Consider the following 72,089-nt stretch of genomic DNA (forward strand, 5'->3'; position numbering starts at 1 on the left):
GTGATGGGCAGGCTCATTCCAGGCAGCATGGGACATGGATTTTGCAGAGGGGCCACCCTAGCCTCCTCTCCTCTGCTGGGACACCCAGCCAGCCTCGAGGGCCTTTCCAGGGACTCTGTGAGGAAGGGATGACCGGAGGGGAGAGGAAAGAGGCATTTCCACAAAAAAATTTTTTTAAAGAAGACAGAATGAGAGCTGCTTTTCTTTAGTACATAGATTAAAGGAAGGAGCAGGTGGAGACACTAGGAGCTAATGAATCTGACATCCCACCTGCAGCTGAGGACTGAACACCTGCCAGCCCCCTTCTATGGCTGTTTGGGGGTGCAACGAGGACGTCTTGTGCAAAAGTCTTGCTTGCTTTGGATATGAGGACTTTACAGATGTCATATCCATAAAATCTTCCTAAAGTGGGGAAGGGACAGGGGAAGACCAAGAGAAAAGGGGTGTCATGCCTGCATTCAGATAAATTGACAGGAAAGTTCATTTTTGTCTTTACTCAGAAAGCAGTGTGTACGAGTGGTGACATAAAACTAATGTTAACTTCGCAGCTGGGAGATGCACACGCCTCAGGGCGTGTCCGAGGGCAATCTGTGGTGAGCAGCTGCTCTGCCAAATCCACCAGGAGCAGGTGAATACAGGAGCTGAATCCCACTTCATGCCTCACTCAGGGCAGCCCAGGTTGCTGCTGTGTGATAATACTCATCATCATAACCACAATAATAACACAGAGAATCCTATTTAATAATAACAAACATGATAAACACCGTCAAGATGGATGACAGATGTTGCCCCTCCATGAAGCGCTGAGTGCATAGCACGTGTCGAGCCAGTGCATCAGTGTCTCAAAGTGTGGCTGTATCAGAGTCACCTGGAGGGCTGATTACAACACAGGCTGCCATGGCCCAGCCCCAGAGTTTCCAATTCAGCAGGTCCGGGGCAGGGCCTGAGGATTTGCCTTTTTAACCAGTTCCCAGGTCATGCTGGTGTTGCTGACTCAGGGAGGACACTTTGAGAACCACTGATCTACATTAATTAATTTAATCCTTATAACAAGCCCATAAACTAGCAGTGCTTATTATCTCCATTTTACAGTTGAGGTAGCTCAGACAGAGAGGGTTTAAGCGACTTGCCAGTACTCCAATCCCAGTGGGTCTGCCTCTGAAGCGTGTGCCTGGGACCACATGCTCCATGGGACATAAATACCACATGAGGTCAGCAAAAGTGGCTGTGCCCTGAAGTGTCATTTTAGAGCCCCCAAACACGTGGGGTTTAAAGAGGCCTCTAAAAGCCCGCCTTGGTCACGGTCTTTGAGAACTACCTTAGAGTTCCCATAATCTCTCAGTGTTCCCATAATCCCTCGGTGTGCCCATAACTCCTTAGAGTTCCCATAATCTCTCAGTGTTCCCATAATCCTTGAGTGTTTTCATAATAGCTTAGTGTTCCCATAATCTCTGTGTTCCCATAATCCCTGAGTGTTTTCATAACTCCTTAGAGTTCCCATAATTCCTCAGTGTTCCCATAATCCCTCAGTGTTCCCATAATCCCTGAGTGTTTTCATAACCCCTTAGAGTTCACATAATCCCTCAGTGTTCCTATAATCCCTGAGTGTTTTTCATAACCCTTTGGAGTTCCCATAATCCCTCAGTGTTCTCATAAAAGTAACAAGCTTTCTCCTCACATGGAGCCTGGAGGGCACCAAGTAATAGTAGTGATAGTAACGGGCTTGCAGCTGTACTTGATTGCCCAATAATAAACTTGAATCCTCTGACACAGTTGTTTCATGGGCATGACTGCTCTTTTGGGCAAGAGGGCTCAGATAGTACCCTTTGCTGAGATAAATGGAAGGCACCAAATGTTATTTCTATTCTGCTTTGCCTAAAAGCAATTATTTTCAACTTTCTATTCTCATACAAAATGTTTCCAGAGCATAATAACTAACCGTTGCTAATGAATTTAAATATTGGTCTATTTCATACATATATTTTCATTCCAAGTGTCTTATGTTTTAATTTAAAAAATCTTGAATGATAGATTCAATCTCAACATCAGCCTTAAACCACCTGGAGGAGAACTTAAACTTTACAAGCCAGTACCTGGAATGGGTCCTTTACAATTTGAGTGTTTTAGAACTTGTTGGAGTCCCCAGAGTGCCCTTCATCCGCTAGACATCTGCACTAGGTGCCTACAGACCTTTCTTGTTTATCATTAAACTTTGTTTTCAGACTCTGAATCTGGTCTCCAACAAGAGGACAATCTCTCCATTATCTCTAAAGGAATACAACTCTAAAATTACCCCAGGGATAGAGCCCAGTTGCTCTGTGTAGCCCACCTTGGAAGCAAAGACATTCTTTTAGCCAGGCAACTATTTTAGTCTGCAAAAGAGGCACATAGTTGAGCATGCCTATGATACCCTGCTATGGTTTGGATATCTGTCCCTCCAAACCTTGTGTTGACATTTGGTCCCTAGTGTTGGAGGTGGGGCCTAATGGGAGGTGACTGAGTCATGGGGGTGGATCCCTCATTAATAGAATAATGCCCCCACTTGTGGCTGAGTTCTCACTCTTAGTTTCCTTGGGACCTGCTAATTAAAGAGAGCCCGGCCCCTCTCCCCTCTCCCCTCTCTCTCTGGCTTTCTCTCTCACCATGTGATCTCTGCACATACCGGCTCCCTTTTGCCTTCAGCCATGAGTAGAAGCAGCCTGAGGCCCTCATCAGATGCAAATGCTCAGTTTTGAATTTTTCAACCATCAGGATTGTGAGCCAAATAAATCTTTTTTCTTTATAAATTTCCCAGCCTCAGGTATTCTTTTATAGGAACACAAGACAGACTAAGACACACCCAGATGTAATAAAAAGACACAATAAGCCTCCCCAAACTCAACTGCTTCATTCTCACACTGTCTGGACTGCAGGTCACCCAGGCTGGCCGACACAGGCTTGGTGGGGCTAAGCAGCTGAAGGCAGCAGCCACCTGGGGTCTTGCTCTTCTCATGGTGGATGAGTGGATCACACGCCAGGCGCCTGCTGCCTCGTGCTCACTAAATTCACTAGGCCAAGCTATGCTCATGGCAGAGCCTTTTTCAAAGGACCAAAGAAGTATATGCTCCCTCAGTTGAAGGAGGAAGAGAATATTTGCTGAACAATAATCTACCCTATCAAACTTACCGTGTCTTACAGTTCCACGAAAAAAAATCGGTCAGTTCAATGAGAAATAAATTAAGCTGGTAATTTGCATAGTTTAACTTAATAGCTGCTTTCTTGCTGGAGAAAGCTAGCCCTAGGGTGATGACGTTGTTGAACACTGGCAGTTTTAATGTTTTTCCATTTGATTCACAGGAGTTAGTGAATCCCTGAAGCAGACAGTGTGTGTTCTACAGAGGGCCTTTCAGTCTCTATTTACTGACTTTTAGTTTTACCATAATTGGGATACACATGTTCTGGCTACAGGACACCAAAGCTGAGAATTGTTTCGGGCAAAAACATCTATGATGTTACTTCAAAAGGCAAATCATACCACCTGTTTGAAAAAAGCTAGATGAAACAATTTGTCTTGGGCTAATTTTTTTCATTTTTAGCTTCTTTTAGGGCTTAAGCTTAGGCTCTGATCAGCCTAAGATTGGCTGGGTTGAAAGACATCAGCAGTTTCCCTGTTGCAGGTGCAGGATGTTAGGGTGGGCCCTGTCTCTGACCGCTCAGCTCAGCCTCCACCCCTGCGAGTTTGACGGCCCTGAGCCTGGAACACCATGAGAAAAATGGAGTGAAAAGGAGTGTATCTCCTGGATGTAGGGAGGCTCTGAAAAGCCTGGAGCTTTTCTGTGTTGTGCCTGATCCCAGAGTCACTGGGACAATGGCCTTTAACTTTCTTCTGGGGTCATGGGCCCCTTTGAGAGTCTCATGGAAGCTATGATTTCCCTTACAGAAAAATACACACACACACACACACACACACACACACTTGCCACTCTTTAATATCACCTTGAAACGCAACCCTTGAATCTCATATTCTTTTCTAAAGTTTTAGATGCAAATCGACATAGACACTAAGACTTTTTTTAGTATAGGTATACACAATCTCAAGTTCCTACTTAGATTCGCCAAGGTTTATTGATTTCTGAGCCCACGGTTGGGGTTCATTTTTTGCTTTGTTAGGTGTGTCCTTGAGCATTTCATTCAGCAAAGGTTTCTATGGGTAGTAGTTCTTGTCTACATGTGTCTGAAAGTGCCTTAATCTCAGCTCAATCTTGAATAAGAAATCAGGTGGACGTGGCCTGCTGAGTGCGAAGCTCTTTTTCCCTAGCACTATGCATGTGCTACTCCACTGTCTCCTGGCAGTATGAGCTCCTATATCTTTGGTCTGTCTCATGCTGGGTTTCTTCCATCAGCTAAATTTCCTTGTGCCGTCTGTTACTTCTGTTTGACAGCTTGTAGTTTTTGGAGTTTCCTCCTGTGTGCATCTCTCTCAGCTTCCTTTCGGGGCTGTTTCATGGTTTCTGGTTGGTGGAGAGATTTTGGTTGCTCTGAGGAGCAGGAGGCATGGACACTCCTTCAGGATGGGTTGCGCCAGCCTTGATCTCCTGGCTCCCACGGAGCTGTGTGGTCTTGACCTCAATCTGTTTGGGCTCATAGTGGGGTTCCTGTTTTGAGTGAGCCTCTGTACTTTAAAATATGTGTAAGATATTTAATCTCTCATGTCAATGTGTTTGGAGAGAGGTGAAGAAGATGAAGTTCTCCGTGTGCTTTCTTCCTGCTGAAAGGTGGCCCTCCAAAAGATACGTCTGTGGAAGTCTGAGGCGGGCAGATCACTTGAGGTCAGGAGTTCAATACCAGCCTGGCCAACATGGTGAAACCCCGTTTCTACTAAAAATACAAAAAAAATTAGCCAGGCATGGTGATGTGCACCTGTAATCCCAGTTACACAGGAGGCTGAGGCAGGAGAATCACTTGAACCCAGGAGGCGGAGGTTGCAGTGGGCCGGGATCGCACCATTGCACTCCAGCATGGGCAACAGAGCCAGACTCCATCCCCGCCCCCAAAAACGATAGGCCACATCCTAACCCCTAGATCCTGTGAATGTGGTCTTATTTGGAAAAAGGATCTTTCTTTGCAGGTGTAATTAGTTAATGATTTTCTGACAAGATCTTCCTAGATTATTCAGGCAGGCCCTAAATGCAGTGACAATTGTTCTTAGAACAGACAGGAGAGCAGGAGACACTCACACAGAAGCAAAGGCTTGTGATGATGGAGGTGGAGACTGGAGGGAGGCAGCCGGCAGCCAGGAACACCTGGAGCCACTAGAAGCTGGGAGAGGCAAGGGCAGATGCTCCCCAGAGCCTGTGGAGGAAGTGTGGCTCGACTGGCACCGCGATTTCAGGTTTCCGGCCTCCAGAACTGTGAGAGGATAAATTTCTGTTGTTTCAAGACCCCAGTTCGTGGTCATTTGTTACAGTAGCCCCAGGCTGAGATCAACTTTAATGAACACTTATTGATTTTATTTTTATTATTTTTTTACTTTTATTTTAGGTTCAAGGGTACACATGCAGGTTTCTTACATAGGTAAACTCGTGTCACGGGGGTTTGTTGTACAGATTATTTCATCACCCAGGTACTGAGCCTAGTACCCAGTAGTTATTTCTTCTGCTCCTCTCCCTCCTCCCACCCTCCACTCTCTGATGGGCCCCAGTGTCTGTTGTTCCCCTCTTTGTGTCCATGAGTTCTCATCATTTAACTCCCATGTATAAGTGAGAACATGCGGTATTTGGTTTTCTGTTCCTATGTCAGTTTGCTAAAGACGATGGCCTCCAGCTCCATCCATGTTCCCGCAGAAGAATGACCTCATTGCTTGTTATGGCTGCATAGTATTCCATGGTGTATATGTACCACATTTTTGTTATCCAATCTGTCACTGATGGGCGTTTAAGTTGATTCCATGTCTTTGCTACCGAGAACAGTGCTGCAGTGAACATTGACGTGCATGTGTCTATAGAGTAGAATGATTAGTTTAAATGGGCAGAGCTGAGACCTGTGACTGTTTGTCCTTGCTCCATTCCAGGCATACGGCTCTCTTCTGGTACCCACACAGTCTCCAAGCCTTGGCCAGAGAGGAATGGCCTGCCTTTCCTTTTTGGAAATGTCTCCAATCAATCTCTTGTGTATCGCATTATCTTTCCGGCATTCTGCCTTTTTCCAAACGCCCCTGTGCGTTTTCAAGGTTTATAGACGCATATCTTGAGCTTTAGGTGTTGAGATTTTTGGTCACATCTTTGACAACACATCTGCAGGAAGAAAGTATGAGTTGATCAAAAAGGAAGAAAAAGCTACAAAATCTAGGGCATTATTATTCAGAGGACATTTTCTGGTAGAGTTATGCTAAATTTTTTCCAATAAATTAATTTTATAGACTTTTAAGAGAGAGCTTTTAGATTAATGGAAATATTACTTAAATTTAAATTCAGCCCATTAAGTCATCAATCATATTGTTGTTGTAACGTCATGTATTTCACGTTCATGACACACACAAATAAAAAAGAAACGACCCAAGAAAGGGATTTGCTTTACTGTTTGGGATGACCAGAGCCAAATGCTTGAAAAGATTTACCCTTAGTGGCTAAAGCTGAGAGCTTTCACCTGGAGCTGCCGCGAGCTGCCACAGCAGAGGATGAGGCATGGCCGGATGAAGCTCTGCAGCCTCAGGTGGCGCTCTTCAGTGCGACAAGGAGGAAGCAACTTCCGTATTCCCCACACCGAGTAAGAACGCAACTTCCTTACGCGCGTCTTTTTTCTATCTTCCTCCATTCGATTTTTCTTCAGTTTCCCTAATACATTAATTAGCTCTCTGATTCCTATTCTAATTCCTTTGCTCATTTTATTTTCTTCTCTGCTTCCCTCCAGTTCTGCTCAGTTTGTGCTACCCCTGAGTCTCGAAGACTGACATTTTCTCTGCTCTCAACTTCCTCTGCTCTTTCCCATGCAGTTCCGGTTCTCACTGTGGCCTTCAGCTCAACCTAGTGCTTCTGTGCACATTAGAAAAGGCATGCCCACTTTGGGCCGGGCACGGTGGCTCACGCTTGTAATCCCAGCACTTTGGGAGGCCGAGGCGGGCGGATCATGAGGTCAGGAGATCGAGACCACAGTGAAACCCGGTCTCTACTAAAAATACAAAAAAAAAAAAAATTAGCCGGGCGTGGTGGCGGGCACCTGTAGTCCCAGCTACTTGGAGAGGCTGAGGCAGGAGAATGGCGTGAACCCGGGAGGTGGAGCTTGCAGTGAGCCGAGATTACGCCACTGCACTCCTGCCTGTGCGACAGAGCGAGACTCCATCTCAAAAAAAAAAAAAAAGAAAAGGCATGCCCACTTTGAATGGGTGAACTGGAAAAATGCTTCCTGCTCTGGGTGGTCACAGACCCATTGTAATAGTCCGTTCTCACACTGCTAATTACCCACGGAGACTGGGTAATTTACGAAGAAAAGAGGTTGAGTTGACTCACAGTTTCACAGGCTGTACAGGAAGCATGGCTGGGAGGCCTCAGAAAACTAACAATCATGGCGGAAGGGGAAGGGGAAGCAAGCACCTTCACAGGGGGGCAGGAGAGAGAGAGAGAGTGAGAGAGAGTGAGAGAGGGCGAGGGGGGAAGTGCCACACACTTTTAACAATCAGATCTCGTGAGAACTCCTCACTATCACAAGAACGGCAAGTGGGAAATCCACCCAATGGTCTAATCACCCCCCACCAGGCCCCTCCTTCAATTCCACATGAGATTTGAGCAAGGACACAAGTCCAAACCATATCACCCGGATTGTTCTGGACTGAATGTTTGTGTCCCCCCAAGATTCACATACTGAAATCCTAACCCCCCAGGTGATGGTATTGGGATGGTTTTAGGGATCACTTTTGGGAGGTGACCAGGTCGTGCAGGTTCATCAGGGAGTTTATACGAGAGCCTCCAGAGAGCTCCCTGGCCCTCTTTCTGCCATGTGAGGACACAGTGACAAAATGGCCTTCTATGAGCCAGGATGTGGGCTCCCACCAGACCTCAATCATGCTGGCACCCTGATCTTGAACTTCCAGTCCCCAGACTGTAAGAAGTAAGTTTCTGGTGTTCATAAGCCACCACCTATTCAGTTACAGCAGCCAGAATGGACAAAGCCACATATGCCCAGAGCCCGACCAGGGGTACGGGGTGGATCTGCACCCCCATTTAGCCCCATGACTGAGTGACTTTGTGCAGCACAGATGCCGCACACTCATCTTGGTGTCCCTGCCCCGCTGTCTGCACTGCCCCTTCCTCAATCCGTTGGGCTCATTGCTCCTCGCTGGCCTGTCCACCACTGGACCCCCTGCTCTGCCTTTCACATATGCTCCTTGTGGTGCTCTTGAGTCCTTTTCCTCCTTTTCTACACGTCCCGTGGGCGTGTAGACAAGACTGCTCTCAGGTGTGCCATGGGCCCCTCAGCCTGGTATATGTACCTGGCAGGATGGCGCTGCCACCCCCCGGACTCCTTTTCCAAGAGCTCCATAGGTGACTGTTGAATGGATGAACGCGTTGCTTCCTGATGTTAAAACTTTAGCCTAGAGCTGCTTCCTTGTAAGTTGGGCCTAAAGGTTTCTTTGTACATAGTGAGCTATCACTTAGCTGGACGTGTAAACAGACTGTAATTAATCTACTCTTGTATCAGTCCCTGAGTTTTGGCCAATCGCGGGTGGTCAACCACTCAAATAAGGCAAACACCCAGCTGTCACCAATCCGGCTGTGTCTGCACCTGACTTCCGTTTTGTGGGCATCACTTTCCTTTCTCTGTTCATAAATCCTCTCCAACTCTGTGGCAGCACGAAAGTCTCTCTGACCCTATTCTGATTCGGGGGTTGCCCGATTTGCGAATGATTCCTTGCTCAATTAAACTCTGTTAAATTTAATTTGTCCTAAGTTTTTCTTTTAACACTGCCAACCAACCCATCAATCAATCTCCCGTGGCTTTCTCTCCCTGCTGCTGCGTGGTGCTGAGGAAGTTGTCATACGGACGAGCTGACAATCCAAATTCCTGCAGGAAGACGTGGCCTGCCTGCCTCAGTGCTGCTGGGACAACCTTTGACTCATTTCAAAATGACCTCTTCTCGGCCAGGCGCAGTGACTCGCGCCTGTAATCCTAGCACTTTGGGAGGCCGAGGCGGGTGGATCACCCGAGGTCAGGAGTTCAAGACCAGCCTGGCCAATGTGGTGAAACCCCAATCTCTACTAAAAATACAAAAATTAGCCAGGCGTGGTGGCTCACGCCTGTAGTCCCAGCTACTCAGGGGGCTGAGGTAGGAGAATCACTTGAACCCAGGAGGTGGAGGTTGCAGTGAGCCGAGATCGCCCCTCAAAAAAATTAAAAAAAAAAGACAAAAAAAAACCCAAAAAGCAAACAAACAAAAAAACCCCCAAATGACGTCTTCTCAAAGGTCCCACAGAATGTATCACCAAAACCCCCACTCTTCTCCAACTCCTCCATGAACGTCCAGTTTCTGGAAGAGGATGGCTTAACTCCTACCTTACCAAATAAACTTGCAGAAACTTGAGGCCATCTGAGTTCTTCCAGCTTCGATGTTCTTCATTTTCTTTATATCCTCATGCACTTTCGATGTCTCCTTCACACCTCAGAAAGAGATGAGTTCTTTCTTCTCCACCAGGCTAACCCTTCCATGCAGATCACAAATCAAAGCATTGACCGTCTCTTCTGCACATGGGCTGACCCTGTCTTTCCTGTGGATTGAATCTCTGTGCCTTCTCCTTTGCCTCCATTCCCCATGCTGGTCCCTTTGCTGGTCCTCACTGCTTCTGACCTGGCTTTGGCAGCAGTTTCTCATCAGGATGGACCTTCTCCAGGTGCTCCTCCTTCAACCCTTACACACTCTAGCTTAGTCCTTCAAACGCACATTTTTTTTTTTTTTGTTTTAGACAGAGTCTCGCTGTGTTGCCCAGGCTGGAGTGCAGTGGCACAATCTTGGCTCACTGCAACCTCTACCTCCCGGGTTCAAGTGATTCTCCTGCCTCAGCCTCCTGAGTAGCTGGGATTATAGGTGCGCACCACCATGCCCGGCTAATTTTGTATTTTTAGTAGAGACAGGGTTTCACCACTTTGGCCAGGCTGGTCTTGAACTCTCGACCTCAGGTGATCTGCCCTCCTCCGACTCCCAAAGTGCTGGGATTACAGGCTTGAGCCACCACGTCCAGCCCCAAAGCACAATTTTTGTTAAAGCACTTCCACTCCAAAGGAAAAAAATAAGTTAAAGCCTTACCAGTTACTTATACACAATGGATTCCAGATTCCATAGCCTGCCCTTCATCGGTCTACATAGTCTGAGTTCAATGGGAAACTGCAGCCTTAATTTCCATAATTCTCTTTCCCCATTTTTACCACAGCCAGTGGAAATGTTTTCTCTTGTTCAGTTGTACCTGTGGTTGGAGCCTCATTTTTTATTCATGTGTACGTGCTACGTGACGTGCGTTTTTCTCAGCTTCCACATACCAGAATGTTATTGAACTCCGTAGTGCAGATGAACAGCCACCTTTTCCTCTAAGCCCATACTCTACCCTCCCTGTGAACAGAGGCCTCTGCCTTCTCCGAATTCATTCAGCCTGTCATGATCTCTTCCTTGTGACCTTTCTTTCTTCTTGTGATTCTGTTTGTATACACATGCCTTATCACCCCTTCTGAACGGTAAACTTCTTGGAGGGCATGACCCCAGTAGGGTCATCTTTGTGTGTTCAAAGTCCCAGCACAGTCCGTTCCCCACAGGAGGGGTTTTTTTTTTTAATTTAACTCAGTATTTTTTCTTATTTACTTATTGTCCATCTACTGCCTGTTTCTTAAAAGCATTTAGGGCAACTTGGCCGGGCGCGGTGGCTCACGCCTATAATCCCAGCACTTTGGGAGGTTGAGGTGGGCGGATCACAAGGTCAGGAGATTGAGACCATCCTGGCTAACACGGTCAAACCCCGTCTCTACTAAAAATACAAAAAATTAGCCGGGCATAGTGGCGGGCGCCTGTAGTCCCAGCTACTCAGGAGGCTGAGGCAGGAGAATGGCGTGAACCAGGGAGGCGGAGCTTCAGTGAGCCGACATCGCGCCACTGCACTCCAGCCTGGGCGACAGAGTGAGACTCTGTCTCAAAAAAAAAAAAAAAAAAGAAAGAAAGAAAAGCATTTAGGGCAACTTACAATAAAGGCCAAAACGTAAAATGAGATTGAGAAAATAAATCCAAAAATCAGAACGCACAAGAGACAGTGGTGAGAGGTTTGAGCAGATGATTCACACACACAAGGTATTGAGCTGGCCAAAGGTACAGGGAAAACCCTCTGCTTCACTAGCAAGCTAAGACACAAAATGAAAGTAGCTGGCTGGGCGCAGTGGCTCGCGCCTGTAATCCCAGCACTTTGGGAGACTGAGGCGGGCAGATCTCCTGAGGCCAGGAGTTCAGGACCAACCTGGCCAACATGGTGAAATCCCGTCTCTACTAAAATACAAAAATTAGCCGGGTGTGGTGGCACACACCTGTAATTCCAGCTACTCGGGAGGCTGAGGCACGAGAATTGCTTGAACCAGGGAGGCCGAGGTTGCACTGAGCCGAGATCACACCACTGCACTCTATCCTGGATGACAGAGCGAGACTCCATCTCAAAAAAAGAAACAGAAACAAAAACAAACAAACAAAAAACAACGAAAGTAGCCATGTATTCCTATTTTTTAACTATTTTGTGGGCAACCAGTAGAGGAAGATCACAGCCCCCAGTGTGGAAGAGGTTATAGGAAGTGACCACTTTTATGTACCAGTATTGGTGTTTAGTTCATCATAAACTTCCTGTAGGCTACTTTGTCAATGTTTGCAAAAATCTAAATATTGTTGGGTCTAGCCATTTTACCTATTAGAAATATATATATATATATATTTTTTTTTTTGAAATGGAGTCTAGCTCTGTTGCCCAGGCTGGAGTGCAATGGCACAATCTTGGCTCATTGCAACTTCTGCCTCCCAGGTTCAAGCGATTCTCCTGCCTCAGCCTCCCGAGTAGCTAGGATTACAGGCACCCACCACCACGCCCAGCTAATTTTTGTAGTTTTGTATTTTTTTAGTAGAGATGGGTTTCAGTGTGTTGGCCATCCTGGTCTTAAACTCCTGACCTCATGATCTGCCCACCTCGGCCTCCCAAAGTCCTGGGATTACAAGGGCGAGTCTCCACACCCGGCCACTTCTTAGAAATATTTCTATGGAAATAATTGTGGATAAGCACAGATATTAAGTAACATAATTGAAATATAACTATTTGTCTTTTTTCTTGCACTGAACACATTTATCCTATTGTCATTGAGATAATTATTATTTGTTTCATCCCTACTATATGGAGTTTCAAAATGACAATATTGACACTGTAACTAGTGAAAACTAGAGACAGCACTTTAGAATGGCTTTGAAGTGTTTTGGGCTTTAGGATATATCCCATTAGAGACATACCATCAACATATTGTGTTTTAAGGTTATTATAAGAATTATTCTCTGTGTGGACATGACACCAATTGGATATTCTTTTGATTTCTTTTTAGTTTTATGAAAGATCACTTTTTAAAAAATTTAATTGTGCTCTTTAAAATTTGAAAAACATGATATGGATTCAAAGCCAGCACTCTTTGGAGAGGTGTCTTCAGTGAGGTCCAGCTCCTGTCCTCACTCCTCCCCCATGTCTCCTGGATTCCTACCTCGCCCCCTGCCCCTGCCCCCCGCATTTGTTTTTTTTGAGACAGAGTCTCGCTCTGTCACCCAGGCTGGAGCTCAGTGGTATGATCTCAGCTCACTGTAACCTCCACCTCCCAGGTTCAAGCAATTCTCGTGCCTCAGCCCCTTAGCCCCTTAAGCAGCTGGGATTACAGACATGTGCCACCACACCCAGCTCATTTTTTTTGTATTTTTAGTAGAGACAGGGTTTCACCATGTTGTCCAAACTGGTCTCGAACTCCTGAGCTAAGGTGATCTGCCTGCCTTGGCCTCCCAAAGTGTTGGGATTACAGACGTGAGCCAGTGCTCCCAGCCTTCCTTTTTTTATTTATTTTTTTCATAAATGGTAACATCCTGGTAATACTGTCCTCCATCTTCATTTTTCACTTAATCTATCTTGTAGGTCACTGCATAGCCATAGAGAGAATTTGCTCTTCCTTTCACAACTACATAGTATTCTGTTGTATCAGGGTTTAATATATGTTGCTCCCTATCATCAATGGACATTTCAGTTAACAGTCTTTATAATCATGGGCAGTACCAAGTAAGTGGCCTTGTGAAGGTGTCCTTTTGTGTTTTTGCCAGGGTGTCTGTGGTACAGGCTCCTAGATATGGGACCGATGGATCAAAGAGGTGATGCAGATGTCATTCTGTCAACTCCTGCTGCACCCCCTCTCCAGGGGCCCGGTTATCCTTTGCGTTCCTACCAGCAGTGGATGAGTGCCTCTCCCCCAGCTTTGTCCCCAGTGTGTTGTCGAGCTGTGAGATTTCTGCTAATGTAATTGATGAGAAATGGCACCTGAGTATAGTTTCAACCAGCGGTCCTCTTATTTTTAGCAAAGTTGAGCAGCTTTTCCTCTGTGTCACTTGCGTCTCTTTCTAAGGAACTGTCTCTTCATATGTCTTTCCCATTTTCCTTTAGTCTTAAGGGTGAAAACAATTTTCATTCCTGTTTTTTCCTGCTACATTCTTTGACTGTGAGGAGTTGGTGGGACCCAGGGAACAACATAGCCTATCAAAACGGAAGCCTCACATTTACATAGTTACTAGTTTTATTTAAAGAACTTGGACTTCCTCAACTGTCAATTAGATCTAATGACTGATATTTCATGGTGTCAATCCCTCCAGTCAAAGATGACCAGGAGCACACAGCTGTGGTTGACAAGTTGGGTTTTTTCTTGAGGGAGAACACACACCAGTGGGAACATGGGCACTATAGTAAGCGGGTGTGAGAGAGGACTGATGGGACCTGGGCTTTGGCTGGGTGATTCTAGAGCCTTGAGAAGGCAGAGCTTTGCTCTGGACAGGATGCTGCAGGAAGTGGGGGTGATTGCATAACCGAGCATCTTAATAAATCTCCTCTACAGGAAGGAAGACCAGACCAGGCTAAGGCTATCATTGGTAGAGAATTGGCCGTCACGCATATTAGCCTGGATGCAGGAATGCTGGCTATTCTGTGGCCCAGACAATGTCTGTGTTTTGTTTGTGCTGAAGGTGCTAAACCGTTAGAAACCACCATGCTCCAATCAGCTCCCACCAGGCCCCACCTCCAACACTAGGGATCACAATGCAACATGAGACTTGGGTGGGGACACAGAGCCAAACCATATCAGGAATCATCTTGTTCGTGTCTTGATCCATACTGGTTACAAAATGGCCTTGTCTGTACATGTGTGATGTGACATCTTGTGAAATTGTTCAGCAAGAGAACACCAAAGCTCGCCAGGCCAGCTCGCAGCGGCACCAGCGCCTGGAAGACAGGGCCTGGGCAACTCTGCTGTTCTCAGTGGGTGCCTGCAACAAAGCCTTCGGCCCTGTCCTATTTGTAATGTTGTAGTGCTGAGTGACCTATTTGTAATGTTGAGTGATTATAACCCTGAGGGAGACGACAGTACCATATTTTGGCACTGATTTCACATCATATTGTGTAATATCTCATCACACTGTGTTCCACCTGAGAGAGGGTCAGCGTCCAGGACACAGTCACTCATCTTCCCGGCTCAGTCTTTCAATATCCTGGAGGTCTTGTTTAAAGTGACTTGGCCAAAGGGAGCGGAATCTGGTTTCCAAGAAAGAAATCTGACTCAGGAGGGAGAAAAGGAGAGGAGGAGGGGACAGAGGCCATCTGCCCTGGGGGAGTGGAGGTCAGCTTCAGAGCTAGGAATTTGGAGGGCTGGGAGTTCCTCACTTTTCTACTCTTCCTTAAAATCTGCCCCCCTCCACTTCTAAAAGTGTATCCTCCTCTAGGGTAAATGTAAATAAATAATAAACCAGAGAAAAGAGGCTTGAGCACACTTGTAATCTGGGGAATTGGAAGTAAAAGTCATTCTTCTGTTTCAGAAGGTTCTCACAAGGAGATTGCGGTTACCACGCTTCCTGAAGTACATCTTAGTCTGATGAAAAACTTTAATACAACATGTAAGACTCTGGAACTTCTCATGACATAAACAATTCATACTTTAGGTTTTAAAAATAACATATTAGACCAATGAGAACGTAGACATTTAGGTAATTAGAAGGAGCTCCACACACGAACACCTAAGATGGGATTGCAGCCACCTGGAAAGTGACATCACTTTTCTGAACTTTGCTGTTTTCATTGACAAGAAATCCTTCTCTTGTAGTTGTGATAATGATTAAATGTGGTAATATGTTTTTTCCAGCATCTAGTGCACTTCCTGACACATAGACATACACAGTAAACAATAGTCAATCATAGCAATAATGACTCTGAATATTCTGCCTCCATAAAAATATTTTCTACATGTCTAACAAATTACTGATATGGCCATATTCTCTCTTCATAAAGTGACTTAAAGTTGTAATGCAAGGGTCCTAACTGGGTTTGGCTACTTAGCCTGGATGCCAAAAGTTAAAAAATAATGAGAGTGCTAGAGTCAGCAGAACCACGGGGAGGCTGCACTCACTCTTCTTGAAAAGGAAGTTGCAACCTGCCCAGCTGCTCCTGGAACCCCGTGTGCGGGGTGGGTGGCTGCTGTCGGATCCACCAGGTAGCTCTCTGGAGAGCCACTCCTTCACTGTAAGAGTCTCACCTGAGCACGGCCTCGCCCTGGGTTACGGTGTGTCTGAGGAGGAACCCTGCCCACTTGTCTAACCTCGCTTCTGGTAATGATTTTTCTGCCCCAAAGATACCAAAGAGACAGTGTAGCCTTGAAACCCATTGGGGAGAGACCAGAACCAGGCTCTCCACCTGCTGGGACCTGAAATGAACAGCACCTTCTTAGGCACCTCAGCACCCTGACTCCAGGGAGCGGTCCTGTGGGGGTGGAGTCGCTATCAGCCCTGTCAGGGCCTCAGGAGCAAGAGTGGATTTGCCCCTGGCAGGGAGAAACGCCACTTTGGAAGGAAAGAAAGGAAGTTGTGGATACTTGGAACTTATCTGACTGGATTCAGCCTTTTCCACTGGAGAAACAACTTTTGCTCCTCTATCTAAACCTTCTCCCCTGCACGCCATGTCTGTCATGTACTTGAATCCAAAGATCCAAGAGTTTCCAAAGCTTATTGAGCAGAACCAACAAAACCAGCATTTAAAAATACATCTTCTTATGGCTTCCGTGAAGTGACCTCCGAGAAGAATCCAATCAATAGTGTTTTCAACCACATTAATCTGGACTAGACGATACTGTGCCCTTAGTCTAATGCATCGACTACTTGCTTATTGATAGTAAAGCGAATTGCCATATATATATATATATATATATATATATATATATATATTTTTTTGATGGAGTCTCGCTCTGTTGCCAGGTTGGAGTGCAGTGGCGTGATCACGGCTCACTGCAACCTCTGCCTCCTGGGTTCGAGTGATTCTTGTGCCTCAGCCTCCTGAGTAGCTGGGATTACAAGCACGCACCACTACACCTGGTGAATTTTTGTATTTTTTGTAGAGACAGGGTTTCACCATGCTGGCCAGGCTGGTCTCGAACTCCTGACCTCAAGTGATCTGCCTGCCTCGGCCTCCCAAAGTGCTGGGATTACAGGTGTGAGCCACTGGTGCCCGGCCACCAATTATATTTTGAGCGTGTCCGAAAGTTGCCAGTCTTTACCTTCGGCAGTGGTGTGGAAATGGACAATATACATTTTGGATGGCTTCTTTTCTTTGTAAAACATGAAATGCTTTGGGGATGAAAATAGTTACCCGGAGGCCATGTGATTTTAAAAAAGTTGTTGAAGTCTTAAATAATCCAGAATTATTGACTCAAAACTCACTAAAAACTTATCTGTTGAGCACTGTGGCATGCAAAATAATGGCCCCCAAGTGGTCCTCATCCCAATCCCCAGAACCTGGAAACGGGTTAGGCTACACGGCAAAGGAAAATGAAGGTTGTAGATGGAATTAAGGTTGGTAGTCGGCCAACTTTAAAATAGGAAGATTATTCTAGATTATCTGGGTGGGCTCAGTGTAATCAAAAGGGTCCTTAAATGTGGAAAAGGGAGGCAGAAGAGTCAGAGTCTGGGTCATATAATGGGAGAGAGACTTGAATGGCCATTGCTGGCTCTGAAGATGGAGGTGCCATGAGCCAAGGAATGTGGGCAACCCATGAAAGCTGGACAAAGCAGGAAACAGGGCCTACCTGTCTACCCCAGGGCCTCCAGGAAGAAACTAGCCCTGCCCACACCTTGGGTTTAAGCCAGTGAGGTGTGTGTCAGACGTCTGACCTCCAGAACTATCAGAGAGCCAATCTGTGCTGTTATAAGCCATTGCATCCGTGGCGCATGTTTGCAGCAGCAATAGGGAACAACACCAGCACCTTCCACATTCCAGGCTTCCGCGCTAGGCCCTGCCACAGTGGACTCCTGGTCTTGGGGGAGAGGAAGCCAAGGTGCTTGCACGCCACAGGGTAGCTGCTTAGAGTCCAGGTCCTCTCCTCACCTCAGTTCCTATCCAATAGTGCTGTGTGACAGGCTGTCAACCTGGTGAGGGAGGAAGCAGGGTAGAAAATCACTGAACTCAGTGAAAAAGAAATCATGGCATTCGGTGGAGAAGAACTGGTGTTTGAAATTGTTTATCAGACCTCCTTCTTACTCCTGTAAATTGCATTACATATTAAGAATTTTTGTTCCTCACAGGTTGTTTTGACAGCGTGTAGACACAAGGTAACTGCTTTCCAATCGATTCCTTCTTCTTATGGCCAACTTAATTGACTTATGTTCAGCGCAATCCGATGAGCGGTTACCCTAAGCATCTGTCCGAAGGGTCTGGCTGCTTGGCCGTGCCCCCCGGGTCCTCCTGCAGGTCAGGAGCAGCCCTTTGACTTGTGCGAGGCCAGGACCCCTGCTCGTTGGTTATGGGCGCTCCTGCTGCGAACTGGTTGGACTTGGTTTTGTCAGTGGGCACTGAAGGAGAAAGGGAAGGTTTGGGGTCGGGACAAGGGACTGAGCAGGACGTGCTGACACTTGGGAATGCTGGCAAGCACGTCAGGGCAAAGCGCTGAACCTAAATCCGACCGCGGAGGAGAATCAGGACCGCGCGGAGGGTCCCGGGGGCTCCGCGTGCTTTTCCACCGCTGAGGCCCGGGCAGCACTCGCCGTCTTGGGGCCGCAGCGGGTCCAGGCCAAGCACACCGATGAGGGCGCCTTCCCGCCCTGAGCTGAGGGTCGGACTTCCGACCTCCAGAGCGGTAAGACAGCCAGTCGGTGCTGCTTTAAGCCACGACATCTGTGGCGCGTTTTTGTAGCAGCAATAGAGAACTAACGCCAGCGCCTGCCATGGTCCAGGCTCGGCGCTGGGTCCTGCCACAGCGGACTCCGGGTCTCATGGGAGGGGGAGCCAGGGCTATTGGACGCAGCCGGGTAACTGCTCGGAGGGCTCATGTCAAGCCCCTCGGTTCCCTCCATCCACGCGAGTCAGGCGGCCTCTGCCGGGCGGGAGGCGGCAGATGGGTCCTAGCGGACCCCGCGCTCCTGGGGGCCTGGGGGCGAGGCACGGCCCCCATCCTCCTCTCTCCGGGGCCCCCGTCCTTCTCTCCTCGCGCCTCCATCCTCCTCTCCCGGGGGCTCCATCCTCCTCTCCCCGGGGCCTCGTCCTCCTCTCCCCGGGGCCTCGTCCTCCTCTCTCCGGGGCCCGCATCCTCCTCTCCCGGGGGTTCCATCCTCCTCTCCCGGGGGCTCCATTCTCCTCTCCCCGGGACCCGTCCTCCGCTCTCTGGGGTCCCCATCCTCCTCTCCCCTGGGCCCCTGTCCTCCTCGCCCCGGGGCTCTGGTCCCCTTCCCTGGGGGCGGCTGCTGCGCTAGCGGCCGAGGCTTCCCGTTATCCTGCAGTCAGCAAGTCATCACCACCTTGTGGGGCCCTGGAGGTGCATTTTCCTCAGTCGCGCATTTGTCTCGGGGGCTCCCAGCCCTGCCTTCTAAAAATGCTTAGACGGGAGGGGTCGTCAGCCCTGCACGGTGCGCCCAGCTTCCTTGGTCTCACTGGAGGCGACACGCTCTCGGAGGGGCTGGCGTGCAGGGGACTGAGCAACAGACCCCCAAACGATCAGTCACTGCTCCTCAAAACAAATCGATGAAGGTACAATGCCTTGCGTCGTAGAATGAACTTATTTTTTTCTATCCATGTTCCCACTTTCTTTGCATGTTTTATCTTCTCATATTCTAGTAACTTTGGTTGCTGGTGCACGATGCCAGGGCCTTTCATTTTTATTTTTATGTATTTTATTTTATTTATTATTATTTTGAGACGGAGTCTTGCTCTGTCGCCCAGACTGGAGTGCAGTGGCGCGATCTCTGCTCACTGCAACCTCTGCCTCCCGGGTTCAAGAGAGTGCCCTGCCTCAGCTGGGATTACAGGCGCGCGCCACCACGCCCGGCTAATTTTTTTTATTTTAGTAGAGACAAGGTTTCACCGTGTTAGCCAGGATAGTCTCGATCTCCTGACCTCGTGATCCGCCCGCCTCGGCCTCCCAAAGTGCTGGGATTACAGACGTGAGCCACCGCGCCCGGCCGCCAGGGGGCTTTTTGAAAAGATGGTTCTCTTTTTGTTTGTCTTTCAGTAACCTGATTAACTGCACGCGTTCATTTATTCAACCATTATTGCCATGTGGCCGCTTTGAGTCTGCCGTTTTCATGTGAAGGAGACACGGTCCCTGCCCTCCTGGAGTTTATATTCCAGCAGGAGAAGAAAGGTGCAAATGAAGCAGTGAGCATCTCTCAGGAAGGGATGGATGCTCCCAGGAATATCAAGCCAGCAGGGAGGGGAGCTATTTATAGAAGGAGAAGGGCCTCAAAGGGCATTGTGGGCAGAGGGAGGGACCCAGCCTCGCTGCAGAGTTCACATGCAGCTGGGTAAAGTCATGGGATCCAGACAGAGTGTCCTGTTTCTCACACAGGAAAACTCACTCCTCCATATTTTTATATAAATTATCAAGATATTTCCCGCAAAAGCAGATTTTGGGAGGGCTTGAGCTGTCGAGATGGTTGCCTCGGGTTTCCACGTTGTTTTGCATGTGGAGACAAAGTCTGATTCCAAGCCTTCTTTATGAGCACTTCTTAAAACTTATCTTCTATTTGCAGAAAGCGACCACTCCCTATGGCTAATATTGCAGAGGTTGCTTAGAGCAAAGTTTTCACTCAGGGCTAAAATTGGCTGAGATGTTTGGTGATGCTCAGTGTAGCCTCCCAGTGGGGCAGGAATGAGAAAAAATGTCATGATCCCATAATATACCCATAATAATGGAAGCATTAATTTACCAAATAACGGGTTCTTTATATTTTTCACAGAGATTGCTCTGTCAGAACAGCTAGTGCATAAGATATGAAAAGGAACAATCTTTCCAGGTAATGTAGGGAAAAATGTAATTTTGCAACACTTGATAGAGCAAGAGGCCAGAAATTGAGATTGAGGGAGGATGTTGGTCTCTGTATAAAGAACATCAATAGTACATGCAAGAAAATATCTCCAACTTTTGTTTTCTTTTTTCTTTCATTTTAAGAATTACAAAATGATAAAGTCTTAAAATGCAAGGAGAATGTGTTAAGGTCCTGCTTATAAGCAGGGTAGAAAATGAAAAAGGTGATTTCAGTGGTAGAGGATAACTTTAGCTTTTTATTTTTTAATGAACAGCTCATAAAATTTCTAACTGAGTAAAAATTAAATGAATAACTAAAAGGCAATTCTCCCCTAACTTAGGAAAAATCTGAAATTCCATTTCTCAAGAACATAGTACATAGGTGATGTCTTAGTTATCAATTGCTATATAAGAAATGACTCCTAAGCTTAATGGTTTTAAATAACAAAGCTTTCTTATCTCAGCTTAGCTGGCTACCTATCTCTGAGTCTCCCAGGGGGCCGCAGCCAAGGTGTCAGCTGGGGCTGCAGTCTCATCTGAAGGCTTAACAGGGAAAGCATCTCTCTCCGAGCTCACTTATGTGGTTGTCAGCAGGAGGCAGCTCCTCACTGGCTATTATCTGGAGGCTAACCTCAGCTCCTTGCTAGGTGGGCCTCGCCACGAGGCAGCTGACACCATGGCAGCCGGCATCTCTGATATGGTTTGGCTGTGTCCCCACCCAAATCTCATCTTGAATTGTAGCACCCATAATCCCCATGTGTCATGGGAGGGACCTGGTGGGAGGTAACTGAATCATGGGGGCGGGTTTTTCTGTGCTGTTCTTGTGGTAGTGAATGAGTCTCATGAGATCTGATGGTTTTATAAAGGGCAGTTCCCCTACATACACTCTCTTGCCTGCTGCCATGCAAGACATGCCTTTGCTCCTCATTTGCCTTCTGCCATGATTGTGAGGCCTCCCCAGCTATGTGGAACTATGAGTCCATTAAACCTCTTTTTCTTTATAAATTACCAACTTTCAGTTATTTCTTTATAGCAGTATGAAAATGGACTAATACAATCTTTCAGAGTGAGCAAGAAGAGAGGCAGAGGGAAAAGGCATGGAAGACAAAGCCTCCACCTCTTTGTAACTTAACCTCAGAAGTGACATCCATCACTTTTGCTGTGTTCCATTCATTAGAAGCCAGTTACTAGGTCCAGTCCATGCTTGAGGGGAGGAGATTGCACAGGAGGTGAACACCAGGGTTTGGGGGTCATTAAGAGTCATCGTAGAGGCTGCTGACCACAGGTGATATCTGTGTACCTGCTTAGTTGTGATCAATCTGCACTAGCAAGAAAACTTTCCACAAATCTCAGTACATTAATGCTGCTTAAGCGGAGAAATTTGAAGTGAGTTCATATCATTTTTTGGAAGAGCCGAAAGGATATTTTGGGCAAAAGTATGCTCATGAAAGTTATGGAAGAGGGAAGAAGGGAGGGGGTGAGCCCTTTGAGGGACTCCAGGCTGAGCCTATGATCTAACGATACATTGAATAAATTATTAATAACTGGTCATCAGAAACAGCAAACTGCTTTCCACTCCCAGGCCTTTTGAGCAGGCACTAGGAAAAGCTATAACGTTGCTGGTTTCCCAAGTCCTGGGCGGTCAGCAGGCTGCATATCTGCAGGCAACTGTCCCATCCCGCCGTGTTCTCTGCTCATTAGCCTCTGTGCTTCCTGCTTTCCGAAGAGTGAGTGACAAAGGGATAGACGCAGTAGCTATGACTTTCAGATCACAAGCTCGGGTGATCAAGAAAAGTAAGCTACTGAGTTTTTCAAAAACCAGTTACATAATTTCCACCTTTCTAAGCCTCAGTTTGACTCTCTCCACTGCTGTTTGCTAAGCTGCACCTGAATTTCAGGGAGGGTGAGGGAGAGCTCCTCCAGGGAGGAAGCACTGGGGAGCAGTGTTTGCTCCTTGGCTATCACGTCCACGCTTGCACCCGCCGAAATGTTCTCTGCTCTGCTGGGTCCCCAGGGTCTGAGGATGAGTCCCCAGCCTCTGTCTGTGAGGCCCTGGGGCTGTCATCTCCATGAGAGGGAGGTAGCTGGGGCTGGCCCTGCTGCTCTGGAAGTTGCTGCAGCTCTGGCAGGTCCCCGAGGCTGGTCCAGGTGCTGCTTGCCCAGACTTGCCATGCAGCCCTTTCTCCTTAGGGTCGGCATCTTTCCAGATCTCTACCTGTGCAGGAAAGGTACAGGTTTCCATACCCTGGGTCACAGACGCCTCCCTGGCCTGCGGATGAATCCCCTCTCTTGCCCCCTGTGGTGGGTGAAGGAGAAGGACCCCTTCTCAGATGCCTGCCCTGAAGCTCCACCTCCCTTTGATTTTTCTTCTCAGCAAGTCACTTTCTGGATGGGGATGGAAAGCGTCACTCTGAGCCGTCACAGATTTCTCCAAATCTTTTGTGCTGGCCCTAAGTGCTTTCTGTGTCCTTCAGGGCCATGCTTTCAAACTCAAAGGCCAAGGAGTGTGTGCCTCCCTGTAGGCTGCAGATTTCCCTGGAACTGGTGGCTGTCGGGGGTCGGTGGTGGTGGTGGAGTGTTCTGGGGGGCTTGAAACAGCCGTGTGTGCCTGGGTGAACCAGTGCGTGACTGTGTGTACCTGCATGTACAACTGAGTGTGTAGGAGTGAGTGTGGGCGAATGAGAGTGTGGATGCGTGTGTGAAAGTAAGTGTATGTATGAATGACAGTGACTGTGTGAATGTGTGTAAGACTGAGTGTGAGTGTATAAGAGTGAGTTTGAGCAGAGTGTGGATGAGTATGTGAAAGTGAGTGTGAGTGTGTGTATGAATGAGTGACTATGTGTATGAGTGTGAATGAGTGTAAGACAGTTTATGACAGTGAGTGTGTAAGACTGAGTGTGAGTGTGTGTATGCGTGTGAGTGTGACTGAGTTTATGAGCGAGTGTGTGTATGCATGTGAGTGTGTATGTGTGTTAGTGAGTGCGTATGCATGTGAGTGAGGGAGTGTGTGTGCAGTGGTTAACATCTAACAGACATTTCCTGGCCACACAAAGGACATCGAGGAGTCTGGGGTCCTAACTGAAGCTGGATGGGAACGGCCGGGCAAGGCCTAGTGAGAAGTCAGGTAGTGTGGGGGAGTGGAGACTGAACACAGGAAAGATGTGTGGGTCGTCTGGCAGAGAGACCTGAGAAAAGATCGCTCCCTGGTGTGTGTGGCTGTCAGGCAGCCCCTTAGCCCCAGGGATGAGGAACTGAGGCTAGAAGAGGGTGGAAGCACCAGGGAGGCAGGGTCGGTGTGGGGTGGGGGCCCTGCTATTCCCAGGCCTCTGCAGGTGGGGAGAAGCCCCCAGTCGCTGCCTCCAGGGTACTGTCCTTCTCTTGCCTGCAGCTTGAAATAGGAAAGCAGATCAACACAAAGGCTGTGAGCCCCGCGATGCATCTGGGGACATTTGCATCAGCTCATGTTTTCAAATGCGCAATTACCCTGGAAGACTCTAGGCTGGGGAGAATCTACCTCTTCATAGTTGTGTGAGCGGGTGTGTGTATCAATGACTGCCTTCAGATTTACAAGCAAGACCTTGCAGTCAATTTTTTGTGTAACTATGATAATCAGAGTTTGTATTTTGGTTCTGATAGAAGAATTAAATGATACAATCACAGGGACAATGACTTTTTAAGATTGTGTGTGTCTTATGATCTTTCCACTCTATGGCCTTTTGTTAATTGTAGTTATTTTTTCCACAGATAGACTCTATGGGGTCAGGCATGTTGAGCGATTCTCACATTTAATCTTGACCGTGGTCAGTCCTGCATGGCAGCCATCCTCACAAACTCCGTACAGGTGAGGAAACGAAACAGAAGAGATTAAGTCACTTGCTCACGTTCTCCCAGCAAGAAAAGGTTGAGAGCTGGGCTTTCACCCTCCAGGTTGCGTGGAAAACCTTTCCCATCTGCACGTTCTGCCTGGCTTCCCTGCTCTGCTCTGCATGGGGAATATCGTCTGGACTCCTTTCAGAGCCCCTGACCAGGATTTGAGCTTGTTGAAGATAAGGACCTGGAACACAGTAGGCAGTCAATAAACACTTTTTGAATTAAACAATTAAACATAAAGAGACATTAAGTAATGTGGGTGATGAAATACATATAAAAAAAGTGGTTTGTGTTGAGGCTGAAAGTCATTTAAAAAATGCAGTGTTCTATAAGAATCTGATATTTGTAAAGAAATAATAACTAGCTTAGGTGCTAGGAATGCAAATTTATGACCACCTCAGACACCTCTGGACATCGACAAATAACGTTTGTTCAAACACCGGTGGTTTTGTTATGAATTATTTAACTTCTCTTTCAACATGGAAAATAATTCAGATGTGATTGCATCTTTTTCTAATGTCAAATGTGCTGTACCTCTACGGGTGGGAACCTGGAGTTGCTGGATAAACATGGACCGGCCAACGCCACGTGGGTGTGCAGGTCTGGTGACCCTTCCAGTCTCAGGAGCGCTCCGGGAAGCCACTGAGAGAGAGAGGCATAGAGCGGAGTGAGAAGGTGATGCTGCCCCAAATCTGGATACTTGGAAGCACCAGATGATTATCTACTGAATGGGGACAGTGTCTCCACGATCGTTGGAAGCAATGAGTGCCGTGGAAGATGTTGAGGAGCAGGGACCACTCTCGGGGGCTCCTGGGATGGCCGAGGAGCCGGGAGTCCAGGCAACCTCAACGGGCTGTGGGGGTGGGACCCAATCGCTCAGAGTACAGAGGGAGCTTCACGGGGATTACATCATCCCAGTAGCCCCCTGTGAGGCGCTACCATTATCCCCATTTTACAAACTGGTGAGGTAAGTCTCAGAGAGGTAACATAACTTCCTCAAGGCTTTCCAAGGAAACCGGAATTTGCACTCAGATGTTCTGACTTTTGAGTGTGTGCTCTTCACCCCAGCACAGTGCTGTCTTTCTTTGGAGTCTGGTGGTGGATCTGAAGAGTTCTGTAAATTTTGCATTTCACTTCCCATACTCCTTATCTCAGTCTCTTTCATGGGATGACTCAGGTTTTGAAACGGGGACCTGAGAAAGATGTGAACCCCCAAGATTCTGCCTTTGTGACCTAGGAGCACCTTTAGAGCAGAGAGCAATGGACTTGGTCTGTGTTAGCTTGACTCTTCATAGCAATTATAGCCTTGACTGAAATTCAATATTATATCCTGGGATATTTCTGTGTTTGGTAGCACCTCAGCTACAGATATGGTCCACCCACAACAATGTTCTTTATGTTGGGACATCTGGGATTAACTTTTTGAAATATCGTGCCAGGAAGGATTTCATGTTCCTAAAGAATGGATATGTAACCTCTGTTCTGGGTCCACCACGAGGGCCAAACGTAGTGCTTAATTCAACCCCAGTTTAAAGTTAATCCCATGCAACCTCTGCATATTTGGGAAAAAAATAACAACATGGATTTTCATGTATCTTCCCACTTTCCCTGAGAAATTTCAGATCACTTCAAGTAGCTTTTGTGCATTTGGAAATGGGAACTTACCATAAGCCTTTCTAAATCTTTTCTTGGAAGTATGTAGGAGTTGAACTATAAACGTAAGAACATAAATATTTCGCTCATTACACAGACCTCACCACATACCACACAACATTTTGTTATGAGTGTGGCCTAGGTGACAACATCCACATTCTGTGTCTCCATGCACCACAAGAAGTAGGGGTTGGCAAACTACAGGACTTGGGCCAAATCTAGCCCACTGCATATTTTTATGAATAAAGTTTTATTTAGAATACAACTACACAAGTTTATGCATGTGTTGTCTGTGGCTGCTTCTGGGCCACAATGGCAGAGTTGAGTGGTTGTTACAGAGACCTTACGTACAGCCTGCAAACTCTAGCATGTTTTCTTTCTTTCTTTCTTTCTTTCTTCCTTCCTTCCTTCCTTCCTTCCTTCCTTCCTTCCTTCCTTCCTTCCTTCCTTTCTCTCTCTCTTTCTTTCTTTCTTTCTTTCTTTCTTTCTTTCTTTCTTTCTTTCTTTTTCTTTCTTTCTTTCTCTTTCCTTCCTTCCTTCTTTCTTTCTCTCTCTCTCCTTCCTTCCTTCCTTCCTTCGTTTTTTTTTTTGAGACGGATATTCGCTCTTGTTGCCCAGGCTGGAGTGCAATGGCACAATCTTGGCTCACTGCAACCTCCACCTCCTGGATTCAAGCGATTCTCCTGCCTCAGCCTCCCGAGTAGCTGGGATTACAGATGCCTGCCACCACGCCCAGCTAATTTTGTATTTTTAGTAAAGACAAGGTTTCACCGTGTTGGCCAGGCTGGTCTTGCACTCCTGACCTCAGGTGACCCACTCACCTTGGCCTCCCAAAGTGTTGGGATTACAGGGATGTGAACAACCGCACCAGGCTTCTCTAGCATGTTTTCAATGTGGCCGTTTACAGAATAAGTTTTCTGACCCCTGGAATAAAGTGTAAAAGACAGGCAGCACCATAGAAGTTCCTGTCTAAAGAGAATTTCAGCTAACTGGCTAGATAGTAGGAACACACTTAAATTTTTTTGCAAGTGGTGGGGGCAAGTAGGGAAGTAAATTGTTCTGCTATAAAGCTCTTCATTTTACATAGAGTGCAGTGAAGTCCTAGATTCTGAAAACAGGGGTTCCAGTAGAAATTCTTCCACTGAACACGTGTCTGTGGGAAACGACTTCACCTTCACAAGAAACCTTAGCTGCTTGACCTACCTCTTAGCATGGCCGAGAGGGTCGAAAGGAAGAATGGAAATGAATTTCTCTGCAAAGTGTTATTTCTGTGTCAGGTCGGGCTTAAGAGCTATGTTTAGCTCTGGACAACGATATTTTTCAACATCTGTTTGTTCAGGGATCTGTTTAAACTAATAACTGTCTAGTACCTTCCCAATCTACCCTCAATTAGAGTAGTTTGTTAAATTATGTATTTATTATTGTAACTTTCAGTTCACATTGTGTGGGAGAGAATTAGAATCTATTCATTTTGAAACTTGAAGAATGGGAATTGACAATATAGATATGGAAGCCACAAAAGGAAAAACTGAAGAATTGAAGCAGTATGATGTATAAATAGGGCAATTTTTAAAATATTTGAGTTAGCCAAATAATTTTCTTTTTTTTCCTGTTTGTAGTGTTTGGCTGTGTAGACATGGCTTTAGTTAAATAAACTCATGAAACATCACCACATTGGGAAAAATCCGTATTAAAATAAAATTAAATGAATTTTCAGTATGGATTGTCTGCAAGAACCCATAAAGATTTATTGCCATTATTTCAAACATCATTGAAATTAGACTTAATTATGTGTGCAATTTGCTGGAAATAGCATTTTAGCATTTTTGATCAAGTATATGCCATTAATTTTAAAATAGAAATGTACCAAGCTGGTTTTTAAAACATCTCCCAAAATATAATTTCTAAAGCACTTCTTTGAAAAAGTCTCTCTTCTTCCTAGCCTCATCCCAAATGTTTTGCCATTCCTAACTCTTAAATTGGCAAACAGATTATTTTTGTTTCTTTGCTTATTCCTTTTTAGACCATGACAATTTTGAGTGGCCAGATGGGTTCGGGTGACTGCCCAAGATATTCACATTATAGGAAGAAAGGAAACAGCTTTGCTCTTTGGTAATTTCAGACTTTTAAAGGACACAGGTTAATGGCTTTTTATTATTGGGTTTTTCTTGTATTTTCTCCAGGTATGCCGGTGTCTATACGGCACACGGAAAAGATGGAATTTATCAAATTAATTCACTTGGATGTTTCAAGTGAGTAGTCATCCTCGGCAGCACGCTTTGTAAGAGCTCATTTTCTATCAAGGTGACAGTGTTAAGTGTATGGAGCCAAAGCTCCAGAGGCTGTGATTTGTGTCTGCGTGCTTGCCTTCTTCATGGAAATCTATTTCACGCAACTGAAGTGCATCGACAGTGTAGCAAGGCTTCACCTCGTGAGCTACGTGACAGGAGCTTGTCCTAGAATCATCTCCAAGGCCTTCCTCCCACCATCGCCCACGCCAGCGCTGATATTCCGGCTTCCCACCTGCCTGCTGCCCTGAGCCTCTGTTCTGTGGTTCCTGAGCCCCTGCCTTCTAGTTGGTTCTCTTTGCTGTCCATCCAACCGCCTCCGTGCGTCGCCCCGTGTCCCGCCCCCTCCCTGCCCTTCCAAGCCCGACCATCCCGGCTCCCCCGATCACCCATCATCTGCCACACACAGCACCCCCAGGCGACTCAGGGTTCGGGGAGGAGGAGACCAGACGGGGTCTTGGCTGGCACGGTCTCTTCACAGGGCTGCCGTGAACAAACTTCGTGACAGCGGCAGAGAGGTGGCCCAGGAGTGGGACAAGCAGGCCCCGGGCCTTGGACTCAGACATGCTGGGTCCGGTCAGGCCCGTGTGGGAACCAGTGTTTTAGGGACTGAGTACTCCGTTAGAGAAGAACTGATCCTAAAGAAAGAGTCAGGAAGACACGAGTGGGCCAAATAAAAGAGGAAGAGAGGTTCTCAGGACATCATGGCACTTGCTAGTTGGATTTGTCTCCCCGTCCAGAATTTTGTGGGCTCATGTCTGATTTTTTTTTTTTTTTTTGAGGCGGGGTCTCACTCTGTCGCCCAGGCTGGAGTACAGTGGCGATCTCTGCTCACTGCAACCTCTGCCTCCCGGGTTCACGCCATTCTCCTGCCTCAGCCTCCGGAGTAGCTGGGACTACAGGCGCCCGCCACCACGCCCGGCTAATTTTTTTGTGTTTTTAGTACAGACGGGGTTTCACCATGTTAGCCAGGATGGTCTCGATCTCCTGACCTCGTGATCCGCCAGCCTTGGCCTCCCAAAATGCTGGGATTACAGGCGTGAGCCACCTGGCCCAACCTCATGTCTGATTTTTAAGAGAGAGAGAGAGAGAGAGTCGGAGAAAAGGGGCGGGGGGAGAGAGAGAGAGAATGCTTACATGAACACACAAGAGAATGAAGTAAAAATAAAAACGCCAGTTGGTAGATTGCAAAACTCTTCTCAGTTTTGAGACTTTATTGTTCTTCCCACAGAGACCACCCTCAGGGCCCCCTTGAATCCGAGCGAACCTTGTGAAGATTTGCTTCCACCAGCAAGACGTGGACAGAGTGATACTCCCCCGGCTTTCACAGGCGTGCAGCCTCTGTCTCACTCCCTTGGAAGGCTGCCCTGAGAGCGCCACGGAGAGCACGAGGCCCACCTGCGGGAGGGTGAGAGGCCGCATGAAGGGAACCTGAGGCACCCAGCCAGGACCCAGCACCCATAGCCGGGCATGCTAGTGAGGCCCACTCAGTCCTTCCCAGCCAATAGTCCAGCTCGATGCAGCTGCAGGAGCGAGCCCAGGTGAGAGCAGTTGAGGAACCGCCCACCCGCCGACCCACAGAAGTGCAAACAGCCATAAACTGTGTTTAAGTCACGGAGTTTTGGGGTCATGTGTGGTGCAGCAAATGCGACGGAACCAGGCCGCTTTACTAAAGTCGCGGTAAGATCTGTTGGGATGTGTCTTGTACTACACAGGAAGAACACGGCGTTCTCCTAAGTGCGGAGGGAACTTACTGTCCCAGCACCTGGAGCGCGAATCCTTCTCGTGGAGGAGTGTTCTTTGGGCAGTGGGTTGATGGTGGGGCTGTGTGAGTCTTTGAGAACTGCTTTGGTGCAAAAAGGGAAACCTGAGGTGCCGAGGTATCAACAGTTTTCTACATGAGGAATCTGCAGGAGCTGGGGGTTAGGGAGGGAGCGGGAAAGACGGAGCTGAGCACCGTTTTGGGAGGGGCGCCGGGTTTGCAAAAATGTCTGAAGGGCTTTGGAGAGGCTCACAGTGGATTTGCTGCAATGTAGATGCCTCGGTTCCACACAGAGCTGCTGCGAGTGTTTGGACACCCGGGGACATCTGAACGACACACCATTTCAGTGCATTGAGGACCTCAGAGGTTCTGACTCAGTGCAGGTCTGCTGATGTTGCGGTGGAAGCTCCTTTTCTCATCACCCAAAGGAGACTAAGTGGGCAGGAAGGGCCTCATGAGCAGGCATCCCAGTGGGGCCAACCAGAGAGCAAGGGAAACGGGGAGGGGCCCCAAAGCCCCAGCTCAACGTTCGTTAATGCTGGTGTGACGTCTCTGGAGGGTGCCTGAACTAACGGGAGATGGGGGCCACACGGGGCAGGCAGAACAGAGATCCACTCTCAAGAGGAGAAGAGAAGAGAAGGTAGAAAAGTAGTCCTGCAATGTGACTCCGTTCTAAACTTGGCACCAGTGAGAATGGGGGAAGCAGAGACATGCAGAGAAAGCCAGAAATGCGGGGGACGCTCAGTACGTGTTTTTGGCTGGAGTGAATGGTGAGTGGGCTCGGGAAAAACTCCGCTAGTCTGTCAATTTCCAGGTGGAGAATTTGCAATGACTTTTCTGGCTGACTCAGCTGATCAAAGTAGGTCCACGTTGTTTTCCTTTTTTTTTTTTTTTTTTGAGACGAGTCTCGCTCTGTCTCCCAGGCTGGGGTGCACTGGCGGGATCTCGGCTCACTGCAAGCTCCGCCTCCCGGGTTCACACCATTCTCCTGCCTCAGCCTCTCCGAGTAGCCTTGACCACAGGCGCCCGCCACTACGCCCGGCCAATTTTCTGCATTTTTAGTAGAGACGGGGTTTCACTGTGCTAGCCAAGATGATCTCAATCTCCTGACCCCGTGATCCGCCCGCCTCGGCCTCCCAAAGTGCCGGGCCTGTTTTCCTTTTAAAAAAAACAACCGCACCCGGCCTGTTTTCCTTTTTAGAAAAAATGTGCTCCCATTAAGTAAATAACCCCTTATTAACATTCTTCTGGGCCGGGCACTGTGGCTCACGCCTGTAATCCCAGCACTTTGGGAGGTCGAGGGGGGAAGATCACGAGGTCAGGAGATCGAGACCATCCTGGCTAACACGGTGAAACCCCATCTCTACTGAAAATACAAAAAAATTAGCCAGGTGTGGTGGCGGACGCCTGTAGTCCCAGCTACTGGGGAGGCTGAGGTAGGAGAATGGCGTGAACCCGGGAGGCGGAGCTTGCAGTGAGCCAAGATCGCGCCATTGCACTCCAGCCTGGGCGACAGAGCGAGACTCCCTCTCAAAAAACAAAACAAAACAAAACAAAACAAAACAAAACAAAACAAAACAAAACCTTCTGAATAATTTCATGCATCTATATTAGTTTTCTGTTGCTGTGTACCATATCACCACACACTTAGCAGCTTAGAAAAACACGCACTTACTGCTTCCTAATTTGTGTGGGTCAGGAGGCTGGGTTGTGGGATACCTGGGGCCACTGCTCAGGGGCTCAGCAGGCTGAAATGAAGTTGGCTAGAGCTGGGTCTCCATGGACACTAAGGGTTCACTTCTAAGCTCAGTTTTCCTTGGTGGAATTCATTTCCTGCTGGCTGTTAGGTGGGGCTTGCTCTCAACCCATTGAGACTGCCTGTGGTTCCTTGCAAGGTGGCCCCATAGGCAGCTCACAGCACGGATGTTTGCTTTGTTCCAGGCCAGCATCTGTGACCTCACCTTCTTCAGAGTCCCCTCTGATCGGGTCAGGCCCATGTGGAATAATCTCCTTCTGATTACCAAAGACAGTAGGGGGGTGTCTTACTCACAGAGGCCCCCCTCACACTCCAAGGGAGGGCTCTGCAGGGTGTGTGCCCAGCGGGCAGACTGTTGTGGACCATCTGGAGTCTTGCCTCCCATAGTATCTGTGTGTGAGTAATTTGGTCTCAGGAAATTACTGAAGGCTCTATCTCAGCTTATTCACCCTCCGGTAACAAAACACCATAGACTGGGTATTTAATAAAGAACAGAATTTTGTTTGTTACAGTTCAGGAGGCTGGGAAGTCCAAGATCAAGGTGCTGGCTGATGATCAGACACTGATCATTCAGTGTCTGATGAGGGGCAGAAGACAGAAGGGACAAAGAGCCCGGTGAGACCCCACAAGCCCCTTTGTAAGGCACTAATCCCAGTCATAAGGATAGAGCCCTAGAGAACATACCAACCCTTAACGCCTTCATCTCTTAAAACTATCACGTTGGGCGTGAGAGATGAACTATTTCTCATGGGCGCGGTGGCTGACACCTGTAATCCCAGCACTTTGGGAGGCTGAGGTGAGTGGATCACGAGGTCAGGAGATCGAGACCATCCTGGCCAACATGGTGAAACCCTGTCTCTACTAAAAATATAAAAAATAACTGGGTGTGGTGGCACATGCCTGTAATCCCAGCTACTCAGGAGGCTGAGGCACGAGAATCACTTGAACCTGGGAGGCGGAGGTTGCAGTGAGCTGAGATTGCGCCACTGTACTCCAGCCTGGCAACAGAGCGAGACTCCATCTCAAAACAAAGCAAAAAAAAATTTATCACATTGGGGTTTAAGTTCCAACAAAACATACACTTTGCGAGGGCACATTCAGACCATGGCAGGTGTCATTACAGGTTGCATTTTATTTCCCACCTTTCTCATGACAGACCTCAGAAGGACCTACACTCCCATATGACCTATGGCCTCTGATGTTCTCCTCACTCTGGCTACTTTGATGGTTCAAGGTCAGCCTGCTTCTCTGACTTCAAGGTTGAGGGTCTGGAGCTGACCTTCTCCAGATGAAATGGGGGAAAGGCAGAAAGCATTTTCTCTGTACTTTGGTTCTGCAGAATTTACTTCTTGACTCCACAGTTGAAAGAGAAAAACTGGAGCAAATGAAGAGAACCAGGGGAAATAACCTATCAGTGCCCTGTACTCGGAAGTCACGCTTCAAGTGACAGGAAGGGACTATCTGCCATTGAGAGCAGTCACAGAGAACATGTTCACCAGATAGATCCACGCCCGCCTTTCATGCCAACCCGGCTTCATGGGGGAAATTAGTTTGGTAGGATTACCGTGTCAGTCCTGGTACATGCTAGTGTGGGAAACCAAATATGAGTGTGTTTACATCTTGTTAGGTTCTCCTGAGATCTCTAGATGATATTTTTTATCTTTTTCTCCCTTTGTTCCGAAGCGTGCTGAGCTTATTTCAAGCACGGCCAATTCAAAATCAACCTCTGCCGTATTTCTGCAGCCGGGGCTCGGAGCACTGAGGTGATTCAATGCAGTAATTAACGTCAAACATGAAACAATCAGCGTGTGTGGGTGATCACGGCTAAATAACTCAAAAAGAAAGACCCGGTGTGTTTGGCATGTTTAGATACGGACCCTCACCTCGTTTGCCTTTACAATGGTCTCACAGATTCCAGGTTGGTTTGTAGATGATGAACAATGAGCACATTACTCATGCCCTGAAAGCATGACATTGGCAAATCACATCGTTGCAGTCTTAAGAAATACCGCATGATTCTGTTTTGACATACTTTATTTTCAGGAAGGAGAGCAGTTATCTATATGGGCTCACCTCAAAGTGCCTACAACTGATGGAGCATTATCATATTCCATAAATAATTTGGGCACGAATGTCATTATAGGTATAAATCAAAAGGACAACTTTTGCTTCCAGATTTGCCTGTGTTTGTAAATTTATGTTGTATTTAGTAAGGAAGGAGGTAACCTGCAGAACTGTTCAAATGGTTTAAAGCTCACTAGCTGTTGGGAGCCAGGCAGCAAAACTAAGAAGCTGTAGCTTTATTGGCTGGTGTTGAAAAGAACTGATGCTTACCAAGTAGGTGGGAGAGGAAGCCATTGTAGAAGCTGGCTATGGTCCAGAGCTGCAGTTCTCAAACCTGTGCGTGCATCGGAGTCACCCGGTAGACTTGCTGAACGCAGGTTGCTGGGCTCCACCCCAGACTTTCTGGTTCACTGCATTTCTGACCAGGCCAATGTGATGCCGAGCCCACATTCAGAACCCTTCACCAGAGAGCAAAGTGTTCCTCATGGGAAGAAAGTTGGACTTTGCTTTAGGGAAGCACTTTGATGAGACCCTTCCATTGACAAGTTCAAGACTCCTCCTTAAGCTAGTTCGGATTCAAAAGCAGAATTCAGAAAGTAGTAAGGCAACCTGAAAGTGAAGTTGCCCTCTATAATAAAGCAAGGGGAGTTTTGTTGTTGGATGGCAGCTGGAGGGCAGAGATAGGACCGTGGATGATGGGGAGAAAGGTGAAAGGACCAGGGGTACAGTCTATAGTAAGATGGTGGCAGACCTGGAATCCACATGGTAAGAAACTTCCTGAGGCTGGAAAGGGCCAATGAATCCCCAGAAAGAGTGGCGTCAGATGTTCAATGTGAAGTTTTCCTGAACTGTGCTGCTGTTCTTCCTGTGATCCCCAACTCTGACCTTCACCATTATCCCCAGCATTTGCTGAAGATCAGGTCTGTTCACTAGTCTCGCTGAGTTCTTTAGGATCTTGCCACTCAGGGTGTGGTCTATGGACCTACAGCAAGTTGGCCTTCCTGAGAGCTTCTCAGAAACGCAGAATCTCAGGCTCCGCCCCTGCCTACTGAATTGAAGTCCGGAGTTTAACAAGATCCCTGTGATGTGTTTGTGCATTTGTGTTTAGAGGAACTTTTAAGGCAGAGTTATCCAGACTTCTATGATATCACTGTTGCCAGGGACACTTTTTAGGCATGCAGATTTAGGGCCCTACCCCAGCCCTTTGAATCAGAGTTGTCCAGAGAGAGGCCTAGGAATCCGTGTTTCTAATTCTTATGACGGAGCATGTTTGGGAGGAAACTTCTTTAAGGGAATGAAGGGGAGCTGTTTTGATGCTTGGGTGGTTAAATCGAGGCAGGGACAGGAGGTCAGCCACAGGAAGCACGCAGCAGGTGGGGATGAAAGTGAACAGAGAGTAGGACTTTGTAGTAAAAGGTGACAGAAGGACATAAACCCACTGCAGGAACCTCAGACCGCCTTGGCAGCATTAGGAAGGTCTCTGGATTTCCCCTAGACTGGTTGCTTTCAAGTGGTGGGAGGGATTTGGCAACATCTGGAGACACTTTTGGTGGTTACAAGTGGGAGATCTCCCTGGCTTCTGGTGGGTAGAAGCCAGAGATGCTGCTAAAACTCCTACAGTGCAGGACAGTCCCTCCTACAGTGGCCCCAAATCTTAGCAGTGCTGAAGTTGAGAAACCCTGGTCTAGGGCTGTGGCTTTAAGTGTGGTCCTGAACCAGCAGCATCATATTGCCTGGGAATACGGGACTTGCTAGACATGTTAGTTCAACTTTCTTCCCCTGAGGGGCCGCATCTCAGACCTCCGGGGTCACACACCATAGGGCCGGGGGCCAGCGATCCGTGGTTCAGCAGACACTCAGGCGGTTCTGATGCACACTACAGTCTGAGGACAACTGCAGACATAGGTAGAGTGGGGCTCCCATTTTTGTCCATACAAATTGCACAGCAAATGAAAGGGTGGCCTAGGAGGCTCAGCACTTGAGGCTGTCTGGGTTCAGCTGCCACACCAGCCAGGGAGTCCTGTGTGACCAGCCTTGTCAGCACCCCTGTGAGAGGGATCTGCACAAGGGCTCCACTGCGCCTCCTGGGATCCCCGGTGGAATGTGGCTTCCTGACTCCTCTCAAGACCCAGGAACGTGCAAGCTCCCCGGGGGTCCCCATATTCTCTCCAAGTTTGAGGATGGCTGCCTTGTATTCTGTACTAAAACGGAGGTCACTGTTTCCTCTCGTCCCATCTCTGGCTGCAAATCAATGTTTTTTTCTGTTTTAACGCTATACTTCACATTCAATTTAACCTGATTTCATGGATGTATAGTGGTGGATATAGTTACCCTCAGGGCCATAATGTTGCCGTGTTTCTGAACAGAGCCTGCAGCGTTCTGCAGAGGTGCCTCAGGGCCCTCGCCAGGCAGTGGCTGGGCACATTTGCTTTTATGCTGTGCTAGTTCCTGCTCTTCTCCTCCCCACAACCAGACACACTCCACTTTCACTGTTGTGTGAACTGGGCTTCTGAGGAGGGGACAAGAAAGCTTTCTTCTGCTGAAAAAGGATAGCACTTCCCAGTTTTTTTTTTTGAGACAGAGTCTCTCTGTTGCCCAGGCTGCAGTGCAGTGGTGCGATCTTGGCTCATGGCAACCTCCGCCTCCTGGGTTCAAGTGATTCTCCTGCCTCGGCCTCCCGAGTAGCTGGGATTACAGGCGCATACCACTGCACCCAGCTCACTTTTGTATATTTAGTAGAGACGGAGTTTCACTGTGTTGGCCAAGCTGGTCTTGAACTCCTGACCTCAAGTGATTTGCCTGCCTCAGCCTCCCGAAGTGCTGGGATTATAGGCATGAGGCACTGCGCCTGGCCTTCCCAACTTTTTTCTTGTCCGGGCACACCCAGAGAACGGAGCTATTTATGCAGACGGGGATAAGCCGAGGGGCTTTGAAGCCTTTGAACAAACTCCTTGGAGGCTGGAAGGTGTACGTTCAGGCCCACCAGCACTCAGTGTCCGGCATCCTGGCAGAATCCTGTGCCCCGTATGCTGGCCAGGAACACCCTGTACTGTCTGATTCCTACCATGACCCTGTGTGTGTGAAAGAATGAGGATCTGTCCTTGTGAGGACATCACCAAGGACACCTGCCTGTGGGCTGGGTACCCTGGGTGTTCCCAGTAGTGTTGACAGCTCTGGATGGCTCTGGGTGGCCCAGCCTCAGAGCCTTGCCTCGCTCCTTGTTAATTTAACAATTGTCCATGGAGCATCTCCTATGTGATGGATGCTGTGGCAGATCAGCTGACTTCTGGTGGCTCTGTGGCAAGGCTGTTCAGCGTGTCGTGTGGGCGTCATCTCCACTCCATAAAGAGCAGCTAAAGCCCGAAGAGATGAAATGACTTGCCTCAGGTTACTGGCTCCAAGCTCAGCAAGATGTGCAATCTAGACTCTGCCTAGAGCTCCACCTGAACCCCACCATCTCTCCAAGTGCAATGACAGGTCAGGCTGTGATGTCCATTGGCTGTAGTGACGACCGAGTCTCTGTTCTCAACCACATCAGTGTAGTGTCAACCCCCAGGGCTAATTCAATTAAGTGAATATATCTGAGTGCTGACTGCGTGCGCAGCACTGTAGCAGGAGTGATACACTCTGAGTAGCCGTTTATTTGAACAGATAGAGGACTTGTCAGTCTGTCTTCTAGTTGTAGTCTTTTTCTTTTGAGACACAGTCTCATTCTATAGCCCAGGCTAGAGTGCAGTGGTACGATCTCGGCTCACTGCAACCTCTGTCTCCCGGATTCAAGCTATTCTCCTGCCTCAGCCTCCCGAGTAGATGGGATTACAGGTGGGTGCCACTGCAGCCGGCTAATTTTTGTATTTTTAGTAGAGACAGGGTTTCACCATGTTGGCCAGGCTGGTCTCGAACTCCTGACCCCAGGTGATCTACCTGCCTTGGCCTCTGAAAGTTCTGGGATTATAGGCGTGAGCTACCATGCCCGGCCTAGTTGTAGTCTTAATAATATTTCAAAAAGTGGAGGTTTCAATGCAAAAGAGATTCCCCACCAAAACAAGGACAACATTGGGGAACATGTTATTTTCACATGAGTTTGTGACAGAATAGCTAGGAGACCACCGAATGTTTGTTCCTGTTTCTGAGCACACAGCCAGACTACGCTTATCTGCTCTCCTTGCAGTTGGTTATTGTGATGTTACCAGGTTCTGGTCGCCTGAACACAAGCAGGTGTGATGTGCCCCTTCCAGGCCTGCCCCATGAAATGTCCCCACAAGTGATCCTTGACCATCCCCCCTCCTCTGCTAGCTGGACCAGGGGACTTTGGAAGGCATGTGTTGAAGATGGCAGAAGGGAAGGAAGTGGGCCAGCATGGGAGGAGCTGCCTGTCCACCCTGCATGCCTGATGTCCGTTTCTCCCGGCAAGCCAACAGCGAGCAAAAGCAAATGTGTCCTGGAAAAAAAATCAGACCCTCCTTGGTCTGAGTCCTGGCTCTACCACGTTAGCCTTGAGGTCTTCGGGAAGTTACTAACCAGTGTGAACCTCTGTTTATTCTTCTTTAGAGGGAAGATAGGATCTCTGCTTTGCCACAAAGGTGACACTGTGGGAAAGGTCAATTTAGATCTTCGGAATGGTAAAGTAGGAGAAGCTGTGGATGAGTGACTCACCAGATTGGTTATTAAACTTGTGTGGTTCAGCTTCTCAAGCTTCTGAACATTTCTGGACTAGATGCCATCATTTAAAACCCAGGAGATTTCACATACAAATTTGGATTTTTCCACTTTTCTTGAAAAGTCAGAGGCTCTGGCAATACCTAGCAAACATTCTCAAATGGCAGTGATTGGCTGGAGCTGAGCGTACTGGCTTCCTCCCATGGACAGTCTCTACCACTGCCTTACCATGGGGCCACATTAGTTACTTGCTGGACTTTACAGAGTTTGAATTTTCAACTCTGATGTTATACATATGTATGCTTTTGTTATTAATACACTGGCTTACAACATATAAAATAATATCTACATTAAAATAAATAAGAGCTAGCTATATATTTAGTATCTAGGTCAGCTAATTAAGCTTAACAACGTGCACCAGACTACATTGGGAACAGATGGTTGGACATCTCCCAGCAACAGCCATAAATGAGAGGTGAGGATTCTGCTTTTCAAGGGGGACTAACGGGAAGATCCTCAATTATTTGGCATTTTTTGCTCTGGGTCCTTGGCTTCAGGGTACATCTGTGTTGGCCTGAGCCAGACATCATGAGCCTTTGACCCGCTGGAAAGAATCATACCTTACCCAAACCTTGGGAAGCTGAGAAACGCATTTAGAGGTCATCTATTTGCTCTGAGCTGTGGTTTTCTCCAGTTTCTGCTAGGCCAGAGGGCAAGGAGTCATCACCAACAACCTAAGTGCACTCTGCGTTTAGGGGAGGAGAGTGGGCACTACATTCTCAGGTCTTCTAATAGGGTCAGCCCACAGGAGATGCCCATTATCTTAGTAAGAACCACAGCCCTAAAAACTGAACACCCTCCAGTGAAACTATCAGAGAAACAAGGCCTCCCCAAAAGTGTTAATGTGACTTCCGTAGTACAACACTTATCCTCAAGGACCGATTTTGGCAGTCCAGTGGGGAAACACAGCTTGCAAAGCAGTTAAAAGCCTGAGAGCCAGGAGAAGAACAAAATTTGAGAAATGGATCACTGAGAACAAGTTATGTTTAATTCGAAGAGGAGCCAGAACTGCCAACGTACTGCATTACTGAAGCTGGAAGAATCACACTTGCCACTTGGAATATAGTTAGAGACTTGATTTTGTGAAAATGAAGACTCTCCCTATGCAAGCAAAGAAAATAAGATGGAAACATTGGTGTACGGGGAGTCAACTAAAGGATTCCAGACAATTTATTTCCATTCAGTTCAGTTCAAGAGATCAGTAGTCATATATTATTCTACCTTGTTCTGAAATAGTGTATGTTTCCTATTTATTATCATGGTTATGAATAAAATAAGTTCTTTCTCAGGAAAGTATAAAGAAATTGTTCTTGTTGCAGGAAGACATTGAGGGATTTTTTGTGTGTGTCATCTTTGGGTCTTGTGCAAGATGGAAAGATGCTTTGTGGAAGAGATCCGAGGGGCATGGTGAATGGGAGCTGCCCATGAATCATCGCACAGAGCAGAGCTGAAGCAGGGATGCAATAAGGGATATTCAAAGCAGGCTGACACAGCCAAACTGCAAAGTAATCCTTCTTTTATGCTCTGTGCTGGGCAGTCTGTTGAAAACATGCTTTGCAAATAGAGCTTTTGCAAAGAAGAATCCATGGTAGAGGTCAGAAGAAGGTCACAGAGGTGGTCTAAACGTAGGAAATAAGAACCCGGCAGAAAGGTGAAGGCTGTTCTTAAAGTGTAGTCCCCACACCACTACCACCACCAGCAGCAGCAGCAGCCCCTGGGAACTCATTGAAAATGCACATTCTTGGGCCCCACAGCAGACCTCCCAAACCAGAAATGCTTAGGGTGGGGCCCAGCAGTCTGTGCTTTAGCAAGCTCTCCCTGTGATTCTGACTCAGGCTAAAGTTCAAGAACACTGGGTTAAGGGGACCAGAGCTCATTAGCACAGAGAAGAGAAGGCGGAGTGGGGAGTTTAAACTTGGCAGTTCAAGCTCAGGGTTAGCAATGTGCTTCCTCCCATTCCCACCCATTTCCCCCAAGGGCAGGACAGCAGGCGGTGGCGATGCCTACTACAAAGTGAACCCCAGGGGCTCATCCCAGCTGCTACCCCGAGTCACCTGGTGGACTTCCCTGACAGCTCCATGCTAGGTATTCTGATTTAATTGGTGTATTATTTATTTAGTTAAGCTCCTCAAGTGAATCTCATGTGCAGCCAGGATTGACAGCATGACCCCCGATAATGCAGAAGAACTGGACAGGAGTAAATGTGCTGCCGCCCTATCGGGGATTCACATGGGAGAGGCGTGTCGTCAAGGGAAGGCAGTTTGCTAAGGACCATTTCAGGTTACCAGTCCCGGGAGGGGGCCCCTGCTATCTCAGGACTCCCAAAAAGCCTCAGCTGGCCAGGCGCAGTGGCTCACGCCTGTAATCCCAGCACTTTGGGAGGCTGAGGTGGGCGGATCACCTGAGGTCAGGAGTTCGAGACCAGCCTGGCCAACATGGTGAAACCCCATCTCTACTAAAAATACAAAATTAGCTAGGCGTGGTGGCGTGTGCTTGTAATCCCAGCTACTTGGGAGGCTGAGGCAGGAGAATCGCTTGAACCCAGGAGACGGAGGTTTAAGTGAGCCAAGATTGCACCACTGCACTCCAGCCTGGGCAACAGAGTGAGACTCTGTCTCTGTCTCAAAAAAATAAAATAGAATAAATAAAAAGTCTTAGCTGCCCCAGACAGCTTCCCTTGCCCTTGGTCCTTGCCCAATATGACAACCTCGTTTTTATTGATCTTTTTAAAAGTGACATTGTCCTGGGAGCTGTTCTGGCCTTCTCTCTCCCTTCTTCTTGCCCCAAGGAGAATAACTTATTTTTCCTTTCTACCCTACTACACACTCAGCTTGACGGCACTTCTACCCCAACAATGTGGGGTTAACATGACTTGCAGCTAAAGAGAAGTGCTTTCTTCCTCTTGGATGTTTTCGTTTGGCTTTAGATGTAAGGAATTTATTTATTTATTTTTAACATTGCTCTAGATTTTGGCAAACAAAAAGAAAAGCTCATTGTAAATTACTCATATCTGCATTTTTTTCAACGGCCAACAAACAATAGATAATCAAGAGGAATTCCTGTTTCAGAGGTAAAATGAAACCTGAACATGTTTTAGGATGGGAGGCCCTGATGTTTTCTACTTGCCTTCCTAAATAAGAACCATCTTACTTGTAAGCCTGCCTCTAAAGCGGATAAGGAGATAGTGTGCCTGATGTATGCCACTGGTCCGTGTCCCATTCCCACCAGTGTTGAGACTAGTATTCTTTTCTTATACAGGGTTACGATAGCTTAATTTGTTCCCAGAATTTCTCTCTTCCCTGCCAAGGATTTCCTGCGAGGCACTCTTTCAGTGATGGGAAGTGGAGTTACTTCTCCTTCTGTCCCTTCCTTTCCAGGTTCATGCATTTCTAATGGGGATGCAATGTCAGACAAACAACTTTGATCAATGCATATATTGCACGCTGGAGGATGGCAGTTTAGCCCCGGGGTGTTCTACCTCGGAGCTGGCACTTCACCTGTGCCCTGAGCAGGCTGTTTCAATGTTCTGTCTAGAAAGCAACTTCTGGACAGGATAGTGCAGTACGCATTATGTGACAAGTAGCTCCCTTGACAACAGACCCATTCCCATGCCTCCTTTGCTATAAAGTAGGTTTAGTGTTCTGGTACAATGTTACATGGGATCCTGAACCAGTGTAGCAACACTTCGGTAAACCTTAAATAGTGGTTCCACCTGAGATCCTGCGAGCAGAAAAAGGCAAAGTCACAATATGAACACATTTATTTCTGTGAGACATAACCACGGACGCTCGAAGAATGAAAGGGATTTGATGTGGTCACCTTGCCACCAGATAGAGAGCTGGTCTCCTTGAAGAATGGCACCATATCGGGGCTCACCATTGGTCTCTCCTGCTCACAGGTTGAACATTCAGTGACAACAGTTGCTAGATAAGCCCATAAGAGACCAGGCCACTGGGCCCATGCATAGTCTCCATCTCTGCCACTGTGACCAATATATCCACGTACTCATCGTGCCACAGGAGCAGTCAATGACAAAGGTTGGCTGATGTCAACTGGCCCATTAATTTTGTCTACTTGTTGAATTAGTACTCCTTCAATGTGGATAATTTCTGGCAGGTATTCACATGTGATGCAAATATCTTTACATTGTGTACCCACTCCCAAATGTCCATATGCCTCTCTCCCAGACCTCTTTGAACCCCGCCTTCCAATCTTTTCCCATTTCAAGTCCCTGATCAATTAACCAGTCCATTTGCAGCTGCCCATGATGTATTTATAGTCTAACCTCAGGGCATTTCTCTTGGCACACAGAATGAATGATCAGGTGCATTGCCCAAAGCTCTGCCCACTGGGAGGGTTTTCCCTCAACACTGTCTTTCAAAGATACCTCTCATGATTGTTACACATCTACATACTTAGCTGATTTCATCAATAAGCCCAGCTCTGGCTGCTTCTTCCTCCTGGTTAAACAGAATTACTCCCTGCAGAGGTAGGCATAAACTGAGGAATAGGTGCTGGTGTAACAGTGCTGGATGCCGTTGAGGTCTGGGCTACCTGCTCATTGCTTCTGCTCTCTGGTCCTGCTCTTGTTGGAACCCAGATGAACCATCTTACAATGAAGTGTTGCTAAGTCTGCCCTGACATATGACTTGGTGGGTCTGAGAGGCCCCAGCCTACCACGGGCAGCCTGGTCACACGGTTACCTGGTGTCCATGGCCAGGCATCTTGCTTCCACTAGGGCTCAGTAGAACCTCAGGAGAGGTTTTTCAAACGACATGTCATTCTCTGCTGCAGAAGACACATCTTTGCTCTAGAACAACAGGGGACTGCATTGTGGTTCTCCCACTGGGCTTGCCCCAAACTCCACCTGGCACCTTTTCCTACCACTGATACCTGCAACACAATAGGGTCTGCCAGATTATATGGCCCAAGTGGCAGCATTGCTTGCATTACAGCCATGACCTGAGTCCTTCCTAGAAGGTCACCACTTGACCCAAAATATGGGTGGGAGAAGTATCCCACTTTTTACCACGTTAAGATGAGGGAAAAAAAATGCATCTTAGAATTGATGATGGTGCAATAATTAATTTTGTGTGTCGACTTGACTTGGTTATGGTTCCCAGTTGTTTAATCAAACACTAGTCTGGCTGTTGCTGTGAAGGTAGTTTGTAGATATTACTGTTTGCAATCAGTAGATCTTGAGTAAAGCAGATGACGCTCAATAATGTGGGTGGGCCTCATCCAATCAGTTGAAGGCCTTAAAAGCAAAGACCAAAGTTTTCCAGAAAAAAAGAAATTATCCTTAAGCCTGTAACCTAGAAATTCTGCCGAGATTTCTAGCCTGATGCCCTGCCTGCCCTACGGATTTCAGACTTGCTGCCTTTCAATTTGCATGAGCCAATTTCTTAAAATATAATAAATATTTTACCTCCCTGCCCATATATTCTATTAGCTATGGTTTTTTGGACTAGCACATATGGTATATATGTCTTTATGGAAAAGAGTAAAAAAGAAATCCAGGATGAAATAGATAACTTTCTAGAAAAGCAAAAATAAAATATTGACTTAGTAAAATAATAAAATTACAATGTCTGAGTAGATTAAAATAAAGAATAATGGGAAACATGACTAAAACAACACAGTGAGAACTTGTCTTCCAAAGTGCATACACAGTTTTATGGACCAATTCTATAACATCTTCATAAGTACAAATGGGTAATTCCTATCCTATTAAAGTATTTCAGAGCATGGAGTAGGATAAAAAGTTTCCCATTTTATTTTATGGAAGCATAACCTTGATACTAAAATGTGCCAAAAAGGGTACATCATTAATAATAACAACAGCAACAAAAACATCTACAGATGAATCCTGCTGATGAATAGAAATATGAATTTTGAGTGATTTCTGATAGGACCTCTCTAAAGCATAATCTTAATGACACAAAGTTTGTTTCAAGAATATAGATTGGTTTGACTTCTAATAATGTAATTTGTTTTATTAACAAGTCAAAAGGAATACCATATCATTATGTTCTATAAGGATATTTTACAACATTGAAAAGCCATTCTTGGTTTCTTTTAAATACTCTTAATAAATTAGGAATTAAAATTTAATTGAATTATAAACATGAATTCAAGGCCTGTTGGATAATTCCATATCCAAGGCCTGTTGGATATCCATACCCTGCTGGATAATTCCCTAGCATTGTGCCACTAAAGTAATCACAGAGCTTGTATATGCCTACGTGAGTGTGAGTCCATGAAAATCCATACAGGAAAGCACTTTTTGTTTCTCCTGTTGCCTGCTCAATGGTTGTTGCACAGTAAGGGATGATGTGATGGACAGCCCAAGAAACCCAATAGATTGCCATCCTTCCTTTCTTCTTGAGTAGCCTTCATTGCTGGCCCTGCTGAGTTGCTTTTGATTCAGTGAGTTACTACCCTTTAATACAAAAATCTGAGTGTGGTAAAAAGGAAACCCTAAATTTTAAGAATTATTGGCTGTCATCTGTCCAAATGCATAACGATTTTTTTTAAATCTCATTGAATTTTTTGTCGTATTTATTTTAGATATCTCTTCCCAAAACTCATTTTCTTATGTTACAAGAGGTTCTTCCACAGCAGAAGAATATAGTAGAATGATAGAATTCACAGTGAACTTGATGTAGTTTGTATGTGTTTCCCCTCCAAATCTCATGTAGAAATGTAACCTCCAATGTTGGAGGTGGGGCCTGGTGGCAGATGTTGGGAACATGGGGATGGATCATGAGTGCTGCCCTTGTGACAGTGAGTGGGTTCTCGTGAGATCGGTTGTTTAAAAGTGTGTGGCACCTCTCTGCTACCTCTCTTGCTTCTGCTCTTGCCATATGCCATGCTGGCTTTCTGTTGCCTTCTGCCATGATTGTAAGCTTCCTGAGGACTCGCCAGAAACAAATCCCAGCACCACACTTCCTGTAAAGCTTGCAGAATCATGAGCCAATAAAACCTCTTCTCTTTATGAATCAGCCAGCTTCAGGCATTTCTTCATAGTCACACAAACATGGACTAACACAGAACTGTTAGAAAACAGATGCCTATCTAAAGTAGGAGGTTTCTGGTCATTTGCTTTTGAATATAAATAAGAAGTCCTCTCCTCTATTACATTTTGAACAATTTAATATGTTGTTAATTAAAGTAATGATATACTAATCACGACTTACTCTCCTTTCATGCTGAAAAATGATTTCTTTTCTATTCCCCTAAAAACACTTTGAAATAAATGAAAATGGGGCCCAAATGGAATCTTTCTAATTTATTCCCTCAATATATTCTGCATTTGAAACTTCAGTAACTCTCTGAAGTAAATATTTGAGTATGTTTCTGTATCCATTTCATTTTCTTTAAACTGTGCTGATGACCTTTGAGGCTAGAGAAGTGAGCTATAGTCATGAAGACTTTGTAAGCCAGTGGTATATTATCTGGAACCCAATGCGAGTGTAGACATGACTCCGAGATACCTGACCACCTCCAAGTTATTGCTTAATGGCATCTTGTTTATGCCACTTGGCTCCTTTGGATGGGTCCTAGTCCTACCACTTAGATGCCAATTTCACAGATCAGCACCTCCACCACCACCAATCCCTCACTTCAACTCCAAAGCCTCCTTGAGTGTGGTGGAGTTTTGGAAGCTGTGGAAAGTCTGATGAGAATGAATGGGGGTTCACACTGCTGCCTGGTCCATCTCTGATTGCTCTTCAAACTGCTTTTCAAAACTCCCTGCTGCTAACACTGCTTTTCTTTCTTATTTCCTTTCTTTTCCTCTTATTTTTTCTCTTCATCTTTTCTTTTCCTTTCCTTTTTCCTTTTCTCTTTCCTTCCTCCCTCCCCTTCCCTTTTTATTCTTTCCTATTTTTTAAACATCAGATCATAGGGCTGCATAGCTTAATGAGTCAAATAGCTCCTACTTCTTTCCCATTTTCCTTTCCCCAGAAACAACGAATTTCAACCCTTTTAGCTGATCCTTTTGGTATTTACCTTTGTTTCTCTGAGGAAAGAAATCGATATCAATATTTCTCATTTTATGTTAACATTAGGCATTATTCATCGACTTCATACAGTGCAGGATGAGGGCTTATTTATTTTTTTAACACCCTCCTGTCCTACTACACGTAAGCACACCTTCAGGCTCTTTTTTTAAAACATTTGCTCAGCTTTCTAGGTACTTATCACCAATTATGCTACAACTACCCCCTGGCCATAGAAATCTTCTCTCATTACCCTTGAACATGTTTGCAACTCAGTGGATAAGTGCTTGAAGGGTTGGACACCTCACTCTTCATGATGTGCTTCTTTCACATTGTATGCCTGTCACCAAACATCTCATGCACCCCATAAACACACACATCTACTATGTACCTACAAAAATTAAAGCAATCCTCAGACACATGAGAAAGTTTATCAGCCTCATCTTCAGCCCATCTGTGGAGCACTCTGACCTGCTTCAAACTGCACTGATGCCCACCTGTCCAGCCACAAAGCTACCATTTTTGAACTATTTGTTGCCTTTTGGGAACTACCCTTGGTTCGTTCTTGTTTCAGCTCTCTGGTTTCCCAGACCCTAGTTTATGTCTTCCCTCCCCCCCTTTTTTTACTTTAATCCTTATTTTATGGAACACATCTTCCTATAACTTTATGAAAAGATGTAGTAGGAGGTACATCTTTGGAGAACTTACTTGTCTGAAAATATCTTTATTCTATCCTCATACTTGATTAATGCTTTGGCTGTTACTGTATTCTAGGTTAGAAATAATTTCCCATTAACACCGTGAGGGATTTGCTCCAGTTTACAATATTGCTGGTGAGAAGTTGGATGGCATTTTGATCTTTTGATGCTTTGTACCATATCTGTTTTTTGTTTATTTTCTTCCTGAATCTATTTTCACCATAGTGCTGGACATTCAATGGTTCTTTCCAATTTGTAAACATGTGTTCTTCATTTTTTGAAAAACCTTTATTGAATTTTTTTTGGATGATTTCTTCTCCATTTCTCTGCTCTGTCTTCTGGAACTATTATTATTTGGACATTGGATCTTGTAACCTGTCCTCTACTTTATATATCTTAATCTTCCTATCTCTCCCTCCCTCCCTCCCTCCCTCCCTCCCTCCCTCCCTTCCTTCCTTCCCTGCTCTACCTTTTAGGAGATTTACTCAATGTTTAGATTTCAATGTTCTATTAGATAGGATAGGTTTGGCTGCTAAAGTTGAGACATAGTGGCATGCACAAGTTCCTTCTCTCTACATAACAGGCCAGGCATGAGTGGTCAGGGCTGATGTCATGGCTTTGAGGTGTCAGGGACCCAAGTGTCTCTACCCTGTAGCTCTCCCATCCCTAAGGTGCTGGTTTCTTTGGTGAAGTTCAGGGTGTTCCACTACCATGTCCATATTCTTGCTCTTGGTTAATGGGAGGACACAACTTAGATGCTGCACACATTATTTTTGTTTACATGCTCTTGGTCAGAGCTTAGTCACCTTACCACTTCTAACTATGGGGGAGCTGGGATGTGTGGTCTTTACTCTTGAATTTCATGTTCCCATCTAAAAATTGTGGGTTCTATTACTGTAGAAGAAGGGGGAGAATAGATATCAAGTGATAACTAAGTGTCTCTGTCACAATTCTCTCTTTTGGCAACCCAAATATCCATGTACTTTCTTCCCCACTCTCAAACACATTCACACCTTCCTAAGAAAGAGAACTTGAAAATCAAATTCACAGGCTGCATCCCACTTAATAAGGTTCCTGCCTGCCAGCCCACCTTCACTCAATGCCCTGTGGAACCAGGATATGTGAGAAGATAACCTCAGCAAAACTCCCACTGAATAAAAGGAGAATGGAGAAACCCGCAGGAATTACTGTCCATTGTGATGCTCAAATCCTACTGGAGAATACGTGTTGGTGAGTCCTCCTGGCTACACCTGCTCTCTGGAGGTGCAGTGGGCTGGGCTCTTTGCAGTGAGACTCTGCACTCTAAGAGATGCTTCCTTGCCCATGATCCTCTATGTCCATATGGAGCACGTGCCCTGGAGACCATGCCCTTCTTTGAGACTAATGGCTTTTGTAGTCCATTTCCTGCAGGTTTGGAGAATCAAGAGTTTCTAACTGGTTAGAGAGTCACAGGCTTTTACAGATCAGTTTGTATTTCTTTGGCAATGCAATCTACCCCAAAACATACATGTCTTTCAGTCTACTTTCTCTAGCCAGTTCCATGTGTAGGAAACAGCCAGGAGTCTTATCTGGACAGTTTTTGAGCTTGATCTCTCTGTGTACTTTTTGCCCCAGGCTTCTGTGTTCTTCCCATCTTCTCTTTCTCTCAATGTAATAGTGGCCCCTTGAGGGTGTCTGAAAAATGGGCTTGGGTGGAAGGCAACACTTGTATTCTGATTTTTGCCTGCTGGGCTGGCTTCCCTGATCTGCCCAAGAACTCTTCAGGAGAGGTAACTGAGACAGGATTGGGGTCAGGCTTTTCTTTGCTGAGGCTCTCCCTCTTTAGAGCCACCCTGTTATCACCGTTTCATCTTGGGTCACAGAACCATTTGGCATTTTTCAACCCTGCAAAGCTGCCAGTGCCCAGACTCTTAGCCCAGAGACTGCAGGCTGCAGAGGAGAAAGCTCACTCACCAGGGTTGCATTTCCTTCCATCTCTGTTTCATTTCCTCTCTCTCACAGGCTTTTCTGAAAGGAGCAATGAGCAGACAACACGTCTCAGCAGGACACAGTGTGGTGAGGCCAGGTTCATTGCCCCAGTGATGGGAAGGGCTTGGAAAGCAGGGCAGTGGGCCTCTGAAGGGGAGGCTGCATCATCCCACTGGCAGCTCCTGCACTTCTGTGTAGGAGGGGTTATGGGTAGGAAGACACTAGGGCACTTGTCTCGTGATCGTGTCTCAGAGTGGCATGGTGTGCAGTAGTCACTGCAGGGAGTTCTGGAGGAGTTGCTGCAGATTACGGGGGTTCAGCTCCCCCTGGGCCAGCCTGTGCCTCCTCTCTGGGCTAGAGCAAGGGGGGCACCTAAGATGATAAGAGGAAGCTGGATCTTAGGCAGGTGATTAGGGCCAAACTCATGGTTTTGCCTGGGATCTGCTTCGTTTCCAAATGGACACAGGCAGAGAGAAGCTGTTGCAGAACTGTTTTTGTCCTTGAGGGTGAGTGAAGCTTAGCAGAAAAATTAGTCCCCTTCCCTATCTATGAATCTTCTCCCCCATTGTTAATGCCTGTTTTAACTGGAGCAGGTCAGTGCGGGTCAGGCGGATTCATGATTTTATGGTGAATGAACTAGAACAGATATGGGCCTGCTGGCAGGAATTCAAAGCTCAGACACTTTCCTCAGACCTCTGACTTGCATAATGAAAATTCAGCTGCTCAATTCAATTGGGAGCCAGGTAAACAAGAGAAGGAAGGGTGAATAGGAAAAGGTAAATTAAATCATGAAGCAAATGTCAAGTAGAGGTAAAAGTAGAAGTTAGGCCTGACAGGGGGATGACTTTTGATTCACAATCAGTATTTCCTGCTACGTTTCTGATGGGATCAATTTGGTAAATGGAGGCTGCTGCACGATAGGAATCTGTAGAATCAGTTGGAGAAGGAAACTCCTGTAACTTCTCCCGCTGAGGAAGGATGCGCATGTGGTCTTTGTGGACTTGCCTGCTGTCCTTCCGCCGCCTGTTCCTGATGTGTTTGAAATCCCCAGCATTAACCGGGATTCCCTTCCATCACCGTGCAGCCTTGTTCAGTTCTGCTAGGGGATCAGTTCTCAGCACAAATAACCCAGCCGTCCTCCACTGCAGCCTCTGGAGACCCGGGACACGGCAGTTTTATTTGTTGACTTCCAACTTCAGTCCTGAGCGGTGGGCTTTAGAACGAGCCTGGGTGAGTCTTTCATTCTTGTGTAGACTGGTTTTCCTCTAAGACCAATGTCTCCTAGCCCTAGCAACTCCCTCCTCTGCTCCCGTGGAAAGCCTATGGCCCTGGGAGGGAATGTGTGTGGCAAGGACAGAAACCCAGCGTCCAGCCGCAGTGTGTGTGGTCCCCTGACACAGAGATGCAGATACAGTGACAAACAGCCTAGGCCACTGAGCCATTTCCCTGTTTACACCTGGGCTCGGGGGTAACATATTCAAGGGACCTCTACACAGAAATATTGGTTAGTCTGTGGATTTGAAGCAAAACAGAGAAAGGGCTTGCCCGGATTCCTCCCCGCGCTTCATGGCAGGACCCAGAGTCCTCAGGCCCTTCTGGACTCCCGCTGGCTTCATTCCTAAACACTGAGCCGTGGTCCCTGCCCTCTGGTTGCAGGGATGACATGGGCATATAGAACGACAAACTCCAAAGCTGACTCAAGGCCACGCGGGGCTGAGTGTCGAATGGAAAAGGAACAGGAGGGCAGCCCGGGAGGTGGTGCAGAGCCCAGCGCTAGGGCCAGTGCGCTGGGGTTTCAGCACCCGAATGGCTGCTTATCAGTGGTGACCTTGGGTATGTCCATTGTCGTCTTAGTGCCTCAGTTTCCCCAACTGTGAATGGTAGCTAATAATAGTACGTACAATGAGGATTCGATTAGTTCTTCCCGGAAAGTCCTAAGCAGGGCGCCTAGCTCGCAGAAACTGTTCCGATAAGGGCTAAACTGAAGAGCCTCTTTCCTCGACCTATACGGCTTCTATAAGTTCATGGGAATGAGCCCTCTCCTCTGGTTGGGCCGAGCAGAGGAGGCTCCATGGAGGAGGAACAATCTAAACTGGGCCTTGGGAGATGGTTAGGGTTTTGTTAGGTGAGGAAGACAAGGCAGGGGGCTCTGGGAGGGAGAACTGCAAGAACAAGGCCTGGAGGCAGGGGAGGTGGAGGGGCCGCTTGCTTGGAGTTGGGGACTCAGCGCTGTTGGGTCACCCGCTCCTGATGGTCACCTTTCTGGGTGAGGAGCTGGTCTGGATGAATCCTGAGAATGAATCACGAAAGGCTGCCGTAGCTTCTTATGCAAACTCCACTGGCGTGTGGGCACGGGAGCCAAGTTCATGTGCCAGAGAGAAGCCGCCAGGGCTGGGGGCAGCAGAGAGTTGATTTTGGACAAAAGTGAGGGACATCAAGAGCAAGCTCGAAGCAGGCAATGGCTGAAGGCAGGGAAGGAAGGTATTATCAAATGTCATCATGGGGACACCATGACTGCCAAATGCCAGTCAGATCTGAGTCAACATTGGGATATTTTGGGGACATCATGAAGACTCTGAAGGCTCAATGGTTTTCTCACCAGGACACAGTCCTTTCATCCTCCCCGAAGCCTTTCAGGTCATGCCCTTTGCTGAGCCCTCCTATGTGCCCACCTTAATGTCGCTGTGTCCGGAGACCCCCCACTGCTGGTTTGAGACAGCTCCCTCTTCCTTCTACCTGAGCAGTCCTCCTTCTGCAACCAAGATGAACATTCTCACCCACAGCTACAGCCTCCCCACAATGAGCATATCCCCTATTGTTCCTGGGCTCCTCCACCAGCCTTAGGCCTCATCCCCTCTTGGGATCATTGATGGCTCCTTTTCAACGATAGGAAGAAAGCTGAATCCCTGTGAATATGGTCTATATGGCATTTAGCAGCTTCCTGGGAAAGAAGGGGTACAAGTGGTCAGGACTAGTCCTGGATTGCAGCCTTGAAAATAAGGGACATAATTGCAGAATCTAAGTTTTGGCTGAGATTTCTCCAAGTGCCATATTTAATGTGACACCACTCTGTGGGGGTTGCTCTTGCCCTTGCTTGGTCAGAGGTATCTGGAATACCCAGAAGATTCTCTTGAATTCCAGAGAGAAGCGAGGGCCTTCTTGGGGCAGATTGGACTCTCTGGATTTGGGCCTGATGGAGACAGCACTTCCAGGGTCAGCAGATACAGGCATTCTGGAGTGGGCTGAGAAGCGTCTTGCCCGCTCGCAAAGCGGCACCCATTTCCATGGGCTGACAGAGTCCTATGCGGCAGAGGGACTGTGTCCTAGCAAATGAACGTATTTTGGGTGAAACGCAGTTCTTCACAAACTTTAAATGCAAGACGTTAAAGACTGACCAGTTCAGATAGAATTGGCTTAAATAAGCAGACTGAATACCTGGCTCAGAACCTGCAAGCATGAGGATGCAGCAGGGCTGGACCAGGTGAGCGTCTCTGCCCCCAACCCTTATGAGTCAGTCTTTTAGGGCACAGCAAAGCGTTCATCAGTCTTGGTTTTTCTTGGGATTAAAAATAAATTCTGTAATGGATTTTGAGTATATGGTCTCTAGTGCCCTAATTTCTCTTGAAGAAGAGAAATTATCCAACAGGAAGGGAAATTGACAAAAAGCCTGCATTGACCCCATCAGTCAATCAACAGGGACATATCGGCGAGGTGATTAACTCTACTAGAAGACCACAGCTCTGGCCAAGTCTATTTTAAATCCAAGTAAGGGTGGTAGGAAATGTATATTTTCAAATCTGGCCTAACAGTTATATACATACACAGATTTCATAGATTGATGCAAAGGAAAGGTATCTGGGGAGAGGCAGTTTGTGTCATTTATTCATTTCTTAAAAAATTGAGTGTTTGCTGTGTCCAAGCTACCATTTTTAGCATTTTGGGACACACACTTTACACACAGAGACACACACAGACACACACCCAGAGACACTCATACACACAGACATAGGCTAATACACACAGAGGCACACTCACACAGACACACCCAGAAACACTCATACACACACACACACACAGTCACACACACAGAGTGACACTCACACAGATACGCACACAGACACAGTTATAGACATATACCCAGAAACACTCATACACACACACAGTCACACACACAGAGTCACACTCACACAGATACACAGATACACAGACAGACATAGTCACATACAGACATACACCCAGAAACACTCATACACACACACACACACACACACACACACAGAGTCATATACACAATCACACTCAGACACACAGACAGGCACAGTTAAATACAGACACACAGACAGACACACACCCAGAGACACATACACACTCACAGACAGACACCAATACACAGTCACACACACACACACCCAGAAACACTCATATACACACACACGCACACACAGTTATACACAGAGTCACATACAGACACACAGACATACAGAGACATACATAGGCACACATACACACTTATTCTCTGCCCTTCAGGAATTTTACATCTATGTAACATTTTTGACCTCTCAAGCAAATGCACAATAGCAATTTAAAACAATTTGGTTGTAGGGCAGAAAAGTGCGCTCCCTTTCTTTTGGGAGACTGGCCTGGGGAAGAAGATAATTGGGGCTAAGACCATCTATTAGCTTCTACTCCAGTGCATGTGTGGTGCTCATCAAGTGAAAAACCACCCCCTCCGGGCCCCGCCCCATGGTCCTACTGGATTATATAATGGACCTCAATAACTCCAAATGAGCTATTATACTCTGCCATATAATTATATATTTAGGACACATGTAGGGTTAAAAAAAGAAATCCACAGGAAAACACTGAAACAAATTGCAGAGCAATTTCAGTGACTGATTATATTTAAGCTGCAGTGTGTCAGCTGTTCTCATATTTTTTTTTCAGAGTTCCCAAATCCGTTAGACAATATTCTGAAGCTATCAAACACTGGTCTTTATTTTTGAATCAAAGTCATTTTAGAAACCACGTCCCTGATCTTTTCGAGACTCATAAAATATAAAAATGGCATCTCATTTATTTTTTTGGACAAGCTTTTTATCTTCTTTGTCCTCTTCAGATAATAAAAATACTAACAATAACAAATAAAAGCAGTTGTCATTTACCGAGCTCGTGTTCTCTGCCAAGTACTGTGGTATGTATTTTACAACACCTCATTTTAGTTTTCACAGCAAACTTAGGAAGGAGCCATGAGTTGTATGAAGTTCCTGTGGTTGAGGAAGTTTAAATATCATGTTTAAAGACACACAACTCATAAATGATGAAGTTATGACTAGAACTGGGCTAATCTATTCTTATAAGTTTTAGCAAAATGACAGCTATAAATTTCCATTTCCTAGAGTATTTTCATATGTGTCGTCTCATTGATTTTTCACAGTCCTGAACACAGATCAAGGCTCAGTAGAGTGTGGTTGCGATTTTACAGAGGGAAACCCGAGGCTCAGAGAGGTCATGATTTACCTAAACACAGCTCACTTCCCAATAGGGCTGCTGAGGCCGTGGCCACGCTCTGCACCAAACAAAGCCAGTGTGCAAATTGGGCCATTGGACCCAGCTCCAGTGCTCATTCACAATCCCACACTGAAAAAAAACAAGAGAACAGAACAAACGCACATGCGAAACCACCTATGGCATCAAGGAGGTCTTTTTCCTCAAGTGTGAGCTACAAAGAATGGGATTCTCTGCTAATTCTCTGCTAAGGTCAACAAGATGCGGCGCAGCCAGTGCTGGCTGCTACCTGCAAAGCTGCTTAGCACGCCCCATTGTGTGCCTGCCCAGGGGAGGACATGCAGCCCCAGGGGTCTGCTTATGATTCCTGCCCCTGCTTGTCTCTGCTGCTTGCTGCCAGAGCTGGCTGGACATGGACAGCCAGCACTGAGTTCCATTGCTTCCATTTGGCACCAAGTGCCTGATGGAGCCGTCCAGTCTCAACAAGAAGGGGGCCTGAGGTGTTGGGGCAAAATGAGGGTCCTTGCTTGAGCTTACCTCGACTCTTCTCACAGGCCAGGCCATGAAGGGAGGCGAAACGGAGCAAAGCCAAGAGACAGGGAAAAGTGTGGGGGATAACCTGGGGGCTGGAGGGCTGGTTGGGGGGTGCGAGGGGCAGTCGCGGTGAAATCTGGCCTTACAGGCACGGTGCTGGTGGGGAGAACGTTAAAGGAAGTCGCTTTAATCTTCAGAATGAGCTCAGAGGTCCACAGGGTGGATATGGAACCCCTATTCATTCATTTAATATATGATTAGATGTCAGTGTTGTTGGAGTTACATTTTAGGAAATGACTATTCGTAATGGAAGTCCTGGCACGGTTTCTTTCTAATCAGCAAAATGGGGTGGTGGGCTCAGCTGTGGCACCCTCGCAAGAGGCTCTTAATTTACGAGTGATGTTAAATTATGCTGGCTGCCAGATAGTCAGATACGGGAAGTGATACAATAAGTCATTGGGGATGTGCTGGTTCTTCTTTTTTCATTTGACAACCACAGGAAGTGGCCATTAGCCAAGCCATCTGAGAGAAAGCATCTGATTGCTCTGCTACGTGCACAGCTTCTTGAGTAACTGCAAAAGCCTGACAGGAAGGACTGCAGGGGGTGGGGGTGAGAAGCAGGGTGAGGAGGAGGATAGAGATCTGGGGGTCAGGGCCCTCGGAAGCTAGCATCAGGACGGCTCACGTGGCTTGTTTTTCGCAGGCTCCCCGGGGACTATTCCAGGTTGGGCTAACCCTAGTCAGGTTCGTCAAAGCCCTACAAAAGTAGTTCGTGTTATTTTTGTGGCAAATCATGCACAAAGAACTAATGAATAACTAATTTCTTACTTGGCTCTTTTCTAGAAAGGGTAATTCAATACAATGTGCTTTCCAGTCTGTCACGACTGCATGAGGGCAGAGGCAGATTGCAGGTGGGGCAGGACTTTGTAGCCAGGACAAACTTGACTGCAGAGGGTAGCCTGTTCCTCAACCTTCTGAAGCCCTGACTGAGACTTGAAACTGTAGAGAAATTAGCAGGATTCTGGGGAGAACAGAGTCTGGAGAGAACAGAATGGAGTGTGCATGTTTGAAGAATGTTTAGTTTCTAACAGCAATTTCAGTGCTTGTAGGCAATTTATAAATATTCGAGAAAGATGCTGCCATACTTGGCTGAAAGGCTGACGGAGATGGTATTAGGTAACAGAAGTTACAGACAGTGGGGCCCTTTATGTATGAAGCTGATATTATAGGAGTCCCCTTTCCATCTGGGCAGTACGAATAGGCTGCAACTTACCCTCCTAGTTAGATCCTAGCCGTCTTAGCTTTTTTTCCTGGCATGGCCAGCCATTGCTTTTTGACCTCTTTGAAATAAATACTTTTATGCCCATAAAAAGAGTGTTTTTTTTTTTTAATTAAGAAAAAAAGACTTTGATTGGATGGTTTCTAAACTTTCTTGCACATTGGAGTCACTGGGTGATCTTGATAACATTTCAGTGCTTTTCTTTTCTTTTTGTTTTTGTTTTTTTTTTTTTTGAGAGAGTCTCGCTCTGTCGCCCAGGCTGGAGTGCAGTGGCATGATCTTGGCTCACTGCAAGCTCCGCCTCCCGGGTTCACACCATTCTCCTGCCTTAGCCTCTCCGAGTAGCTGGGACTGCAGCTACCCACCACCACGCCCGGCTAATTTTTAGTATTTTTAGTAGAGACAGGGTTTCACTGTGGTCTCGATCTCCTGACCTTGTGATCCGCCAGCCTCGGCCTCCCAAAGTGCTGGGATTACAAGAATGAGCCACCGTGCCCGGCCTTCCAGGGCTTTTCAAAGATCATTTTCTCCAACTCAATGTCCCTGCATTTTCCAGAGTTTGTTTGTTAGCATGGGGTAGCAGTCGGATTGGTTATTTTGCTGTAACAAACAACCCTGATGTGTCATGTTGGAGGGGCAAGGAAGCACAAGCCCATCTTATTCCCAGAAGGAAAGCCAGAAATATTTGTAGGAAAGTGATAGCTATGCCACAGGGATTATTGATTTTGCATTCTAGATTCTTTTAGTTTGAGTAATTCCTTCCAGAATTTTTTTTCTTATAATTTTGAGAATTAAGAGATTAATTTTGCTGCCTCAAAATGGAAATGCTTTCTGGAACCAGGAGGGCAATATGTCTGGTTTCCTTGGACACTTTGGTGACCATTTTCTTAGTTTTGATTACTCCAGCAGTTAGGATTTTTTTTAAAAAAGCACAAGCCAAAACAATAAATCCTACTGGTAGATCTGACATTGCTAGTGATTTTTGCACAAGGACAAAGGAAATCAAAGAGCATAGAGCCTCTGTATGGTTTTGGGAGAAGGTAATCTTTCCTCTTGGACTTGCACCCTCCATCTTATTGGCCAGGGTTATGGGCCATGGCCACCTGGGTTGCAAAGAAGCCTCTCGCAGAGGAAGGGAAGGAGAAGGGAGAAATGTAAATGGCTTTGGTGGAACCAATGCACGGTGTGAACCCTCAGGAGTAGGCAAAGCATGTGCTGTAAACTCCAAGTCTAGGCCTTGGGCTATTGTCCCTGATAGTTCAATAAAACTCTCGAGTTAATCCCTAACAAATTTGTGACTGGAATGGCCTGCAGGTTTTAAGCCATGAAAACAGTTCAATAACCTCACATTGCAGTGTGAGCATCCATTCGGTAACCTGGGTCACTCCTTACCATTTACCCACACCTAGATTTTGGGTCATGGTGAGCTTAGCAGAGTTGGATAGAAATTGAATATCAAAATGGAAAATGTCTATACCAAAGTGATCCATCTGATGAAATTACAGTTTAGAGACATTTTATAATAGGGCTACAGAATATTGAGGCTGGATGGAAAATGCGCAGTGGAGCAGTTACAGTTCGGCATCCTCTGCTGAAGTGAAGCAGAGAATTAAGACAATTACCTACTACTTCAGACAAGAAGAGGTAGTGCTTGTCTTTCTGAAAAGAACCTTCCTGATCCTATAGCTTTCCCCAGGCCACCAAAGATAACATGAGGCCAGCCCCATATTCCCCCTGGACTATTGAGTTCATTCTAGAGGAAAACGGCTCTCAGGAGTTAATGGCATTAAGATGTGGCCTGGGCTTTTGGCTGGTACATCTTCAGTGAAAGCAGATGGCCACAATGGTATTAAAACTAAAGACTGCAGTAAAGCTTTTAATTGAAAACAATTGGACCCTGCTGGATGGTAATTACCTTGGCTGCTTGCAAATAATATCCTGCCCCTGATGCCATGAAAGAAAAGCTGAGACGGAGTGAACAGGACCTGCTTGATGTGCATCTAATAAGCATGGAAGTCCCCAAACTACTTTCTCTAGGGGTCCGCCAGTAAAAAGACTTAGAAATGAAGAGGAGCGCTTGCTGTAGCACAAATTGTAAAGACAAAGCGTTCATTTAAAAAACAACCGAATGGGTCCACATTTACTTGGAGAGAATTGGAGTTCCATACCTTCAGGAGAAAAACCATAATGATACTTTAAATAATTCTTTCTTTTCTCAGTTAATGATAAACGCTAATGAGGAAGAGTCTCATTTGGTTGAGTTCCTTGTAGATCTTTGTGCTGCGATGCCTGAGAAGTCACAGGCATTGGGCAGTCGAGGCTGAACTGTAAGGTTCATTTTCCTCTTCATTTAAAGCTTTAACCTCTCAAAGCCACGACGGTGACGGTTCAAATAATATTTAAATGTGGACAGTAGACATGCAGGAGGCAGTGACGTAATAAAGTTCCCAGGGACTCAGGCTGGAGGTTAGATGCGTGGGCAAAGTTTGACCACAGGCTCCTTTCTAAAGAGTCTTAGAAGGGAAGACTAGGGGCGGGGTGGGGTGGGAAAGGTCTTAGGAAGCCAGGGTAGCTGAGTGGCTCCCAGAAACCACGCCTGAGATCTGAGTGGGTTCACTGCACGGGGCTGCAGCATCGCTGCTCCTGCGCGGCCTCCAGGTGGTCCAGGGGACCCTACTCACCTGGCAGGTGGGAAAGCCCTGCTCCTGGCCTTTTCCTGGATCCCGGCCAGCACTGGGATTTACACGCCTGGTAATCACGCACTGGCAGGAGGCCGCTTCCCTGAACAGCCTTATCTCAGCAGTAAGGGGCACCCACCTGGCCACCCACCCAGGCTTGCCACGGTAAGTCGCCTCCACCTCCCAGCGGCTCCGCTGAGGCTTAGGGCGGGCGCCCGGGAGGATGCTGGCCCCGCCCCATTGACGTCATGCCACCATGTGACTCGCCCTGACCAGTGAGAGGCGAGCGGGAGTGACGGTTTTTCTCCTGCGCGGGAGCTTTGGGGACGCACCTGTGGATGCCTAGGCCTCTTCCGTTTGCCTCTGGGACTGGCGATACTCGAGGTAGTGGCTACTGGGGCCAAGTCGTGGGTGGCCTGCAGTGCATGGGTAGAGTAAGTGCCTCCGCCCAGTCTAAACAGCCCTCCCCAGAGCTGGTGGGTTCCCAGGAGTGATGCCTGTTTGTCAGTGAGGCCCCGCGGGGACGAGGACGGAGCATTATGCAGCGCCTGCGCCCCCTTGAACTCTGCAGATGCCAGGGTGAGATGGGAGCACCGCGCCAGTCCCCAGGCAGTGCTGGGTGTGCAGTGTGGGGCCTGGGACGTCTACCTTCAGGCCCTGTGACTCTCGCTAGATTCGCCGTTCCGGGCAGTGCTGCAGCGCAAAGGCGCCCAGGCCTGGCGTGGAACCCAAGCCTGCGCAGAGCCGCGGCTGCGTTCACAGGGAACAGTGACCCCATCGGGGCAAAACATCCGACTTAGCTTCACATACACGGTAATCGTTTATGGAGCAATAATAAAGCACAAAACATAAAATCCACGCGAAAAGGAAAATGTGCATACACGATTTCTTTATAAAAAAGAAACACTGGCCGGGCGCGGTGGCTCATGCCTGTAATCCCAGCACTTTGGGAGGCCGAGACGAGCGGATCACGAGGTCAGGAGATTGAGACCATCCTGGCTAACACGGTGAAACCCCGTCTCTACTAAAAATACAAAAAAATTAGCCAGGTGTGGTAGCAGGTGCCTGTAATCCCAGCTACTCGGGAGGCTGAGGCAGGAGAATCACTTGAATCTGGGAGGCGGAGGTTGCAGTGAGCCGAGATCGCGCCATTGCACACCAGCCTGGGAGACAGTGTGGGACTCTGTCTCAAAAAAAACCAAAAAAAACCCAAACACCAATAAAAGAAAAACTCCCTTAATTGTACTTTGGGAGCTGGGCTTGGCTATTTACTTTCTAGAATATTCTCCTATGTTCTTGGCAGTCTAAGTTGTGTGCTGTTATGTTTGGTGGACATCACTTTGTACTCGTTACATTTAATAGGGGCGCAATTCGTTGGATTTCCCGAGGTCTGATTCGTGATGGTTTCTGAAGCAGCTAGTTGATGTTCAGTTCTGGAAAGTTCTCCCTTATAGAGCAGCGGGAATACTTTCTCGGATACCCTGTTGCCTTTAATGGCTCCACACATGATACCATTCTCTGTTAAGCAGCAGGTGAGCAGGAGGGGCGCTGTACAAGTCATTAAGTTCTCTCCTCCAAAACGCAAGATTCTCTTGTAACCATCTAATATCTGGTCTTGACAGTTCAAAGATAAGAGCTCCCTGGGGCCTGAGACAAGCCTCTTTCTTTGGGGAGGAGCCAAGTTTTAGGAAATCTGCCTTCACATTAAAACACAGTTTCTCCTAGCAGCTCTGACTCGTTGGGCTGTGGGTCCTTGTAGAATGTCTCATCCCTCTTTATGTGGTACCTGTTTGAATGTTTGAAGGCAGTGACCCTCGTCCTCTGATTCATTTTCATCACGCCTTTTTTGAGCACGGGGATGTAGTCTTTCTGCGGCCTTAGCAGTATTCCACTGGGGACCAAAGGGAGCCCATGCTTTGAATACGATTTTTGAATCATTCTATTCTTCCTATTTAGCCCTGAACATTTCAATTTTGGTGGCAGTGCCAGAATATGCGAATAAAGGGCTATAATACACTCGTTGATATTGGATTTTGTTTGAGAAAGATTTAGTGGAAAAGCAAGTTAGCTTGAAACATCCCATAATTTTTCATGGGTAGTTACAATAACTGCTTGCTGTTGGTATTATGCTATATAATTGCACAGTGTAATTGCTTCTTGTAGTCCTATAGTATCTGTTCTATGGCATTCTATTTTATAGGTATTTTTAAGGTGCATTTTTTATTGATTTGGCATATACACAGCAATAAACTGCTGTGGAATTGATTAGATAGTAGAGTGAAGCTGAAACATTTAGTGCATTGATTCTTAATCTGTAAAGATGTTTATTTGCAGTTCTGCATATATTTATTACTATGGTGTAAGTAATGTTAACATTAAAAAGAATATTTGGGGTGTGTGTGCTTCTAATAATAAATTAAAAGTTCCATTGTGTGTTAGTCTGCTCTCGTATTGCTATAAAGAAATACCTGAGACTGGGTAATTTACAAAGGAAAGAGGTTTAATTGGCTCACGGTTCTGCAGGCTGTACAGGAAGCACGATGCTGGCACCTGCTCTGCTTTTGGGGAGGCCTCAGGAAACTTCGATCATGGCAGAAGGTGAAGGGGGAGGAGGTGTATCACATGGCCAGAGCAGGAGGAAGAGCGAGGGTTGGGGAAGTGCCATACACTTTTAAACCACCAAATCTCATGAAAATTCACTCCCTATTGCGAGGACAACACCTAGAGGATGGTGCTAAGCCATTCATGAGAAATCCTCCCCCACAATCCATTCACCTCCCATCAGGCACCACCTCCAACTTTGGGGATTACATTTCAACGGGAGATTTGGGCATGGACACAGATCCAAACTGGATCACACCATTAGCCCTTTCCAGATGCTTTCATGCTGAATGTAGGCCAATAGTAGAAAACAAAGTGATGACTAGAAGATCTCCTAGGCAGGGATGTTGATACCTTGCATGTTTATACCTTTTCCATGCCTTGCACAGTGCTGTGACAGTGTAGGATCATGACTAATGTTAGTTGATTGAATGACTCTGGGGAGGTTATTATTGAGTTTTCCAGAACTAGTACAGTCAAGTGGTGAATTTTCTTCACCTTTATTTTCCTTGAGCAAAAATGGAAGGATTCCTGTTGCCTCTTTGAGAATGAGCATCCTACTATAAAAGAGCATTTATAGGCTTTCTCACTGGGTCCTTGCTAAAGATTTCCTGCAGTTCTTTTTCGTGGTCTTCTTTAGTGTTTTACTAATGTTTTCTGATGACTGCTATAATTTATATATGTGAATATTGTCTGTCTTTAGACATTATTTTATTTTGACTCATGCCTGGTCCTTCTTTCCATTTTGCTTCTATTGGTGACCAATGGTAGTATGTAGTTAGAATACTGAATTTAATTTTGGGGATGGATGGCACAAGGAGACTGGTAATATGGAATGGAGGCTTGTTCTTTGAAATGACATTAACCTTTCAGGGTATCAGGGAACTATTCAGTGCATTGATCCCTCAGTTTTTGAATTGTTCTCATTTTCTGTTTCCACATTTTGATCTGGTGAGTAAAGACCAGAGTGAAGAGGGGGAAGATGGGATTTGATTGGAGATGGGAAAGATGGATGGAGAGATGACATGGGGAAAGTAGATCTAGTCTCTCTGGGTCCTGGCAAACTCACAGATAGATGTGGGCCTATAAATGACTGAGAGAGCCTGATTTAGTTTATCACTGTTAGAGGTAGTTGACTGAGGTAGCCAGGAAATGTTATTCATAGCTCTCAGTAAAGTGAATAATTTACTCCCTTCCCTCTGATAGAATGAAATCTGTAAAGCCTTTGGGACTCTTTGGATAAAGTGCTCTACAAACATGTCAGAGGAGTTTTGGTTTTATTACAGAGAAGCCTGGGATGGAAAATGGGAGTTACGTTAAACATAAGGATTTATTTCCTGAGGGAGCCTCTTTTAACATAATTATTTTTAAGAAAACAAATATGTGATAAAAGAGTTGAAATCATCTACATATTATAAATTTGGTATAGTTACATTTTGAATGCAGGTACAACTCACTTTTTGGCAAATAATTAATATTGTATCTGTAGACTTGCAAAATCCCATATTATCACTTGAATGCAGTGATTCTTACACATGGTCTCTTGCTGAACCTGTAGTTACTGGGTCTTACAGGTGTGCACAGCAAGCACACTGTACCAGTCACTGGGCTTTACTGGAAAATGGAAAAGCAAGTGGTGTGCATGTGTGAGTGAGTATGAGTGTGACTGCTACAGGAGGAAGGAGAAGTAAGGGCAGTGGTGGAGAGGGAGCAAAGGGAAAAACAGAAAGAATTGGGATTCTTTAGAGGAACTGTCTCCAAGTTCTCCGTTTCTTCCTTAAGCTGAGGTGCTCAAATTGAACATGGTGTTAAGAGTATGACCATTGTTATTGGCAACAGTGAGTCATATTGAAGTGCCCATGTATTGTTGAATGTATGGGAACATGATGAGGAGCTAACAAAGCACTTTGTACTCTTTGGAGAATGGCATTATATTAATGTCATCCAAAATAGAAGTGATATTCAAAAGAAGGAAATGAGAAAAGGCAAAATGATATTTAATAATAGGAGATGGCTTTGAACGAGTTTAGCATTGTGGCCTGGTAGCATAATTTTAAGTAGGTTGTTAAGATTTCTTTTCTTTCTTTTTTCAAAATTGGTGTTTTCTTATAGTTGCTACAATTGATTGTTAGTGTAATTGACCAAAAGATATTCTTGGACACTGCTTCAGAGTCATAACTGTAGAGGTCAGATCTGGGCAAGTGAAGGAAACATTTGAACTAATTCATGTATTATAATATACATAATGTATACTCATATATAATATATTATATATAATTCATATTTTGTGTATGACATATTACATATACATATTATATGTATATATGTTATGTTACATATTCATACATAATACATAATTAATATATACATATAATAAGGCTGGGCATAAAATGTGACACCAACTGCAGGCCATTCATCCACCTGTCAGCCACCTCCCCAGGAGTGATCCACTAGCAAAATTCTTGCTTCCTGTTCCCATGACATTATGTTCTGCTGGCCTAGAGGTCTTAGTTCCAGAGGGAGGAATGCTGTCACCGGGAGACACAACAATGATTCCATTAAATTGGAAGTTCAGATTGCGACCTGGCCTTTTTGGGCTCCTCCTACTTCTAAATCAACAGGCTAGGAAGGGAGTTACAGTGTTGGTTGGGGTGATTGACCTGGACTATCAAAATGAAATCAGACTACTACTCCACAGTGGAGGTAAGGAAGAGTATGTGTGGAATACAGGAGATCCCTTAGGGCATCTCTTAGTATTACCATGCCCTGTAATTAAGGTCATGGGAAACTACAACAACCCAATCCAGGGAGGAGGACTACAGATGGCCCAGAGCCTTCAGGAATGAAGGTTTGGGTCACTCTAACAGGCAAAAAAACCACGACCTGCTGAGGTGCTTGCTGAAGGCATAGGGAATACAGAATGGGTAGTAGACGAAGGTAGTCATCAATACCAGCTACGATCACGTGACCAGTTGCAGAAATGAGGTTTGTAATTGTCATGAGTATTTCCTCCTTATTTTGTTTAGAACATGTTTGTGCGTATATAGACTTGTACTAAGAAAATCTTTTATTTCTTTTCTTTTATCATGTGACATAAGATTTATTGACTTCATATCAGCATTTAAGTGTTGTTAACTTTATGTAATAGCATTTAGGTTAAGGATTAGTATGCTTCTGGTTGTATGAAGGATATCTGTATTATTAGGTGTAATTATGATCTTATTATTGTCTTTCTTTGAAGATTATGTATGATTTCAGGAGATGTGTATGGGTTCAAGTTGACAAAGGATGGACTTGTGATGATTAATATTGAGTATCAACCTTATTGGATTGAAGGATGCAAAGTATTGTTCCTGAGCATGTCTGTGAGGGTGTTGCCAAAGGAGATTAGCATTTGAATCAGTGGCCTGGGAGAGGCAGACCCACCCTCAAGCTGAGTGGGCATCATCTAATCAGCTGCCAGTGTGGCTAGAATATAAGCAGGCAGAAGGAAGGTGGAAGGAGCTGACTTGCTGAGTCTTCTGGCCTTCATCTTTATCCTGTACTGGATGCTTCCTGCCCTCGAACATCAGACTCCAACTTCTTCAGCTTTTGGACTCTTGGACTTCCACCAGTGGTTTGCCAGGGGCTCTTGGGCCTTGGGCCATGGGCCATAGACTGAAGGCTGCTCTGTTGGCTTCCCTACTTTTGAGGTTTTGGGACTCGGACTGGCTTCCTTACTCTGCAGCTTGCAGACGGTCTATTGTGGGACTTCACCTTGTGATCCTGTGAGTTAACACTCCCTAATAAACTCCCTTTCATATATATGTCAGTTCTATTAGTTCTTTCCCTCTAGAGATCCCTCACTAATACACCAGGGTAATGGAACACTTAGACCACTTTCTTTGGAAGTAATAGTTACTATCAAGAAGTTTATTTTATTTACTTGTAAAGCCTACAAAGTTGAGTGGCAACAAAGCGATTGATAATTTTTGGAAAACACGGTGAACGCACCCTGCTATCCCATAATTACTCCATATTCCATCTCATGAAGAAACCAGGCTCTGGGATATTCATCTGGTTTTGATCTTAGGGGTTACACATACAGCTCCATAAGATTATATGTGTGGTGAATGGAGATTCAGATTCCATTAAATAGATTGGGAATTATTGGACAAATTATCCACTTAGGCTTCTGAATTCCAGATGGATAACACATTCAGGTGCTCAGTGGATGCTTGGCTATGAGTGACTAATCCAGATTGCTGGTTTATCAGCTTTGCATGGTAGCTTTGGTTTACTGCAGGGTAAGAAAACCCATAGTTGTTCTGACATGCTGAAGAATGGTTTGCTGTTGAAGCAGGTTTCCTCTTATCCTTGATGATTTTCAGAAGAGAAAGCCTGTGAATCTTTGCTTCGGTAGTTCATTTGAAACAGGTCATTATTCTTTTCATTAAGCACAGACAGGTAAGAAGGGTTTCCTGAAACATCTGGTTTGGAGCATTGGCCTCAGGCTCCTACGTTCATGGTCATAATAAAATCAGGCTAAACAACCACCTCTGCAGTCATGCTAGAGAAAGGGTTTTGCAGAAAAACACGTAATGTAGCAAAATAGTGACAAATCAGTAACAAAAGACCAACCTGACTGTTGTTGCCTGGCTAATGGGATAAGGTGATTGTGGTTGTCATTTCATCATAGTCAAGAACTGTTGCTTATTCATTTTCATATACACAACACTTTGAACAGTAGTTGGTATGTTGTTGTCAGCAGGAAGATGTCTGTTGAGTGAATAACTCAAAAAAATCAGAGGTATAACAGCAGCAGCAGCATTCTCTGAGAGACTGACTGCTCATTTAAATATTACAATACAGCATTAGCCATACACCTAATATGGAAAAGTATGCAGGGGTTCCTTGCTATTTTGCCACATAAAGATGGTAGTGGGCAGAATTCTAAGATGACCCCCAATGACCTATGCCCTTTTATAATCCCCTCCTCGAGTTTGGATGGGACCTTTAACTTGCTTCTAACTAATAAAATATGGTAAACGTAAAGGGATTTTGTAGAGTAGTTAAGGTCCTTAATCAGTTGACTTTATAATAATCGAAAGGAAGATTATCCTGTGCAGACCTTAATTTGAGAGCCCTTTGGGTTCCAGTACCAGAGCAACTAGCAGCCCTGTCCTAACAGGGAACAAAGGGAGCTGGATGTGGGTGTTTTCAGTGTGCCTTTCATGGGAGACTTCTGTAACCTGGTGGATGGCCTAATGCCTAGTTGTCTGACCCATGACCGGGGGGTTCCTTACATGGGAAACTTGTTTGTATTGGCAGACACCCTTGTGGCTCTGTGTGACCTGTGTCCAGTTTATGATTACCTCAATCCACCACCACAATAGGAAACAAGCTAAAAGATTTTTACCTACAGATCTTGGGCAAGGAGGGTATGATGATGTGGGAGGGCAGTCCTCTATCCTCAAGTCAGGCAAGGCAGGAATGAAGAATTAGGCAGAGAGAGGGTGTGTGTGGCAACTAGCAGTATATATAAGGGAGTAGGCTGTGGGCCCTCCAAGTTCAGGGGCAAATGCCTGAATCAATGGTCCCCTTAAAGGAAGTGGCAGGAAAGGGGGACCCAGTCTAATAGGCAGGAGAGATGCCTCTAAGTTCTCACCTCTGGCCACCAGCTTGAGCCATGTAGGTGTGGTGTCAAACTGGAAACTGCCAGGGGTCACTGAGCCCTGCTTCTGCATGAGAAAGTTAAACTTGGATTCAGAATGGACACTGAGGCAACACAAAATTATAAGAATGCGTTATAGGTCTGACCGAATCAGGTGAGCGTTCTGAAAGAAACTCTAGGGGTCAGAAAGCTGAAGAAATCAGCTAGCCTCGAAGAAATGAGCTGACCTGAGTTATACAGCTGCGATGTAATGGATTCAGCCAATAGCCCTGTGAACACGCCCAAGAACCCAGCCTCAGAGGAGCCCCCAGCCCTGGCTAACACTCTTGATTCCAGCCTTGTGAGATCCTGAGCAGAGAACTCACTAAGTCATGCCTGGAAACCTGCCCATAGAAACCACGAGATAAGAAGTGTGTGTTGTTTTAAGCCACTCAATTTGAGGGACTTTGTTACGTGGTGATGGAAAATGAATACACAGGGCATCTGCAGATATTTATGGCATGCCTTGTCTCTGTTTTATCAAAGTGCTGTGTATTTAGTGTCTGAGACATAGATAGCAGCGAATGCTAGTTATGTCCTGCAAGCTGTGTTTCCATTCATGTTAAAGTATCATCCTGTATGTAGCATCTTGAACCAAATGAAGATTTTGGGAAGAGGTTTTGCTTTCCCTTTTTTGGATGTTATGAGTCACCAGGCAACTCCACTGATCACGTCAGACATCGGTGGATCAATTGGCACATGCAGCAGTCTTAAGACAGTTCCATAAAAGTTCTGTCAGCTTTTTACAAAATGTCACTTGTGATAAAATGTTGACAGTTCTTCATATGTAGTAGCTGCACTTTCAGTATTGTTCTGGCTGATAATAATGATGGTTAGCTTAAAGGAGCACTCTTCAGCATCATGGGTTATGCCAACCAACCTACCTACCTACCTTCCTTCCTTCCTTCCATCCACCCTTCCTTCCTTCCTTCCTTCCTTCCTTCCTTCCTTCCTTCCTTCCTTCCTGCCTGCCTGCCTGCCTGCCTGCCTGCCTGCCTGCCTGCCTTCCTTCCTTCCTTCCTTTCTATTTATTTATTTATTTATAAATAAAAGAGATTAACTCTTGCTCTGTTGCCAAGGCTGGAGTGCAGTTGTAGCTCACTTTAGCGTTCAACACCTGGTTTCAAGCAGTCCTCTTGCCCTAGCCTTCTGAGTAGCTGGGACTACAGGTGAGAGCCACTGTGCCCAGCTGGTTATATCAACTTTTAATGCAACATTTGTCTTCAGCTTGATACTTCTTGGATTGTTGTGTTTTCTAGTTTGGACCTGAGATTATTATGGACATGGCTCTCATGGCTTCTTCTAGATCATCATATGCAATGTGAAAGGAACTAGGGAAGTTATTTGAGTTATTTAGTCCTTAACATTATCTATGTAATACGAAAGTGAGCTTTTGTTTGAGAGGTAGGAAAAAACAAGTAAAAGAAAAAAGAAGATAGTGGATTAAGGCAGAATATGACTTGCATCAATGGGCAACTAGTCTTATTTGACAGAAAATGGAGTTTAAACACATTTTTTCTATCCTGATTCTTATGAAGTCTGAGAAGAGCTCTCTTCTAGTTTTAGATATTTTTAGTGTGTTTGCGTGTAGGAGGCAATCACAACTCAATGGAAATAAGTGGTGACGGATGCTTCAGGAGAGGGATTTGTGTGTAGATTGGCTCTCTGGACCTGCCCCCCTTCCATTTAGAGAGACAAGTTGGGTAGTTTGCACCAATTAGATACACTGATGTGAAATTTGGAAGGCATTAGTGAGGCAGAGACAATCTCCTTGCCCTCTTTTCGCTGCTTGGATTTTTTTGTATAGAGTGTTCCACATTTGTGCTCAGGCTGCTTCTGGGTTACAAGAGGGTGTTGTGGTTTTCGCTCTGGTATCAGCTTCCTGGTCCTTTGATGGCAGCTCCTGGAATGTATTCTTGAGCTTGCAGCTCTAGTGGTGGCTTCAGAAGAAGGAACTTCCCTTTGAGGGTAGTTCTAAATTGTTACCAGAGTCATATTTGTAAGTCCAACCTGGAAAGGTTCTTTCAGACCCTCCGGCAAATTTTAGGCCCCTCATTCCATGTGTTCAGTGCTTTACGGTTTAAAACACCTTGAGTAACTTGCACTGAATCCTGAATCTTGATGCATATGTCTAGTTTAGCATATGCACTGAATATTTTTTATTTATGTATCCTCTTTTATTGATCAATCTTGCAAAAGGATTATCCATGTTTTAAGCCCTTGTAAAAATCCAGCCTTTGGTTTTGTTAATTTCTTTTTTTGTGTGTCTTTGTTTTTTATTTCGTCATTTTCTGTTATACTTTCAGTATAAACTGTTTCATTATTTCTGTTTCATCATTTTGTGTTCATACTTCCCTTCTAAATTTTTTAAAGTTTTATTTTGTTGTTATATAACTATTTAAGTTTTATACTTGGTTCATTAACTTTAAGCCATTTAAAAACTTTTTTTCTAAAATAAGCACTCAAGCCTATACATTTCTCTTTGAGGATGGTATAGTTACAACATGTGAGTTTTGGTTTGTGATATATTTATTATTGTTTAGTCCAGAGCATTTTAAAATACCAGTTACGATTTATTCTTTGAACCAAGAGCTATTTAACAAGGTGTTTTTAACTTTATACATTGGTGGGGGGGTGCAAAAATTCTTTTTCGTTTTGATTTTTAATTTACTTGCACTGGGTCAGAGAATGTGGTTTGTATTGTAGTGAGTTTTAGAAATGTGTTGAAGTTTTGTTTATGGGCAGGAATATTTTTATAAATGTTCATGTGTTCTTGAAAATAGTTCTGTAGCTTTAGGAAGCAAATCGGCATAGTTATTTATATTATTCAAATATTCCATATTTTTCATATTTTTTATTGCTTGGTCTACCAATTATTTAGAGAGGAATGTTCCAATTTCCCTCTATATTGGTAGATTTGTCAGATTACCTTGAAGTTCTACCATTTAAAAGTATATTTTGCAGTTTTATTAATAGGTGCCTACAGGGTTAAGATTTTAGAAATTTTCATAATAAAAATGATAACTAAAATTCATCATTTTATTATAGCCTAATGGCCCCATTTATGTCTAGTGATACTTATTACTTTAAAGACTATTTATCCTATTAATACCAATTATTTTGATTAGTATTTTCTATGTTTTTTTTATTTTCAACTTTTCTAAGTCTTTCTGTCTTAGATATGTTTCCAGTATATTGCGTGTGTATGTATGTATGGGTGTGTGTGTGTGTGTGTGTGTATTTTTCTTTCCAGCTATACATATTGTGGATAATATATATATATAATTTCTCAATATATATATAATTTCTCTGACAATCAATGTCTTTTAACTCATGAGTTTTTTTGTCCATTCACATTTATTGTGATTATAGATATATCTCATTTTTCTTGGTCATTTCATTTTTGTGCTTTATATTTGCTTTGCTTTTTATTAGTGCTTTTCTTTTTTGTTTATGTTTGGATTGACTGGCCTTTTCTTCCTTTTCCTTCTTTGTTGTAATTTTTTCTATAGTGATTTGAAGTAATGTATTATCTTGTAGTGATTTTCCAAAAATCACTAATATATATTTAAGCTAAAGTCTAAATTCAGTTAATATCTTTACTTTCTTCCTAAAGAATAAAAAAAACTTAGAATGTCTTAATTTCAATCATGATTGTCCCAATTAATATACTATTGTTCTCCAGTGTTTTAGTATTTATTTTCCCTACTTGAGATTTGTTGGGTTTCTTGAATCTGAAGATTTATGTCTGTCATTAGTTTGGAAAAATTCTCAACCATTATCTCTCCAAATATTCTGCCTCATTGTATTATCTCCTTTAGAAACTTCAATTAGATGTATGGTAGGCCATCTCACTCTATTACTGTGTTTCTCAATTCCTTGTTAATATTTTCTTTTTCGTCTTTATATCTCTGTGATTCATTCTGGAATATTCCTTCAAATTTATTTTTCACTTCACTAATTCTCTCTTCAGAGATGTCTAATTTTCTGTTTTAACCCAACCTTTGCATTCCTAACTCTATTATATTAAATTTATTTTGTGTGTTTATTTTATTTTCCACCTTTTCCAATTTTAGAAGATATGGTTTTTTCATGATTATTAATTTTGCATCATGAATTTGGTATCTTCTTTAATTTCTTCAAACATACTAGATATGTGTATTTTATATATATATATTTTGATAATTCTCAATTCTACTTCTTTGTGGGTTTACTTGTTTATAGTAGCTTTTATCCTTGTATGCATTGCTTGACTTTGAATTGTGAAACATATTACTTGGAAATTAGTGTATAGGAATTCTTTGAGGTCTGGGTTTAAGGTTTTTGTCCTGTGTCTATCGAGACAAATACCATGGATCACAGAGCTACATAAGTAGGGTGAATTCTGGCCCCAGACACAGTGAGTACCAGAATGTGGTTAGACGTTCTCAGGGAATTTTCCTCCCTCCATTAAGAGCCCATGCTGAAGC

The 72,089-nt window shown here is 45.6% G+C and overlaps 1 long non-coding RNA gene across 1 annotated transcript; it reads right to left on the reverse strand.

Annotated features, from left to right (window-relative positions):
- Window positions 1-52,361: 52,361 nt before the first annotated feature.
- LOC116476285 (uncharacterized) lies at window positions 52,362-59,501 on the reverse strand. Its single transcript, XR_004250180.1, has 2 exons — window positions 59,331-59,501; window positions 52,362-52,654 (listed from the first exon to the last, which is right to left on the reverse strand). It is a non-coding gene; the product is annotated as an uncharacterized LOC116476285 (long non-coding RNA).
- Window positions 59,502-72,089: the final 12,588 nt, after the last annotated feature.

Source organism: Hylobates moloch, unplaced genomic scaffold (assembly GCF_009828535.3).
Source record: "Hylobates moloch isolate HMO894 unplaced genomic scaffold, HMol_V3 SCAFFOLD_2, whole genome shotgun sequence".
NCBI lineage: Eukaryota > Metazoa > Chordata > Mammalia > Primates > Hylobatidae > Hylobates > Hylobates moloch.